Raw genomic sequence first — 71317 nt, 5'->3', positions numbered from 1 at the left:
GAGCAGTAAAACACATAGTATATATAGGGCTCAGTGCTGTCTGGTTTCAGATACTGTCAGGGCTCTAGGACGAATTCCCCTGCAGCCAAGAGGAACCTTCTACAGGCTCATCCTCTTTCATTTCAACAGTACAGGCTGTTCCACAGAGAGCTCTCATGTGTGGCAACTCCAGAGTCTGCCAACTATTCTAGCAGGAGGTTATTAATTGCTCCCTTGTCCAGGTGAGAAAACTTTAGTGCATAAAATCAGCTAATAGCTCAGGGTTGCTCCAGTTTCTCCCTGCCCTGCCTTAGGCCAGAGAACCTCTTCTGTCTGGGTACTCAAATCTAGGAGGGTTGGGGTTCAGTGCTGCCTCTTCTTTCACATACGTGGAGTTGTGGAATAGGATAACTGTTTAACTATGTAACAATGTGCTGCATTTGTTTGTGCTGCGTTTAAGTATGGAAAGATGTGTTGCTGTTTCATCTTGACTGCCTAAGGCACCTGATTGGTCTAACAAAAAGTTGGATGGCCAATAGTGAGGCAATAGAGAGATAGGCTGGGCTGGTGAGCAGAGAGAACAAGTAGGAGGAAGACTCTAGGCTAGAGAGAAGACAATGAACAAAGGAGGAAGAGAGGGGCCAGCCAGCCAAACTCAGGGGAAGTTGGGGAGTAGGACTTACAGAACGAAAGAAAAGAAAGAAGTCCCGAGGCAAAACATAGATGAAGAGAAGCCGGTTAAATTCAGTTCTAAGAGCTAGCAAGACAAGCATAAGATAAGGCTGAGCATCCATAACCAATAATAAGTCTCTGTGTCATGGTTTGGGGCCTGGTGGTCTGGGAAAGCCTGCTATAGCGTGGTTTGGGGTATTTGGTCCTCTCAGGCTCCTCTGGAGTGGGGGTGGGGCATAAGCAGGTTGAGTCAGGAGTAGGTCGAGAGAGACTCATCTGGGGTTCCCAAGACAGAGCCTGGCACCCAGCAGGGGCTCAGAAGTGGTCCCTCCCTTGTCCTTTTCTTTTCCCCTCCACACATTTAAATTTTAATCAGCTCCCTAGGAACTAGAAGTCCTTTAAAGGCAACAGCGAAGGGCACATGCCCTGCTTGCCCAGAACCATTCATCATCCCAGCCATGAGGCCCACGCTATTTATACCCCATCCACAGAGAAGGAAACAGGTGAAAGGAGGCCAAGTAGCTTGATCAGTTCTCAGGGTTTCTGGTTCACAGGTGCAGACCTCCAGCTCTGGAAGGTTCTGCCCTACAGACTCCCAGTGGGGCCTTATTGGGCTGTAGGGCTCCTTTGCTGGACAGCCTTTCTGCTCCACCTGCCTCCACACTGCTCCTGGAGGGGTAATGTGCTTCTTGAAATCACCCTGGTGCTCTGTGGCCCTTTGAGGATGTGTATTAGTTTCCTATGGCTCCTGGGACAAAGGACTGAAAGGCAGTGGCTCATCCCAGCAGACACGTGACCATGCTTTCAGAGGTCAGAAAGCCTCACCGGGACTAAGCGGGTTGACACCACGGTGTTGGTAGGACTGGACACTTTTCTTTGCCTGTTTTAGCTTCCAACAGCTTCTTATATTCCTTGCCTTGTGGTCTCTTTCTCTCACATCAGCAGTGCCTACAGATCTTTGTGCCATGTCCCCACTCCCCACCCTTCATGTGGATCCTGTGACTGAACCCACCACCCATCATCCAGGATTCTTTTTGTCTCACAAGCCCTAGGATGGCCACATCTGTACATCCCGTTGTCATATAAGGAAACAGATGCCAAGGATTTGGGCACGGGCATCTTTGGGGTGACCATCTTTCAGATCCCACCTCTACTCTTTGTAACTGCTGAGTCTTTGTTTTCCTCTTCTGGAAAGCTTCAGATCATGAAGCTGCTGGAGGCACCCACCTTCTGGGATTGCAGAGAGGATGGGTATGCATTCTCATACTTTGAAAGCTTCCAGGGACATGGACCTTCTATTCAGTATACGGTACAGAAGGACACAGTCTGCATCAGGGCCACCAGGCAGATAGGAGAGATGTTCTTGCTTCCTGTCTTAGAACACCCAAGTGTATGATTGCCTGCTATGCCTCCTATCTAAACCATGGCGGGTGAGGGTGGGGGGTGGGGGGAGCAGGGGATGACTGTCCCTAGCCTGATTGAGGCTCTCTGCTTCCATTCAGGGGGTGTGTCTAGCTGAAGGAGGGATGCATGATGGGAGGTGCAAGAACTAGATCTTTCCACTTGCTTCCCAGGGATAGCTCTGGAATGGGCGGAGACACTGGGGAGTCCCAGAGATTCACCTGCATAGATTATTAAGGTGCCACAAAGCCTTGCCCACCACTGGAGGTGGGTGTGGCCACCCCCCTATATTAGCACTTTTCCTGCTGCTGTCACCAAATACTGGACAAGAAGTGACTTAAAGGAGGATTTGTTTGGGTCTCCGGCTTGAGGGTTTCCGGTTCATCACGGCAGGGACAAGATGGAGGCAAAGGCGCCACTGTCGGAAGGGAGACATCTGTCACATTGCCTCTTGGGTCAGGAAGCAGTGAGATCGGCTCGCTTTCGGTTTTTCCTCCAGAACCACAGCTGATGGGATGACACCATTCCCCACACACTTAGGGATAGGTCTTCCTCCCTCAACTGATCTGGTACCTTCCTCACAGACCTGCCCAGAGGCTAGTCTCCTGGGGGACTTTTAATCCTGCCGGGTGTCAATCATTATTAACCATACCAATTTCCATTTTGCGAATGGAAAACCTGAGGTCCGGAGATGTTTGACCTCCTGCGGGTCACACAGCTCACAGGTAACACAGACACCCCAAGGCTGTCACGACTACTCTCTCCTACCACTCTGGTCTCTTGTCTCTTTTGTTCCCCAACCCAGGAACACTTACTCCTTGCCAGTCCTAGCAGTTCTGCAGCGATGAAAAGGCATGGGAAATGCAGTAATGAGAGGAACCATGAGGCAGGAGGAGATGTTCAGAGAGCACCCAGTGCAGGGTGTAAGAGGCCCCAGCTGACTTGGTAGAGGGGAGGAGGGGCCTAGGGCAGAGGTTTCTGGGAGCTAAAGCTCAGAGGCCTGTTTGTAGATGGCTGGGGGCCTTTCTGATTGGAGATAAAAAGGTTACGGTCCCTGCTGAAGTTGAGGCCAGGTCCACTAGTTTTTCCAGTCAACCTTGCTGAGTGCCTTCAGTTGGAGCCAGTGGGGGTAGCAAGAAAAGGGGATGGGGTGTGTCCCCTCCTGAATTTCCCCGGTAGAGCGTGTAACTAATCTGTTGGAAAGGGCAACCCCAAAGAGAAAGTGAAAAGAGGCAGTGGGGATGGAAAGCAGGCTCCCATCCTCTTTGGAGTAGTGTCCTCTTCCTGTCCTCTTCCCTCCCCCGAAAATGAGAGCCTGCTCTTTAGAGCCTTGTGGGCCAAGAGAGCCAGGTCTGACTGCCCTTTACCAGCGCCATTTCTCAGCCTGTTTGCCGCAGGAAGCCCTGTCTCTGTCAGCCTCGGGCGGGTTTACTCACTGATGCCTATAAAAGCAACCCCTAGCAGAGTTCCTTGAGTGTGATGCATAACACCCGCCTAGGCCTGCTGGGGTCATCCTTGTGCGATTTTGGAGACTTTAGTACTGATTCTCCTGTTCTTGCTGTGCTAAGCGGTCCCATTATCTCTAAGCCAAGAGACCCACAGGTTCTCTCAGTGCCCATGGGGCTGTAAGGGGCCCGCATTGACTTAAAGGTAGGGTAGAGTCCCCACCTGCTCTCAGCCCACAGGGTGGGGACACAGAGAGAGCTTGAGACAGTGTGTGCTCTGCCTCAAGTGGTCAGGAGACCTTAGGTTTGATGCTGATTTAGTTTGGGCTTTTGTTGTTGCTGCTAATCTACAGTACCATATAGACTGCACAAGTTGTGAAGAAACGAGGTCATTTAAGGCTCACGGTTCTGATCTGAGATCAAAGGGCTGTATTTTCTTGATGGGCTTCTTGATGGCAGACTCCTAGGGAGGCACAGAGCATAATAGGGCAAGACATGGAACGTGGACATGTGTGTCAGAAGAGACATGACGTCATAAGAGAAGAGAGGGGCAGGTGTAGAGGACTCCCAGTGCTGTCTGTCGTCAGAAGAGAAGAGAGGGAAGGCCCGCGCTATGGTGCCTGTGACTTAAGCAGCCTATCAGCTGTTAGCAGGCAGGCAGGCAGGCACCTAGGGCTAGCTTCTATTCATCTTCTAGAAGCTAAGCATCTCCTGTGCTCTGGCCAGATATGCATGGGGTTCTGCCAGACCCTGGCAACAGGTCTGAAGTCTGAGTTTGATTTATTTTAGAGTCGAAGGTCTCCCCATGTAGCTCAGGCTGGCCTCTCACTCACTCTGTCTCTCAGGCTGGCCTGGGACTAATGGTTCTCCTACCCCAACCTCCCAGGTCTTGGGATTACAGTTCTACGCTACCTTGTCCGTCCTCCGGTTCTTTCTTTCATGTGGACACCCAAACCTTTGTGAGCGCTCAAAGCGATGCTAGGAATCATTGTCCGTTGGTGAAGTAAGGGGTATACAGGCCAGTGTGGACGGCCTCACAGAATGCTGCCCTTGCAGTACCAGAGTTAAACAAACAGGGAGCCCCATAGCCTGGGTGCTCACAAAGATGGTTGTTAGTTAAAAGTTACCTGCTGGGAAGCATTTTTAAGCCAGGTCAGTCACTTCCTGGCTCTGTTCCCAGAGACCAGCTTTGTGGGGGTACTAACCAGAGGGCAGTGCTTGGTGTGTTGTTGAGTCGAGCCTGGGTGCTGGGGTCTTAATAGCTCCTGTACAAACCTCGGAATTTGAAAACCCCTGCAATTGGGGGCTGGAGAGATGGCTCAGTGGTTAAGAGCATTGCCTGCTCTTCCAAAGGTCCTGAGTTCAATTCCCAGCAACCACATGGTGGCTCACAACCATCTGTAAAGAGGTCTGGCGCCCTCTTCTGGCCGTCAGGCATACAGGCAGACTATTGTATACATAATAAATAAATAAATTAAAAAAAAAAAGAAAACCCCTGCAATGGCTCATACTAAGGCTTGGCATTTTGAACCATGTGACATCCAGCAACTTACTCAACCTTTCCGAGCCTGTTTCCCCCTCTATAAGATGAGTGAGATCATAGGTCTGATCTAGTGGCCTTGGGGACTTAATGAGTTAATGATGACCCTTCTGGGAAGAGTGCCTGCCAGAAGGATGTTCTCAATTAGCTGTTAGACTGATTGTATTCCTTTTTGGTATTGCTCTTCACACGACTCTTTAGTTTGATCTTGTAGACATCCTCCCAGAATGATCACGGCACCTTGCTGTCCTGGAAACTTCATGTCACGCTTCTGTCACTAATGGGCTGAAATATGCCATGGAAACACTTGCCTTGAATGAACCTTTCCTTCCAGACAGCACTACAACTTCTGGGAAAGACAGAGGGGGCAGACCTTGATCTTGCTTCCAGAACAAGTTGTAGGAATGTTTGTGAGGCTGTCTGGCTGACACACGTCTGTGTGGGTGGCTGCAGCCAGCCTGGCACTTGTCAGCCAACTCTGGGGTCATCTGTGCAGTAGAGATCTGAGGTCACAATGTTGCTTTTGCAGCTTTCTGCTGGTCCAAACAATCCTGTCTAATCCTGTGTGTCTTGGTCAGTTTTCTGTCACTGTGACAAGTCAGTTTAGAAAAAGGAAAGATTTATTCTGGTTAATGCTTTTGTGGGTGTGATGGGTAAGACAGGAATGTCCCCCATAGACTTAGATGTTCCAATTCTTGGTCCCTAGTTAGTGGCACTGTTTGGGTAGGTTCAGGAGGCGTGGCCTTGCTGGAAGAAGTTTGTCACTATGGACCGGGTATGAGATTTCAAAGCCTTGTGGCATTTCCAGTGAGCTCTCAGCTTCCTGTTCCAACCACCACGTCAGTCTTTTGTCACCTTTTCTCCCTCTCCAGACAGAATCTTATCTTTCTGGAACAAAAAGTATTGGAGCCCACAAAACTATGCAGCAAACGTACACCCGATACATACATAAAGGCAGACCCACAAGTGTATAACTATGGGGCACCCTGCTTTGCAGAGCTACAGGAACACTTGTCTTTTGGAAAACTCGCTGTCATATCTGTGGAAACCGTGTGAGGCCATAATTTCTCCCTTCAAAGTGGGATTCATTCCCAAAACACCTCAGCAGTGTAAACTTCAATGGAATGACCGGTCCATTTCTTCATACCATGAGGCCTTAGAAACTTAACACTCACTCATTCTAATGGTCAAATTTACATAGAGTCAATCCTGCAAAATTACCTGCTTAACAGACCACATAGAAATTTCTAGAGAAGACAGGCATGGAGTAGGAAGGGAGCATGCCCCACCTTTGCTAAGAAACAAACCTGGGTGTCCCCAAAGCTGGTTGTCACGAAAGAGATTGGATGAGGGGGATGGGTGGATCCAGCATTCACCTTATCTAATGGTTTGGAATGTCAGTGCCAGGTGTTTTCCCTTGACTGCCAACTCTTTCCTGGGTCAGGTCACCTGTTCTGGAGTTTTGCTTGGTCAGGTTCTCCCTGCCCCTTTTTGTGATTTTGATGCGCATATTGTCATTGTCCTTGCCTATGGAATTTTCCAACTGTGTCTGTAAAAGCTAGAAACCTCGAGGAGTTCACGCCTTATTCTCCTTCTTTTTCCTTCTTGCTGCTTCTTCCTGCAAAGGAATAAAGAACATATAGTGGTAATGTACTTGAGTGAGATTTTTTTACCCTCAGATCTTTGCTTGCCATAGACATCCTATTCTGAGCTCTAAGTGGGTACTGAGGCTGGTACTCAAGCTCCCTCCCCCCCATACAAAAGTCCAAATAAGCCCTTTCTTCTAGAAGTTGCCTTGGTCCTCGTCCTAGGGTTTCTAATGCTGTAACGAGACACCATGACTATGGCAACTCCTATAAAGGAAAACATTTGATTGGGGTGGACCATTTACAATTCAGAGGTTCAGCCCATTATTCTCAGAACAAGAAGCATGGAGGTCTACAAGTACACATGGTGCTGGAGAAGGAGCTGAGAGTTCTACATCTTGCAGGCAACAGGAAGTGAACTGAGTGTCACACCGAGTGGAGCTTGAGCAAAGGAGACCTCGAAGCCCACCTCCACAGTGGCACACTTCTTTCAACAAGTTCACACCTACTCCATTAAAGCCACACCTCCCATTGGTGTCACTCCCTTTGGGGACCAAGATAGTCATGGTGTTTTATCTGAGCAATAGAAAAGTAACTACCACAATTGGTTTCTGTCTTTGGTCACTTGGTCCTGCTGCTTTGGGCCAAGGGTGACCAGGCACATCATGGAAGGAGCACATGGAGCAGAGGATTCTTCACCTCATGAGCTGGGACATATTGAGGTTTAAGTCAGGAACTCGTTCCTCAAGTGTGTCTGGGCTCTGGTTTCCCTAGTAGCTGGCAACACTTTGAGAGGATGTGGAGTCTTTAGGAGAGCCTCAGTGGCAGAAGCAGGCCACTGATGGGGGAAGGGAGGGTTCCTCTGAAGATAGTATTTACCTCCTCTTCTGGCTGCTCTCTGCTTCCTGGCCACCACGACGGAGCAGCTAGCCCCACATGTCACACTGCTCTGAGCAGAGGATCTCTTCTCTGCCCTTTCTATCATGAGGGACCATAACCCTCTGAAACCAGGAGTCCAGATGAACCTTTCCCCTTAAGTAGCTTTGCTCAGTATTTTGTCCCAGTGTGAAAAGCAGGAAATGCAGAGAACAGTTCTTTCGCTTCCTTCAAGAGAAGTCCCCATCAACTTTGTTTCCTCCCATTAGGTCCCACCTCTCAATAGTACCACAGGCCGGGGGGGTCAGTTCTTCAGCATGTGTGCCTTTGCGGACATTCCGAATTTAGACTATAGTGCCAGAGGAAGGGAAACAGTATTGGGAAGACGATGGCACAGTAGGGAGCAGAGGGAAGAAGAGGCTTTAGTGGGCTGCATTTGGGGGAGCACAGACCCTCATAGGACGAGACACCACTCAGGCCCAAGCGTGATCTGAGCGGCGTTGGAGCTGTTCTGCTATGGGATTGTCTCTGGGGGCTCACACATCAGGTTTCCCGTCCAAAGGCTTCCGATATGCTCTCACAGAACCACCATAAGAATTCCCAGAGGCTTGGAAAGTGTTGATCTAAATGAAAAAATGTGCCAATGTTATTAATCCTCATTAACAGACTTAATTATGCTGTGTGTCATATACTGTCAATAGCATGGGCACCTGCTGCTTTAGAAACAAGCATTCCCGCTGTCCCCTCACTCCCTTAGCATGCCGGTGTGGGGTGACTGTGGCGTCTAAGCACAGAGTGTCATGACTGAGCCCTGTCCCGACTCCCCGTCTCAGCCACACAGGCCCTCCCTGGGGCTTTGCCGGAGCTGCACTGTCTTGTTTGTGGGTGTCGAGAGCTACAAACCTCCCTTGTTCTGGTGGCACAGGCCTCTCATCTGCCGTTCCTATTGGCCATTGGTTCTTACTGTGACCACACATCCGATGCCTCTGGGGGAACTTCCTACGTATGGTGCCAGCTGGGAGCCTGCCGTGATTCTGATTTCAAGAGTTTGGATGTGGTAACGCTCTGACAAAGCCTCTGGTTATGCCAAAGCACAGCCAGCGTGAAGACAGCATGTGGCCTTGGGCTTCTTGGGAGTAGAGGGAGGATGCCTCACTGGTACACAGTAGGCCCTTAAGACAAGATGAACAGAAGCGAGGATGGCGTGCTCCCAAGGCTCCCAGCTGCTGAGGAAGGTGATGGAGTAGTAAGGCCTTTGTTTGCTCTGTCAATGGTGTGAACTAGTAAGGAGGATGTTTCCTCTACTTATTTTTGTTTGTTTTATCTCTCTGTGTCTTCTAGAGGAACTCAGAACCTTGAAAGGAAATACCTTTACCTTCAGGAAGGCCTAGCCCTAGAGGGCTTAGCTGAGGAGACAGGGCTGGACGGTGGAGGCTTCTGGTGCTGGGGGCCTGAGGTGCTCTGGTGCCACCACAAAGATGAGCCCGTATCCAGCACATTTTAATAACAAGCACCGTGCCAAGGTCTTCGTACTATCTCCTGGTTTGTTCCTCCCTAGGGATTAGTAAAGAAAACTTTTCAAAGATAAGAAAACTGGGTGCTGAATAGTGAGGTGGGTGACCTCAACATGACAGGGACTGGGAGGGAGGGTTCTCAGTGTTTAGCAGAAGCAGGAAGTGTTAGGGCCTGAACCTTATTCCTGAGTCCTGGCTGGCACAGGGACATCATTATCTTGGTTCCCTGCGTCACACACCTGTGGTCTGGGTTCTGCTTTGTTCTGGGCTCTTAAGTACAGTCCCAGGAGAACTGGGACACATTCTCCTTTCCTATAAATTCTGCTATCCTCCACCTGGAACCCACCCAGTACCCGAGGGACCATCCCAGAGAACTCATCTGGTGTGTAACCTGACCTGTCTTTTACTGTAGCTAATAGGATGGCATTGTGTGTGAGGAAGGTTGAGGGGCATGGGGTTCTGGCAGTCTTGCTTCAAGGCCCCTCTGTCGCTTATGTGACGTTCCTGCACCTAGGCGCCCCCCCACACACACACAGCTGAGCCTTTCCCACCAGCTCCCCTGGCCTGGCCCCAGCAAATCTCTTGCCTCAGCCTGTCTGTACTGGGTTTGTTTGGGGGAGATTAAGAACTGAATGTGGCTTAACTCAGACGGGCACCAGCTTGTCCTGTCCTACCCGAGCTCTCTTGCGTATAGGCTTGCCTGGAGGCATTCGAGAAAGCCTGGTGAAGGGCCGTCCCCATCCCACTGAAACTCCTCTCAAACTTCTTGGCAGGTGTGTAGCAGGAAGACATCTGGATTTTATTATTTATATTGGTGTTCGGGGTTGCTTAATAGCATTTAAGATCTGCTGAGAGTAAGAAGTGCATTAAGACAGCAGCGGGTAGCCAAGGAACAGGAAGTGCTTTGAGGGGGAATAATAGAGCCCCTTCCTCCACATTATTTCGAGTAGAACCTGGGTTTCAGATACCACACTGAGCTATACATCCTCAGCTCCTTCTGCTTTGTACTTTTTGAGACAGGGACTTACTAAGCTGTCCCAGCTGTCCTTGAGCTCACTCCATAGCCAGGTAGGCCTCAAACTCTTGGGTTTCTTCTATCAAAGTTCCCAATAACAGATTATAGGCATTGTTATCACTGAGTCTGGCTAAACCTCCCTCACGCTTGTGTGTGCATGTATGTGCATGTCTCTTTGTGTGCATGTACATGTGTGTCTATGCATGTGTGTGCGTGTATATGTGTGCATGTATGTGCATGTCTCTGTGTGCATGTACACGTGTGTGTGCATGTGTGTACTTGTCTGTGTGTATGTACATGTGTGTGTATGCATGCTTGTGTGCGTGTTTGTGTATGTGTGCATGTATGCACAGGCTAGAGGAAAACCTTGGGTATTGTTGCTCAGGTGCTCTGACCACCATCACTTTTCTCTTTTTCTCTCTCTCTCTCTCTCTCTCTCTCTCTCTCTCTCTCTCTCTCTCTCTCTCTTTCTCTCTCTCTTCCCTGGCTTGCTACTCACTGGTTAGGCTAGGTTACCTGGCCATCGAGCCCCAGGCATCTGCCTGTTTCTGCTTCCCTAGCACTGAGATTACCAGTGGATGCTACCACACCTGACTTTATTTACATGGGCTGTGGGGGACTGAACTTAGGTCCTCATGCATACAAGACAAGCACTTTACAGATTAAGCCATCTGCTCAGTGCCTTACTTCCTCAGGTTTGGCAGTCAAGATCTCCAAGGAACAGGCTACAAACAGCAAACCAAATAATGCTGGCAAGCCTGCCCTACCTGTAGGAAGTCATGGTGAAGGAATATTTCTATCAACAGCATGCACTTGGTACCTTTTCTCATGCCTTTCCTCATCTGCTTTCATTGCCTCATTGTGCAGGTGGAAAGGACCAGAGAGGTGAAGCAATGTGCCTGAGACACACAGCAGGGAGCCACTGCTGTAGGCCTTAAGGCTGTAGCCGTTGGAAACACAGCCTTTTACAGTTGTGCAGAAAGACAGATGAGAAACCAGAACAATCTGTTTCGGCTATTCTCAGCCTGCCTGCACCAGAGAATCATCACTGAGCCCTGAAGACAGTGCAGGGGCCTGGAGCCACCCTGGAGAGCCTGGGTAATTGAATTGTACATCAGCTGTTCTTACAGCTCCCCAGGTAGAGCTCCTGTGCAGCTGGGGTTGCTGGTTGGCAGCTTAGCAGAAGTCCCAGGGTGACCCTGGCTGAGGTGAGTCCAGGAGACTGAGGAACTGAGGGCCTATGTGAGGAGTCTCAGGGAAGGAGGACTGGAAACAGCCCTGCGTCTTGAAGCTTTCATCACAAGTGACTCTGTGTTAGATATTAAAGACTTTACATACCATGTATCCCTAGATAAATCACCACGGGAGCAGGTCATCTATAACCGAATCAAACTGACCACTGTCTCCCTGTCCCTCAGCCAGGATTACCCAGACCTGGGAGCTAACCCAGATGTAACTTTAGAACAAGCTCATATCTAAAACAGTGGAAGCCGTAGGTAACACAAGCAGTATACTCCAGCCATGCTTAGGTAACGGCTCTGTGGCATCATGGGCATCACTTGTCTACAGCTTCCCTCTGCTTTGGAACTCTCACCTCCACCCGTTCCCAGCACGCTCCTGTCTTGTAAACTGAAACTCCATGTCAGTGACAATCACTGCTCAGTGCTTCTGACACATGTTCTTATCATACTGATGGCCAGATCTGTGGCAGAGACCGTTTTTCCTGCTACAGTTATGCGGGGTTCCAGACCTGTGTCTAGCCAATGGAGAAAAGTTGCATACATTGATTCCAGGCCTGGCCATCCCCACCCTTCTTGTATTATCTAGCCTGCTCTCTCCTCCTTCCACAGCAGCCTCAAAGGTGACGTGTTCAAGGTGGCTCTGTCAGCAGATGAGAGAACCTTCCATTTCTGAGTTGGAAAGAGCCAGAAAGAACTTGTGTTCCATCTGTATCAACCCAGAACACAATAAAACAAACTGAGAGGTTGGGCTTATTTGTTACAGCAACTGAGCCTGCCCTACCTGGACTAATACAAAGAGGTTAAGGAATCTACCTGTCTGTTTTTGTTGGGTTTTCTATTGTTGTGAAGAGACACCATGAAAACATTTAATTGGGGTGACTTGCTTACTGTTTCAGAGATTCAGTTCATTATTATGGTGAGGAGGATGGTGGTGTGCAGACAGACATGGTGTTGGAGAAGCAGCTGAGAGTCCTACTTCTTGCAGGTAACAGGAAGTTGACTCTGTGTCACACTGAGTGAAGCTTGAGCAAAGGAGACCTCAAAGCCCACCCCTAGTGACACACTTCCTCCAACAAGACCATACCCACTCCAACAATGCCACGCCTCCTAATAGTGCCTATGAGTTTATGGGAGCCAATTACATTCAAACTACCACACTGCCATATAGCTAATTGTCACTGGAACCAGAGTACAGTCTCAGCCCTTGAGGAAGCAGATTTCAGGGTCTTCATTCAGCATTATACTCCCTTGTCATCACATTGTATTGCTAACTATTAATTTACTTAAAATCATAGTTAAAAGACAAAACTAGACATTTTTCGCTTCTGTAAAAGTCGTCAGTGTTTTAATGTCTCCCACCCTCTGTCTGTTTTTAGTTATCCCTAACAGAAAACTAACACAAACTTCTGCACAGCCTCGTCCCTTTGGTTCACAGGAATTCCAGGAGCCTCTGGTGCTCCAGTCAGCTGGAAGTTTCTGCCATGACCCCTTCTCTGATATCTTGTTTGTCTTGGTCCCTTTACTCGACGTCTTCTGCAGCAAACGCCCTCACACCATGCTTGCATTCTCCATTAGAGAGGGTTGCCTCCACAGCTGTCACCTAGCTGTCCCCAGACCATGCCTGAAACATGCCCTTTCTTCTCTGCAGGTCATTCTCGCCTCTCTCCTGGTGAATGAATGCTTGCATCCTTTAAAGACATCTCAGCTGTCTTTTTCCGTGCTCTCTCTCAATAGAGCATGCATTACAACATGCAGAGCAAGCAGGCCTGGGGAACCGCTGGAGAGCTTTGAACGTGGCTCAGGAGAAAAAATGGCCCAGAGAGAACATAAATCTGGGAACTCAGAAACAGAAAAGCAAAGTTGGGCCGAGAACAGCAATAAGAGTAAGAAGGAAAAGTGCCAGAAAATTTTCCACAGTGCACTTCCCAAGATACGGAGTTAGATAATTTCACACAAGTACCAAAGTCAAGTCAGCTCATAAAACACAGGATGTTCCGTTCAATTTGAATCTTTATATGCTTTTAAAAATTACACGTATGTGTTTCATGAGGGCTGAGGTGTATGCACACCATGTGTATATGTGGAGGTCAGAGGACAACTTGCAGCGTCCTAGGGACTCAAGCCAGGTTCTCAGGCTCAGCTGCAATTACCTTTGTCTGCCGAATCATCTCCCTGGCCTTCAATCTGAGCCTTTAAAATAATTTTTGCATAAACACGTCTGGTGCAATTTGGGGTTTATTTATATCGACAAAGTCCATGGCCAGATGCTGCTCCCTGCCCCCATCTTGAATGAAGTTTCAGCAATGGTTGACTTAAGGTGGCCTCTCCGCCTCCCTACTAACCCCAAAGCGCTTAAGCCGCCCCATTGATTTCCCAGACTTCTGGAGACGGGAACCCATCTGGGAGCTGCGGAAGACTGCTCATTTGCTTCCCATTCAGCTGGTTTTCTTTACTTCTTGACTTTTCCTATCTCATTTCCTTGGGTGCTCCATTTGGAGGTAAATGGTATTGGCAAGTTACAGAAGGAGACGCAAAAGAGTCCTTGCTGTTTGTGACCTCACCTCCTTTCTGGAGCCACTCTGTATCTGAGGATGCTCCTGGCCAGTTGGGCTGCCCAGCAGGGCTCTGTGCAGCCTGCCTTGGCTGCTTCAGCCTCAGGAAGCACTGGTAGGAGGCTGGAGGACAGAAAGGAGCACACTGCCTGAGTGTTCCTTGCCCTTCTCTACCGCCAGCGCTCTCAGCATCGATTGCATCCACCTTGATCCTGCAGGGTCTGGCTTCGTAAACTGTGAGCACACAGACAGTGGGGGGTGAGCCACAAAAGTCGACTGTGCAGTTATCGGAACTTAACTTGCACACGCAATAAAGGTGAGGTGTGTCTGGCAGCACCTGCACCGCACACTCTCATTGCAGCCTTGGTTCTGAACACATAGGTCATGTGCTTCCTGAACCCTGAGACATCTCTACATGGATTGTAGACTATTGGCTGTTATGAATTCCAGTTTTTTAACTGTACATACAGGCTTTTCTGCTTTTATAGAAAGCAAATGGTCCAATTATGGAAAACAAAGACTTCAATATTTTCCTACTACCAAGTCTCAGCATGAAAGCATCCAATTAGCATATGGTTGGATTGTATTGTGTTACAATGCTCGATTTTTAAAATTATATAGGCACACACTAGACACATACACACTTCAATGAATTTTAGTTTGGGATTAGGATAGAATTTCCAACAGTTTCTAAAAATAGCTCTAAGCATCCTTCTGTCAGTCTGTGCTATGAATTACAGCACCAATGATTAAAATGTCAAAGTATCAGTTAACTCTGGAAAACATTGAGGATGCCCTGCATCCTGAAGCATCAAATCTTAAGTCAAGATTTAGTTCTTCCTGTAAAAACAAACATCCATTTCATTAGTCTGCAAATTTGGTCTGTAACAATGGTTGGAATATATATATATATATATACATACATATATATGAATTATGTTAAAATAAAGTTATTGACGATTTATTATTAGTAAATGTTCCTTTACTTATCTTTCATTCTTATATATGTATAAAAAGCTCTCAGCTACAAGCCAAGTATGGTGGTACATGCCTTTAATCCCAGCATTCAGGAGGCAGAGGCAGGCAGATCTCTGAGTTTGAGGGCAGCCTGGTCTACAAAACAAGTTCCAGATAGCCAGGGCTACACAGAAAAACCCTGTCTTGAAAAACAAAGCAACAACAGCAAGGTCTCATCTGCAAAGTTTCCTGACTACGTAGACTTTAACAGCACTGCCACAGCGCTAGCTCTTGGGAGCCTGACTCTCACTCAGTCCTCCAGCCTCTCCCCAGGAGAGTCACCAGCCCTTATCAACCTCATGGTACTACCATCACCTGGGCAGTATGGTATACCATGTAGTACAGTCTGTCTCAGTGGGTCCTAGGCAGGGAGCCATGCAGCAGGTGATAGAGAAAGATAGGCATGCCATGTAGAGTGAGGTTGGATATTTATTTAGTGGGTTATGGAAGGGAAGGGGAAAGGGGAGAAGGGGGAAGAGCAGAAAGAGGGAGGGGGAGAGGGAGAGAACCAGAGAAAGAGAGAGGAGGAGGAGGAAGGGGAAGAGGAGCAGTGGGGAGAAGGGAGCAAGGCAGAAGCTGTCTGTTTGGGAGAGAGACAGAAAGGAAGGAGCTCAGACTAGAAGCAGAAGGAAGATCTGCCTACCTCAGCAGTGGGGGTGAGGTGGGCATGGCTTGTTTCTTAAAGGGACAGGACAGACCATTACAGGCAGGATCCTAGAGGCAGAAGCTGATGCAGAGACCATGGAGTGGAGCTACTTACTAACTTGTTCCCTATGGCTTTCTTAGCCTACCTTCATATAGAACCCAGGACTACTTGCCCAGAAATGGCACCACCCACCATGTGCTGGGCCCTCCCACATTGATCACTAAATGTAAAAATGCCTTACAGCTGGATCTCATGGAGGCATTTCCTCAGCTGAGGGTCCTTCCTCTCCCATGACTTTAGCTTGTGTCAATTTGACACAGAAAACCATCCAGTACACTACCCAACACGATTCTGTTTCATTCATATTTAGTTCAATTCAGATGAGCAGAGGCTACTGAGCACCCTCCGTTACAGAGATAAAAAATACAGAGACACTCCTGGGAAGGAGCTGGCTGTCCAGTGGAGTTAATGGTCAGGAACACTGAAGAGTGAAGTGGTTCTCATAGAAGATTGAAATGAAGGGTATGGAGGGTGACCCCGAGAAGAGGGCCTCTCAGCAGAACCTGTGCGCAGAGTGTTCAGGAGAACTTTTAGGGAGCAGTGTGCAAACACAAAGGCTTCTGGGTAGTGAGGGTGACCCTATAGGCACAGCGTGGAGGGATGATGAGCAGCTACGAGGTTCTCCAGAGAAGAACACCAAAAGGCTGGCCTCTCTAGTCAACCCAGGCTGCTTAACTAATAAAGACCTCAGGAGAGGATTTTCAGAAGGTAAAGTTTATTGAGCCGAGGAATAGAGAAGGACTTCCTAAAAGCTTGGAACAAAATGGTTGCAGACATTACACCCCATAAGCAATATTAAAGTGGTATATTCAAGGAACCAGTCCAGAAGAATTCCTTCCCACCTGCTATCAGTCTCCTGGCATAAAAATAAACCCATTAGGAACGGAAGCTGATCCATTGTGACCACCCCAGGGGGCAGCGGCACTACCTGGCATTCACTGCTACTAGCCTGGCTCTGAAATGACACCTTGGAACTTGTACAGATGACACAGGGCAGTGGGTGGTCAAGCTCAAAGTATAGATTTTCTGTGAATGTTTCTATTATCCTCTTCCCTAAACAGTTGGATCATGGTGGACAATGGAATTGCTTGGACATACACGCGCACACACGCACACGCACGCACACACACACACTACTCTGTCTCAAGGAAGCAGTTGCATATGTTGATGGTACTATCATTTACATACATAGAGAGCAGGCACGGCCTGGGATTGGCCCGTGGGCTGCACGCTGTGTCTGGTAATAAGGTCCTCCACATCAGGGTGAATTCTCCCACAGGCTGAAGACAAGCCTTCTCAGGCATGTCGGAGAAAGTATGATTGATGGCTCGGGCCCTGCTGTCGCCAAGAACGCAGGTAAATAGTGGCCGGGCAAATGTGGTATGAAGGGAAAGGCTTCTGGTCTAACTCGACAGGGAGAAGGCTACAAAGGGGAGCTCGAGGCCTAGGAGATGGGGCGAGGAGAGAGCACCTGGCTTCTGTGTTTGCACACTTCCCATTTGTCACACTCACTCGAGGGCCCAGCTCCTTAGCTGTGGTTATATGCCTGGCAGAAAGTGCTGGGCACACACTTAGGGGTCTGTTTCCAAAGAGAGCCGTTATTCCTAAGAAGCTTTGAGCAACCCATCCCAGTGATGATTGGGGTTGTATTAGTCAGGGTTCTCTGGAGGAACAGAATTCATAGAATGGATCTGTCTGCCTACCTGCCTGCCTGCCTGCATGCATGCATCTATCTATCTATCTATCTATCTATCTATCTATCTATCTATCTATCTACCTAAAGGGTATTAATTAGAATGGTTTATAGACTGTAGTCCAGCTAGTCCAAGAGTGATGTCTAGTGACGGAAGATCCAAGAATACAGTCATTGTTCCTTGCATGAGGCTAGATGTCTTAGCTAGTCTTTAGTATACGCCAGAATCCCAAAGAAGCAGACTCTAGTGAAGGAATAGACTCTAGCAAGAACAAGCAGGCAAAGAAAAAAGCTTCCTTTTCTTCCCCATGTCCTTTATGTAGGCTGCCAGCAGAAGATGTGGCCAAGATTAAAGATGGATTTTCCCATTTCAAAAGATCTGGATTAAAAGTTGGTCTTCCCACCTCAAATGATTTAAGAAAAACTCCCTCACAGGTATACCCAGCGGCTTGGGATTCAGTTCATTCTAGAGGGATGTAGTCAAGCTGACAACCAAAATCAGTTAGCACAGGGGTTACAATGCCTTGTGCTTGAGCATTTAGGAACCTTAGAGAGGTTTCATGCCACCTCTTAGCCTCTGGGCCACAGCCCTCAGCAAAGCTTCAACATTGTCTCTTCTTGACTGTCACCATCCACTCTCCCACCAGAAATACTCCTTCTTGGGGACCACTCATTGATGTTTTATAGGCTTTAGAGTCAGCACTAAACTATCGTAATGAGACTAGAAGATAAACGTCTTACTCAAAAGATGCTGTGGGCACAGGAGGATGGACCAGGCTGTGTTTGTAGCTCTCCTCCGCTGAGAGCTGCTTAGAGACTTGGTCCATGCTCGAAAAAGTCTCCCTCTAATATTTTATACAAAGGATCAGGTAACAGGCATTTGAAGTTTTGTGAGCCACGTGACTTGCATTGAGTCTACCTTGTTTGTACACATTTAGAATTAAAAGAGTCAGAAACCATATGTAAAGAAATGGACATAGCGATGTGGCAATAAAACCTTATTTACGAATATAGGCCATTAGCTGGATTTGACCTGGGGCCATGTTTGCTGACCTCTGGAAACTGTCCAGTGGAAAAATCATATAAAACACATTTATAATTTTTTAAGTTTTTGATCACCAAAAGAACTATAATAAGGAGCTGGAGAGATGGGTTAATGGTGGAGAGAAATGGCTGCTCTTCTAGAGGGGCAGGTTCAATACCCAGCACCCATATAGAGGCTTAGAACTGCCTACAACTCCAGTCCAAGGGACCCAATGCCCTCTTCTGGCCCCTGAAGGTACCAGGCACATACGTGGTACACATACATACATTTAGGCAAAACACACATAAAATAAGCATGAATTTAAAAAACTGATCTAAGAACATTTTTAAAAAGTATAATGTAATTGCTTTTAATTATATTTATTCAATATATTTAAAATCTTATCATTTTCGACATACAGTCAACATTTGAAAGTTCTGTTGTAGAGACAGTTTCTCTGTGTAGCCCTGATTGTCTGAAACTCTCTCTGTGGACCAGGCTGGCCTCAGACTCAGAGATTCGCTTGCCTTTGCCTCAGAAGTGCTGGGATTAAAGCCATGTGCCACAACTGCCCAGCTAGTGTTTGCAAGTTTTAATGAGATATTTTACTGCCCCCTCCCATTTTGATTGGGGCTATTGTTTAATGTCAGAACCCCAAGTGAGCCAGCAAAGATCGCAAGTATAGCTTTTCTTGTTTTGCTTGTCTGTTTCAGCAGAGGATGGGCCCTCTGTTTGGGCCCATTCTCCCTCCGCTTCATCCTTCACATCCAGTCTACACTGGCCCTGTCCATCTGACAAGTTTCCCAGAGCTGCTGTAAGGTCACAAGTGTGGCTGAAAGCAGCACAAGTTTACCTTCCTATGTCTCTGGAGGCACCATCAAAATCAAGGGCAGCATTAAACTCCCTCTGCAGCCCCAGGAAACGCCCTCCTTGTCTTTCCTGGCTTCTGTGGCTTACAGAGCCACACTCCAGCCTTTGCCTGAGCTCCACGTCTTTGTCTTTTCTGTGTCCTGTGTCCTCTTCTTCATGCAATTTCTGACCCTCCACCCCCACCCCGGACTCAGGACGCCTTCATCTCTAGATTCTGAACTAATCATCAAACTTTTAAGACCTTTTTAAACAAAGTCACCTGTGCCGGTTACTTGATTGTCAGTTTGATGGGATTTAGGATCACCAGGAAAACAAATCTCTGGGCATGCCTGTGAAGGATTATCTGGATTCGGTTCATTGGTTGGGAAGACCCACTCGAATTGCTGGCGGCCCCAGTGGTGGAATGAGGTCCTGAGAAGAGTAAACCGGATAAATCACGCTGAGAACTGCACTCATTTCTGGCTGCTTCCTGACTGTGGATGAAATGAGACCAGCTGCCTCACACTTCCGTGGCCATGATGTCCCATTATGATGAGCTACAATCCCACACTGAGACTCCCAAATAAGCCATTCTTACTTAAGTTGCTTTTGCCAAGCACATTGTACCAGTCATGTGTGAAGTCATAAACACAGTCTCATTATAGGTGGACATGAACCTGGGGCCACTATTCACCTCAACTTTCCCTTACCAAGACTTGGAAGTGAGCCCAGCAGCTTCTCAGCCACCGTCACATCTGCCTAGGGCCCCAAAGGTCTGTCACCCCCAAATCCCTTCCAGGTAGGAGGCTGATCATTGGGGAGCAGTGTGGAGTGGTAGGAGAACGTGGGACATCTGTCTGTCTACCTGTTTCCTTAAGATAACAGCAAATGTATGCATAACACTGTGTACGTTACTGTCCAAAAAGTTCTAGCCACAGTGAAAGAGAGGCCCATTCATACATGCCCACAGGGCACTCTGTTTTGTTTCAATTTTCTCAGTATCTCAGGTTGCCCAGGCCAGCCTTGAATCCACTATGTAGCTGAGGTTGGCTTTGAACTCCTGATCTTCTGGCTTAGGCTGTGCTGAGAAAGCACGCGGTTTTCTCTCTTCCACTTCCAGAGTTTGTACAGATGTTCTATGTGGGAACTTGCTTATATCCTACGTAGAAAATGATGTAGAATTTGACTCATCCTTGAAGCACATTATTTCCCCTTTTTTAAAACTCAGGGCAATTACTTGTTCTATTTCTGCTCTGAATGATTTCTCCAGTTTATTCTTGGTGAGCATTAGTCAGTGTAACGATATTTCAGTCTAAACTTTTGTTTGCTCTGAACCCGTAGCTGGGGGTCTAATCTCGGAGAAGCCATCTGAAGTCTTCACTTGCGTCACCATTTGCTCTTTCATCAACCAGTCAGGCACGGGCACCAGTGTGTGAACCTTCAGAAGACTCTGTGAGGGATTTTGCACCGATGGCTAACCTCCGGCTTGACAGACTAACGTTTACTAAGAATAAACTAGAAATCATACATTTAGATTGAGAAGAGGAAGTCATTGATGAGATGGGGCAAGAAGGGTAAAATGGAACCATGACACCTCTCCACAGAGAGGCCCCAGTTTCTTTTCTCCTGATTGGTATTGGCTAGGGTTAGGGTTAGGGTCCAATAAACACGCAGCCTTTTTTTTTTCAGACATCTAGCTCAGAGCTGAGAATACATTTCTGTGATTTTAAGTGTCCATATTGTGGTCACTTGTGACAAGTCTAGAAAGCTTGCTGACTGCTTGGGAACCTTTTTGTCTGGCTTGAAAGCCTGGTGCTGAGACAAATCTCAGAGAGAAAAGAATTTCAGAACTTAATTCGAGTGCTGAGAGTATCATGAATTGTCTATTTTTATCTGAAGCTTATTTAATTTCTTACCAACTTAATCAATCATAATCCAGCTAGAAAAACAAACCACTTTAGGTTTGTTTAGAGAGGAAATTTAACGAAGCAAATGGTCATACCGGTGCTGGGGGCTGAGAAGTCAAAGGTCACAGAGAAGTCCAGAAGTTAGCAGCAGCAAGAATCCATGACAGTCCCCAGGAGCAGAGGTGGTATTACAGGGTCCAGGGGTCAGGGCTCCCTCCAGGACATTGGGGCCATGGTAGGTGTGATTTGGTGGTGTGCTGGAGTTCAGGGAACAGTGGGCCACAGCCTGCGGTGGGAGGAGAATGGAAATGCCGGTTCTCTATCATCTTTGTCCTCCCGGTCCCTCTTCCCGGCTAACCACTATCACATCTACTTGATAGCACAGTTCCAGAGACCGCTACTTTGAACTACTTTGAACAGAGCAAAACAAAATAAAGTAATAAGAACAAAGCAGGCTAGGGATGGTCTAAGGACAAAGTCACCAGGACCTGGAGCCTTCACTAAGATACACTTCAGGAAAAGCTGTTGTAGAGAAGGGAGACATTCTGGGCATTGTCTAGGTACCTTTCCCTACTAACCTCCTTCTCTTTCCCTTTCTGAAGCAGACAAGCCAACATGCCCATGCCCTAAATCCTAGAACTGGGAATAAGTTACCTTACGTGGGGCATTACACTTTCTATATTGTAGTGCGAATTCTAATTGGTGTTAATAATAAAAATCCCGAGTCAGATATAGGGGGTAAATGCAGAAAGAACCAGAGAAGCAGAGCAGCCAGCCACTACCCCTTCCCTCTACCTCTACTGAATTCTCAGACCGAATGGCCATCCTGTCTCTAGGAGTCCTTAGACTGAATGCGCTAAGAGTCTGCCCCCTCCCCACCCTGTATTCATCTCTCTGCCCAGCCGCATCCCTTCCTGTCTTCACCTTCCCAGTGCTGGGATTAAAGGCACTACTTGGGATTTAATCCCAAGTAATGGGATTAAAGGTGTGCGCCATCTCTGCTCTGTTTCTCTTTTAGACTGAATCGACTTCATATAGCCCAGGGTGGCCTTGAACTCACAGAGATCTGTCTGCCTCTGCCTCTGGAGTGCTGGGATTAAAGGTGTGTGCACCACCACTGCCTGGCCCCTACTGCTAACTGGTGGCTTAGCTCTGCACTCTGATCTTCAGACAAGATTTATTTGTTAGATCACGAATGGAATCTTAACACACTACGTGAGAGCAAATGAAGTCTTCTGAGTTGGACAGGTGAATCTGGATCACTTGGCTGACTCGGTGGGTCACTGAGGCCTTGGAAACAGGAGCCAGGAAGAGCACAGATTATGAAGGAAAGGTCCAACATAAACCAAGGAGGTAGTGACGACAATGATGGACTTTGAAGAAGGAGAAAAGGCCCCCAGCCACGGGACTTGGAAGACTATTCAATATGCAGAGGAGACACAGGTTCTCCTACCAAGTCTATAGTCTATGGGGGGGGGGGGAGAAGAGGAGGATGACTATAGCCCAGGGTGACGAGATAGCACAGGGAAGCTGAGCCAGTGCTCTGAGGTGGTGAGTGCCATAGCAGAGAGAAAACACCGGAACAGCAGCGAGAAAACACGGGAACACCTCTCCTACTTCAAACACAAGGGCCAAACAGCAGCATTGCTTTTTCCAGCCGACCTGGCTCCTTTTTCCCTTCTCATCCATCCATGATGTGAGCCAGGGTCAGGTCTCAGTGTAGGGCGCTAGCCTAGCACACATGAGCCCCAGGTGGTTTTGTTCTCCAGCATGGAACTGGGGGAGCAGCTGACCTTAATGAGGTTATAGCTTGCTGTTCACTCCCGGAACAGCATTTCCCCCATCTCCAGCAGGTAATCATGCCGCGCTCTGGACAAAAGTCCTTTCTAACCTGTAGGCACTTGCTTTGCTCTTGGATGGCTTTGGCATCACTGGGGTGGCCTTTGGTAGGGATGAGAAACGTCTTACCGGATTACTTGAGTGTCCTCGTGAAAGGCGGGCAACTTGATTCAGATAAATGAAGTGGGGAGGGAAAGGACACTTCCCATCACAATAACTCATGTTTGTGCAAGAGTTTCTACAGCCCAATTAATGGCAGAGTCCCATGGCTCCAACGTCCCATTCCTGCCTTCTTTCTCCACTCTGGAGAAAAGGAAAGCAAAAGAAGGAAGGAAATCAGAGGGAGCCAGACTCCTTAAGACCCAGGGCTAACTGTCTAGTTACTGTGACAATCAGGATACAGCAATGAACTTAGCTGCACGGAACTTCTGTTGGGAGAGGTGCTTTAGTTGGTTCACATGGCCTTTTTGTTTGGTTCTCAAACCCTGTTGAAGAAGCCTGGTTAGCCAGATTCCAGGCTGAATCAACCACATCTTTGCAGGTCAAATCGCGCAGGTGGTATGGTTTGAGCCAAACTCTTGAATCAAGTATTGGAAGCGCTATTTTTGTTGTTGTTTTAATGAACACAGTTTGACCCACTGTCTTCTCAGACGATAATTTATTCATGGCATGCCATGGGCTGCTGTTTATTTCTTTCATTATGAGCTTAGGAGTGAGGATTGTTACCCGGGGCCCACGCTCTCAGGCCAGCTACTCTCTTGTTTTGCTCCTGAGCATTGTGTTGTGGGCAAAGAGACAAAGCAGCTTCTGGGTGGGAAAAGACTGAATGGCTTGGGCTTCTTCTTCCTCCCTCCTTCCCTTCCTTCCTTTCTGTTGTCCTTCACTAGACAGATGTTACTAAAGTTCACCATGAGTGGGTGCTGGCCTCCTGTGGGAGTCACAGGAGAGGAAAATGCTTCGTTCTCTTGGAGGCGTTTGTTGTCTTTCCCACAGATCCTGAAACCCAGCTTGTGTGGATAACACGGGGAAACACCCTAGACTCACAAAGCTGAGCCCCAAAAGGGACCTTGGAGGGCATCTCTCTGATGTTAGGTGAGAGCCACATAGGTCTGGGTCCACGTCCTGGTCCAGTACTTCCTAGCTAGATCTCATTGACTACATATGCTGAGATGGTATACACACCTGAGAGAGATGAGCTGACGTTCAAATGGAATGGAACGACATAGTTAGCGCAGGATCCGCCCTTGATAGGAGCTCAGTGAACCCTCAACCCTGCTCTACAGTTGCTCCCATGCTTCTATCCATCTGCTATTAGTGCTTAGCCTAATGTCAGTGTGCTGTATCTACTTCTCCATATGCTAGGTACCTCCAGTATTGGTGCCTACTAAATGATGGGGCTAAGTGTCGTGTGAAACTCTTGGAAGTTCAGATGGGAGTCTGCACTCTTTTACAACTGTGACTATCCCAAGCCTGTGTGACATTTTCCTCAGGACCCTTCTAGAACCTGACCTACCTGCTTCCCCTCGCTCACTCTTGGTCTGTCTTCTGCACAGTGAGCCCTTGGGTGGTCACATGTCCTTGTCATCTTTTTGCCTTCCCTCAGGTACTCCCGCTGCACTCCAAACTGTTCCCCGTGCCCTGCAAGCTCCCTCTGACTGCTCTGACGTCAACCTGCTGATGTCCACAGTCAGGGCTGGCTGCCCCGGCCTTCTGTCTGTCCTTGCACACACCAAGTCCTTGTCTGCCCCAAGGCCTTTTTGCCTGCTGTCCCTTCCATTCGAAATGAGTTCTCTAATCTTCCCTGCACTTACTCAGCTCCCTAAATGTCATCCGTCTCCTCACATGCCCTTCGGGACACTTCTCACCACGGGTATACCAGTCAGTTTCCAAAACTGGAGGGGGATTTCCACCAACAACAAATTTCTCACCCCTGATACAGCCCCAAGGGCCTGGTACAGAGCCTGGAATAAATCAGGTGCCCAGTTAAAGCCTGTTGAATGAATGAATCCCCACCATGGTGCTTTCTCCAGCCTGGAGTTTGAAGAAGCATACTTTCCCGTTTGACACGATTATCACTTCCTAATTGAAAATTGTACATGGTTGAACTCCAATCGTTAGAGCCATGGCACCAGAAAACTCACTGCTAATGTCCCCCTCCCTCGGGGTAGATGATCCACGCAGGTTCACCCAACTCTAAAGGGGGGAGCAGAAGTTAGACACTCCAAAGCCTCAGGCTTGTTCAGAACAAAGGATTTCTCAGGACCCTATAAGGCGCTTAAGTTCCCCCAGTACAGCTGGACACCCTGTGAGCTGAGAAAAGAACTAAACTGGAAGCTAGTATCCTTCCACACCAGAGAGCCATTGCAATACTAGGGTCCAGCACCCATCTGTGAACCCACCTCAGAGCCGGTATTATATTTATGTTTCCTATGGGATACAAGGCCTAGGGGAAGTAGAACAATGGAACGAAGCTTGAGGGGAGATAGAATGAAAAACAGGATGTCACCATAAAGAGCAGAGCCGCCACCAGCATTCCTAAAGCAGGCCAGAGTGCTGTGTGACCTGGGTAAGCTGTTGAACCTCTCTGAGCCCCAGCTTCCTTATCACGGAGAAGGCAGTAGGGACTAGTGAGATCATCTATGAGGAAGACCTCCCAGGTTCTGCTGGGAAGGTGCCAGTGTCTCCCTGCTTGTTGGGCCGTGCACTGAAATAACAGTTTTTCTCCCCTCCAAGTCTGCTTTAGACCATTAGCCATTAGAACAGGATCCCCAAGACCAGGTATGTAGCCAAAACCAGCAGCTGAGCTAGCCTGTGGTTCTGGAGGAAGCTCAAGGGCTAATGGTAGCAGTCCATGTGGGTAAAGAACACCATGCACGCTCGTGCAGAATAGCAAATGAAGAGGGTTCATTAGGTACGTGGTTGAGTTATTGGACAACTTTAAAGTATGTTTTGAAAACTTTGGGCATATGCTTCTTTTTCAGCTAGAAATGTGTTAAATAGCAAGCACAGATAAGACATAGCTGAGGAAAATTTAGTGCTATGAGAGTAAACTGTCGTTAGCTGCAAAACACACCAGCAAAGATGACGCCTTGGTACAAAATTCAGCTCTGCGTTTCAAAGACTTAATATGAAAAAAAAAAAACGCTCAATATGTTTCAAAGACTTAATATGAAAAAAATAGCTCAATATTTTTATATCGATCAGAAGATGAGATGAAAACCATCTTGTAAATACCTGCATTGACTTGAGTCCCCTCAGAATGGACATGTCCAAGGTCTAATGCACAGCCTTGGGGTATGGCTGTGAGGGAAACAGAGGCATCAGCGATGTAACTCATTAAGATGATGCTGGTCTGCAGGGTAGAGGGTTTTGAGTGCCCTGGGACTGTTGGGAAGAATGCCTGGCCTTGAAGTGACCTGTCAGAAAAAGAAAACATATTTACAATCTCATATGTATTCATGATGAAGTGTACATACGCTTAAGATCGTGGGACGTACACCCTGTACCTGCACAGATTGTCCAAAGTTATATAACAACTGTGGCGGCTAATCTCAATTGTCAGCTTGATGGATGAGATCTGGAATCCAAGGGGTGAATGGCTCCCTGCAGTCCCAGGCCTGGCTGATGGGGGCGCTGTAGCAAAGAACCATGACTACAGCATTGTAAAGAAGAACCCAGAGAAAACCATCAGCATATGGGAAATAGGTAGAACAGTAAGTTCACAGTAAGTCTAACTTATGATTCATAGACATAGGTAGTTCAGGACGGCTTTGGGATAAGCCTGTTATAGCTGTACAATTTCTCCTTCCTCCCTCCCTCCCTCCCTCCCTCCCTCCCTCCCTCCCTCCCTCCCTCCCTCCCTCCCTCCCTCCCTCCCTCCCTCCCTCCCTCTCTCCCTCCCTCCCTCCTTTCCTTCCCTTTTCTTCCTATCCCTTCCTTCCTCCTTCCTTTCTTAGACCAGATTTCTGAATGACCCCAGGGGTCTGGAGAGCCATGATTGTCCTTGGCTTCTTGCTGTGTGGCCCTTCCTCTTTGGCATTTCTTTAAACGCCCACTGTCCCAGTGATGTTCATGAAATCTTCCTTGGTCACACTGGGGATTGCTGTGTTGAGCGTGAGTCCTGACCTTGTTCTTTCGTTTACTCATCCCATAGATATTTGAGGCAGAGATACACCTCGGGCTGCACTGGGCTCTGCCTTGGACCCCTGCAGGAGCAGCCTCAATGCCGTTCACACATCCTCTCACTCACTTATGGGCTAGCCTGGACCTTCAGGACTGAGCAGAGAACAAGACAGCAGGGACTCTGCTTCCAGGAAGGTCATGTTCTAATGAGAAAACGAACATCATGCAAATGATGTGCAAACAAATACGCCAAGTACGGAAACTGTGTGCATGGATGGAAGTAAGGTCAGGAACATTTCAGGAGGCAGCAGGGACAGATTAGGCCCCTTTAAACTCAGGAGAATTTTCTGAGAGATGAAGTGAGTAAGGTAAGGGGTGGGGCTCTGTCTCAGTGAAGGTGAGAGGCAGGCCCTGAGTGCGGAATTTGAGTCATGTGGAGCCGTGGTCCCTGACAACTGAGTGGGCACGAGTTTTGTCATTGTGGCAGGATCATACCCGCATCTCCATCCACCCACTGATGAAGTCACCCCTGAATCCTCAATGTCCTCTGTATTTGGAGACTATAGCAACATGCTGGGGACAGTCACTGAGTGACAGAAAGGACACCCAACACACACACACACACACACACACACACACACACACACACACACACGCTTCCTCACTCCTCCTGTCTCTGAGAGTCCTTCACGTGTCAGGGGAGGGGTGACTCATTTCCTAAAACTGCTGGATCACAAACTAATTATCTCCGGGGCCACAGGGTTCCTGTCACCTGGCTCTGGGAAGCGTGTCAGCAAGCAGGACAGAATGTGCTGTCCTGGAGAAACAGGAAGCCAGGCCAAACATGTACCCCAGTGTGGCCCACTTGACTTGGGTGGGGTACAGAAATGTTTATGCCCAGAACCGAGCACACCTGTTTTCACCACTTGACTGGAAAGGAAGGGCAGGGCAGGGACTTGTGGCCAGGAGAAGCAGGTCTGGGCGCTGACTCTTCCCAACAGGCACCTTGCCCTTGCGCCAGCCAGCTTGTGGCTCCATGGTCCCAACCTTCTTGGACTCAGCTCCCAATGGCACTGGGAGCTGCCCTCGGTCACACTCCTCCTGCAGGCGGGCCTGCCAGTTCTGCTGTCCCTCCTCCTCCTCCTTCTCCTCCAGAGTCCACAGGCATGACTAACAGCTGTGGGCTCCCTGGGGCTGGTCATCAATCATGCGGACCCAAGACTCAGAGCCTACAGCGAGCCCAAGGGCAGATGGAACCCCTTGCCATTGCACAATGTAGCAGGTGAAGACACAGGGTATCATGCTGTGGGCTGGCGAGATGGCTCAGTGGCTAAGGACGCTTGCTGCCAAGCTGAAGGACCTGAATTTGATCCCTGGAACCCACATGGTGGAAGAACTGATTTCTGCAAGAAGTTGACCTCTGAGTTACACGCACGCACGCGCGCACACACACACACAGTGGCACAAGTGTCCCCCCACATGTATACAATATAAAACATTAAAATACACACATATATGAATATATTTAAAATAAAAAAAGAAAGACTAACCAAGAGTGCCCCACGGATCCAGCTTTGTTATCAATTTTTGGCCATCTAAAGGCCGTCAGCTGCTTTTCCCAGTGGCCAGTCCATAGCCCAGAAAGGACACTAAGAATCTTTCTGGGGAAATCCAGCTGTAATTACACTGTCCAAAATATTATAGTAAAATCGATCAGAGTATGCTATTTTCATGACACATTTTTGGATTTCCCAAATGAGCCTAAAACCAAGACATTATTGATGAATCCTATTATTTCTTTCAGAGGATAAAAAATAAAAATAAATAGTGCTGTCTGAGATGGCACCCTGGGGAGCTGCTGAGACCTGCACCGGAACCACGGGGGCTGTGGAGGGCAGCTGAGGGAACATTTCAGCTGGCCCTTTTCTGGTTTAGAGCCATCAAGAATGATCTCCAAGAGTGACCACGTCTCCTCCTTTCTGCTCTTTTCAACCTTCAAACCTTCAGCAACCCCCTCTTGCTTCCTGGTTTTTGTTTGTTTGTTTGGTGTGTGTGTGTGTGTGTGTGTTTTTTTTTTTCTTTGATCCAGATCTCAATTTAGTTACATGGAGAGAATTTATCAAGAACATTTGCTCTATCATTTCCTCAACAGTCAGCTGGGACCTCCTGGGACATTTGGGCACGGTCATCTGGTAGTTCCCATGTGTCTGAGTTGTCAAGATTTACTCTCTGAGGGGCTTAAAGAAGGATCATATTTCAACTTACTCTTGGACAAATTTTAACGTTAAAGATACCCTCAAAATAGTTGGTTGAGGAGGAAGGAATGGGCAGGTTTCGGCCTTCTCCGGAGTGTGGAGAGCATTAGAACATTTCTCTCTCACCTAGACATCCCTCGACAGCACTCTTCATGGAGGGGAGCGCCATCCAGAACAGTGTTTGACACAGGGACGCTAGTTGTCTGTTCCTGGACAGGCTCCTTGCCGCGTCTAGATTACTCTCTCTCTCTCTCTCTCTCTCTCGCTCTCTCTCCCCCAGGGTTATCATAAGCTGCTGTTGAGATAAGAGGGGTAAATGGTGCTGTACACTGTGAACACTCTGTGTGACTGTCAGATACTGTCACTGTGCCCTTCAGGGCCATTTCTCTTCTTCACAGTGAGTAGAGAAGGGAAATAGCTCAACAATGCTGTGTGTGCACTTTGAACAGACACTCTCAAAACTTCCTGTGTAACAGAAGCGAGCCTCAACGTGACATGAGCTAAGATGACCTGCTGAGGACAAACGTGGGATTTAGAACCACCTGCTCCTCAAAGTGACTGCTCTTATATGCCAGGTACGGGCTCAGTGGAAACAACCCTTGCCCTTCCATAAATGAGGGATCACTGGCTGTCCTGCCATCTTATATGTCTTTAGTACCCTCACAAAGTCTTAGCTCCAAGGTCATTGAAAGACAGGGAACAAAGACTCTCAGGCCCCTTTAAGGGGTGGAATGGACCTCTGTGCAGTGAGTGGCAAGTCTGGTTTTGCCCTGGCGTGAGGGCAGTGGTGGGATGAGCGGTGATCAGCACCCCTACCATCCTCCTCTCTGACTGAACTCCTTGAGTCCCGTTGCCTGAGAGTGGGGTGGTGGTTAACTGAAAAGTTCAAGACGTCCACTAGATTCATTGACACCTAGGGCAGAAGACATCACCTTGTCTTCTATGGCGGATTTCAGAGTCCAGTGAAGGGTCATGCCCGTAGGAGCCACTCAGAAAGGAGCTGAGGAAGCTTGTACTTCAGCTGGATTCACAGGTTCCCTGTCTTGAAGCTGGAGAAAAAAAGAGGCGAGGAAGAACTAAGATACCTCTCAGATCCCAGAGGGCCTTGCTGACACAAAGGCATCTTCCTTCCTTGGGGATATTTGAAGCTACTGGAGGAAATGATCTGTGTCTAGATTTATATCAACCTATACCTATTCACCACTGTCTTAGGGTTACAGTTGCCATGATGAGCACCATGACCAAAAGCAACTTGGGGAGGAAAGGGTTGATTTACCTTAACCTTACACATCACTGTTCATTACTGAAGGAAGTTCCTCAAGCAGTGCAGAAACCCGGAGGCAGGAGCTGATGCAGAGGCCGTGGAGGAACACTATTTATTGACTTACTCCTCAAGGCTTGCTCAGCCTGCTTTCTTATAGAACCTAGGACCACCAGCCCAGGAAGAGCCACCCACAATGGACTAGGTTCTCCTACATTAACCCTGAATAAAGAAAAGGATGCCCTATGCATTTACCTTCAGCCTGATTTTATGGAAGCAATTTGTTCCCTCCTCTGAGATGACTCTAACTAATATCTAGTTGACATAGAACTCACATCTTAGTATCTGTATCTGTGATTACTTATGGGTCTTAATAAATGTGTGGAGATCAACTCACTAGCTGCTTAGTTACCTTGTACTACACGTAAGGAGTTTTCTTATCTCCCTAGTAACAAGGTGCCATGCACTGTCCCCTCTCACCTGCAGAACAGAAAGTCATGGTCTTGGAGAGAAACAGTGGAACTAGGGTTCAAATTATGAACTCTGAAGCCATATTCCATGTTCCTCGATTCCTACAATTATAGTACTACATTCTGAAGTGCTCAGAAAAGGAAGACGTGGGGGCGGGTACCAGAAATAAGTTTTGCTTATCTCTTTTGAGGAATTCTTCCTATAACACATAAGCGAAGTCAAGATAAATCACCCACAGTTAGGCATACAGGGATCAGTGGAAAACTGGGTCCATTTTTCTGATTTCAGGAGTGTTCTTTCTGCCATCCTCACCACGGCTCTTGACTGAAGAGCTCCGTTTCTTCCTGCCAAGCGATTCTAGTCTTTTGAACACGTACCATTTTCAACATTTACATTTTTCCTCTTGAGCTCTGCCATAACATTCTAGGGCTTCTCTAGCCTCCATCCCCAAACCCGCCCACAGTCCTGCACACCATTTATAAAGGAACTATCCTCTAGTCATATTCACCACATCAGTGGCCCCACTCCTGGTACCCTTTTCTGTATTAGCTACTTTTCTTGCCTCTGTGACAAAATACCCTCTAGGAGCATCTCCAAGGAGGAAACTTTCATTCTGGCCCCTGGCTTCAGAGGGATCTCAGTCCTCTAAGCAGGAAAAGTCTGACCGTGGAGCAAACCAGTCTTTGGTGGGGGCTGGGCCAGCTGTGTCTGTGGTGGAGATTGGAGGAGCTGCATCCACGACAGGGTGTAGGGTATGTGGGTGGCAGCCATCTTGGCTGGCCAGGAAAGCAGAGAAGTAGGCTGAAAGTGGGACAGTTTTCAACCTTTCAAGGTGAGCTCCCTAGTGATCTGCTTTCGCCACCTCCTAAAGGCTCTTTGACTTTCTAAAGAGTTCCACTAACTGGAGACCAAGTTATCATAACAGGAGCATTTAGGGGCCATCTAAGATTTGGATGATGGCATGAGGGAGGCCAATAAACAGGCAGTCTTTGGGTTCATGCGGGAGCCTTCCAGATGATCCCCTCAGAACACGTTTTGTTGGGGGGGGGCAGGCCAATGGCTCAAGTGCATGTGGTCACAGAATAACTCAGATGCTGTGGAACAGAAACATCATTAAGTTCCAGATTTGATTTAGCATAGGTTAAAAATAAGTAGGGACCAAAGGCCACTCCAAAAATATGAATCTTGAGAAGACAAAAGACCAGAATGGAAAGCACGGGATTCATTTTGATTTGGGATAAGACAACATAGTTTAGAGACTATTTGAAAGGCCATTATTATAAATCTAAGCTAAATCTCTGCTTCATAATTTATTCTAATAAAGTAAAATTTCTTCTGAGAACGTTCACTAGGAAGAGCAGATATCTTATAACGCTGTCATGTGACTCTGAGACCGAACACTTTTCACGCGGAATACTGCGCTTGTTCTAGGTGACCGTAGGCCCTCGGCATATATCCTCACAGGTGTGCTTCTAACCCCTTTAGCCAAACTGGAGTTAGCGTAACTAGAAACATAACCACGGACATCTAGCTGGTAAATATGGAGCTGGTCACACGTAAGGTGACCTGTGTGATAAAGTGACTCTAACTGGTGGAGTGGTTTTGAAAAGTGCAGAGTTCCAAAATAAGGAAAAGAAAGCAGGTAAGCGTAAAGAACACAGCAATCCCCTGACAGAATAGAGAGTTAATGTAGAGTCAAAGCATGGGAAACCAGGGCAGAGAGGAATAAATCGACGAAGGCTCCCAGAGGAAACCAACAGGAGATAAAGCTCCAGCAATGCTGTCCAAGAGAGGAGAGAAGGCACCGCTGAGGGCACACGTTTCTTTTTTATAAGTTAAATTTAAGGAATATTAGCATACATTGATTGTAGAGGTGATGGCATCTTTCTGACATTTCAGTACGTGTACATCATACACTCTGCTAATATTCACCACCACTCTTCTATTTCACCCTCCATCCTGCCAGTCCTCATTTTCTCAAATATATAGACTATGATATAGAAGCAATATATACACTCTATATTTTCATGTATATAAATATTCCACATATAGAAAATGCATGTGGTATTTGTCTTCTTGAGTCAGGTTTATTATATTTAGTATGATGACCTCCTTTGATTTTCCTCAGATGATATAATTTCATTGTACTTCAAAAGATTTTGTTTTGTTTGTATGAGTATTTTGCTTGCATGTGGGTGTGCATACCATATTCAGGTTGTACCTATCCAGGCCAGAAGAAGACAACATATCCTCCAGAACTGGTTTCATGCTGGTTGTGAATGCCTTGTGGGTGCTGGGAATAGAACATGGGTCCTCCACAAGAGCGGTCAGTGCTCTTAACCACTGGGCCGTCTTTCTAGCCCCAATTTTGTTCTTCTTTACACTGAATAAAACTCCAATATGGACCACAAATGGACCACATTTTCTTGACCCATTTGCCTGTTGGTGGACAGGTAGGTTGATTTTATAATTTAGCAATTATGAATAGTTCTACAATAAACATAAATATGTAGGTTTATTAAAAGTAGAACTACCATCTGGTCAAAATTTCTTTGCTAAAGGGGAGTATCCCAAAGGCCGTCCCAGAACTGAGGGCAGAGAGCTAGAGAGACGGCTCAGTCAGGAAAGCAGAGATTTGCACAACGAGTTGAACTTTCTGCTCGAGTAGCACTGTACAGATCTGGGCACAATGTGCTTATTATCCCAGTGCTGGGCACATGGAGGCAGGAAGATGCCCGCGGGCTTCCTGGCCAGCTAGTACAGCTGAATTGGTGAGCAATAGTCCAGTGAGAGATGACACTGTCTCAAAATATAGTTGTGAGCTGCCTTGTGGGTGTTGGGTTCTGAACATGGGCACACTGTAAGAGCAGCCGGTGCTCCTAACCACTAAGCCATCTGTCCATCTTATTTATGAAGATACCCGAGGTTGACCTCAGGCCCCACCTCACCCTCACATGCATACAAGCACACGTAAACCTGCATACATATGTATATACACACGTACCAAACAAACAAATGGCAAAATGGGATAACCACACAGAAAAGGAAGCTGGGAACTCCTGCTTCAGTCACCTCTGGGTTTCCTGTCACTGTCCCTGCACGTTGTCCTCTGTTAGAGTTGGAGCCATCTGATTGTTGAAGAGTAACACCCAAATTCATACTGCTTAAACACAGGGGGTTGTCGATTGTCTCATATAACTGAGCAGCTGAATAGGTTGCTCGATTTGCAGTCCCTAAAATGCCACAGCAGCCCTCTAGCAGATGGGGCTTTGCTCTGGAAGTGTGAATTCTCAGACTCCCAGGAGCACAACTCCTTAGCCTATAGGAAAGAAAATGCTCCCTAAGGCTTCACGGATGTGCTCCGTCAAGGGTTTCGGCTTCTTTTCCTGTTGCTGTGATGAAACACCCTGACAAAAGCTACTTAAAGAAGAAATGGTCTGCACCAGCTCACAGTTCCGGGCACAGTCCATTGTGGTGGTGGTGGTGGGGGGAAGGGCGGGAGCTTGAGCCCTGAACATCATCCGACCTTCTCCACTCTTTCTTTAAAGTTTTGGTTATTATTATTATTATTGTTGTCATTTTTGAAGCAGTCTCTCTTGCAGCTCTGTATGTCCTTGACCTCACAGAGCTGTGCCTGCCTCCACTTCGGAGGGGTGGGATCCACTGCCTACGGAATGGTCTTGCTCAGAGTGTACGTGTCTACCCACTTCAGTTGGCATATCAAAACAATTCCTCTCAGACATCCGCAGAAACCACCCATATCCAAACAGTCCTGTACGGCTGTGCCCAGAGACCTGCCTCCTAGGTGTGGAGAGTACATTGGTCTGTATGGCTGGGAGAATGGACTGTTCTGGAACAACATAGTTGAGATGACATCTGCAATGGAAGATGAAGATGATGCTCAAGTGAGCCATGTTGTCAAAGAGGTGTGATTCTTTATGATGCAAAGTCTGTCGTCCTGAGAACATGGGGCTGCTGGCGCAAGCTAACAAAGATCCAGAGAGAAGTGATCCTCATGAGCTCAGGACCCCCAAGACTAAGTTCTCAGCACAAAGGAGATTCATTTGCTCCAGAGGGACAGAGGGCAGGGATAAGGGACAAAGACAAGAGATAGAGAAGGAGGGAGAAGGGGTAGGGAACAAGAGAGAGGGGGAGAAAAAGGCCAAGGGAGAGGAAGAAGGAGTATTTGTCTCCTGGGGGTGGTGGTGGCAATGGGACACAAAATGCTGGCTCTGGATAGATTGGAGACAGACGTGGTCCATAGGAAAGTGGCAGTCTATAAAGGTAAAAGGGGAAACTTGTATTAGGATGAGGTGTTTAGTTTTAATTAGGCTTGTTAATTAGGTGAACCAAAGGGCCTTTTGATGGCTGGACTTCAGTACTTTGATAGCTGGATCTTGGTAGTCAGTCTCAGGAGGAGGATGTGGCCAAATAAGGGATTGGACCTTGATGGCTGGCTTTAGGAATGCCATCTGACTGTTTTTAGAAGATAAAGGGAATTGGAGAGAAGGACAAGGCCTGCCAGAGATGTGTTTGCCATTCTGGGGCTTGTTAGAGTCCCTTCACGTAGAATCCCATTTGGCTAGTGAGTAGGAGGTGGCACAGTTCACCATGTCATGTCCTGGGGTCATTTGACACCCACAGGCAGTCCTTTGGGGCTTGACTGAAACCAAGGGGCAGCTCCGAAGGAGTTCCAGTCTGGGAGGTTCCCCTGAGTTCTGGACAAGAGCGGTGAAGAGAAGCTAGAAATAGCTTCTGAGTTGGTTTGATCAGCAGCCAAACACAAAAGTGCCAGACTAGGGTGATGTGGTCAAACTGGGATTGGCAAAATCTGTGTGTGTGTGTATGTGCGAGCGCGTGGTGTGTTTGTGTGTGTGTGTGTGTGTGTGTGTGTGTGTATGTGGAGGGGCAGTCCTTCAAACCAAGTGCTTCGGGGGGCTGAATGGACAGCTTCTTTCTCCAACTTCTTTTTCAGAAGGTTTGTGAGACAGGAACGCTTTGTGCTGGGGTGACTTCCCAAGGCTTGTGGTTCTGTGGGGAAGATCAGACGGGGCCCATGGGCTGAGTTTGGTTGGCAAGTTGGGGAGGGAAGGTAATAATAATATGAGGAGAACTCTGAGATTCTCACAAGACTTATTATAGTTAGTTTAGGATCTGAAGATTACTTGTGATCTAAAAATATTCCCCCGACTGCAGTATTCTTAGCTCCACAGTTCGCTGTGATATGCATTGTTCCTGGCTGAATTACATCTGAGAGATGTCTTCTCTCTAACGTACATCTGAAATGTGTCTTGTCTATGCAATTAACCAAAGGAACACTGAGAACCTTAGAAAGAACTGAAGCTTTCTGATGATGCGAAGACCACAGCCCACATCTCCTCCCAACCATTCTGATTGGGTATCTGAGACCCACTCAGCCTGGGCATTTTTTGGGTGCCTCTTGGACACTTAAGCCTCAATGTTCTTGACACCCAACTGTTGTCACCACTCTCTCACCAAGCCCTCTTCTTTTTCAGACGTTGTCATCTTCACAAGTGGCCCCCACCATCGCCTACCCACAGACTCTAGCCAGATCTCGGGAGGTGACCCAGACAGTTCATTTGACTTCCCACCTAGGTCTAATCCAACAGAGAGTTTCTGCTGACCCATCCTTTAAGATGTCTCTTGAAACTACACCAGTCTCCATCTTCCCAGCGGCCATCATCACTTTCCAGGGCTAGCTTGTCAGTCAGAATCAACTCTTTGCAAGTATCTGATGACATCAGGTCAGTTCTCAGATTCAAGTCCTTCTGTGGTTCTGCCTGGCGTTTAGAATGACATCAACCTCCTTGCTTTGGTCTGTAGAGTTCTGCATGATTTGTCTACTTACTCCTACCTTCCAGCGCTCCCCCCACCCCCCCACCCCATTCTCTGTGCTCAGGGCCTGCTGAGTGTGGTTTGTCCAAGCTCTCAGCTCTTCTTGGTCCTGGACTTTTGCGCTTGCTGTGCTTTCTGCTTGCACTGCCCCTTCCTTGGCCCCTGCTTTCTCCTTGTCTCCTTCACCTATGAGCATGATCTCCCCCATTTCTTCCTCTGTTTGTAGTTGCGTATTCCTTTGTACATTCTTTTATTTAATGTCTGTCTCCAACAGAGGTAGAAGTGTGTCGCTCTTGGCATGGCTTTATTGCTGACCGCCACCAGCTTCTAGCAAGCTCCCCATCAGTGCCGACTGGCGGCTGAATGGAGGGGCATGAATGGACGGACACAGTTCTGGGCTTGAAGCATGTGTGGTAACGTAAGGTAGAGACTGTTGGAGCTCAGAGGCAGGCACAGGAGTCACACCATTTCCTGCACTGCGGGGCTGGGCGTTCACAGTCACAGCCTCACTGGGACAAGTGTCCATCTGAATGAGGGCATTTCCATTCTCACAAATGCTTACTAGTTCCTGGAAACAGATTGTGTCTCTCTGATTGTCTATTACGTTCTTTTCTCTCTTTTTTTCCCCAAACTGCTGAAGATCTTGGAACCAAACCAAAGTAATCTGCATTTCCATTTTTATGTCTTAATTTATAAACTGTGCCTTATAATTTACAAGCACTCATTTAGTGTCTCTACCAGAGCCTAAACAAATAATAGCTCTGCCAGCCCTACGCCTCTAGTCTTCCCCTGGCACTCTACTCGGACAGGCTGCAGCTGGTTCTAGCATGGGATGGTTGAATTGAACGAGAATGACCCCCCCCAAGGCATATGTGAATGTTTGGATCCCCACTGAGTGGAACTGATTGGGAAGGGATAGGAGGTATGGCCATGTTGGGGGAGAAGCGTCCCTGAGGGTAGGCTTTGAGATTCAAGACCCACGCCATTTCCCAGTTAGCACCCTCTCTCTGTCCCCTAGTTGCATATCAGGATGCAAGCTCTCAGTTCCTGCTCCAACACCATGCTTGCCTACTGGGCTGCTGCCACACACCCTGCTGTGATGGTCTTGGACTCACCATTGGACACTGTAAGCACCCAATAAACTCTTTCTTCTATAAGTTGCCTTGGTCATGGTGTCTCTTCACAGTAATAGAATAGGAATTCTATTACTATTACTCCAAGATACTTGGAGGCAATTGTGACAGCCATAATGACGATTAGCCTCGTGCTACAGGTGACGGGGTGGTATGACTGAGCAGGCTGTCTGTCAGAGAGGGGCCAGCCCTAGACGTGTGCCTCATGTTCCCTTTCAGGAACAGGGAACAGTGCTATTGGAGGTTGGATCCCTTTTTGTGCAGCCCTGGCACCTGCTCCCCTCCTCGGAGCCCCGCAGCCAGTTCTAGAGTATAACCTTTCTGGCTGGGTCCTTGGTTTGCTTGGGTAAGTGGAAAATGCCTCTGAGTTCCTACTCAGAAAATGGAAAGACCCATTCCCCAAGGTGTGTGTGTGTATACGTGTGTGTATGTGTATGTGTATGTGTGTGTAATTGGTGATGCATAGCTCATGTCACTGCTAGCTGTTGGATGGGCGGTAACTTCAGTGATATCTTAGCTGGCTACTGTTGAGTGTTAATTTGATAGATTTGGAATCACTTGGGAGACATGCCTTCAGTCACACCTTTGAGGGGCTGTTTGGATCAGATAGCCTCAATGTGCCTGTGCAGGATTATCTTGATTAGGTGAACTGAAGTAGGCAGATCTGTCAAGATACAAGGTGATGCCATTTCCTAGGTTTGGGTCCTGGGCTGTATAAGAAGGAAGAAGCTAGTCAAGAGTGGGCATCCATCGCTCTCCACTTTCTAGAGTCAGATGCAACTTGATGCCTGAGGCCCTTACCACCGGGACTTTCTTGACATGATGGACTATCCTTGGATGTGAGCCCAAATAAATGCTTTCTCCCTTAAGCTGTTTCTGGCCGGGGTATTTTACCATAGCAACAAGAAAAGTAACTAAGACAGTGTCTAACTTCTCCCACTAAGTCCCCTACTAACAGCCCATTTTCCATTCCTTTGGCCAGTCTATATATCCATGGGAAAGTCCTCCCTTTGGGCTGTCTGCCCAGCTTGACTGATGCTCCCTGCTCATAGGGACTATTCCTCTCTTTCCCATAGTGGACAGCTAGATGTTTCCCTTGTGAATGGTGCTGAAATGACTCAGGACTAAGCGATAGTATTGATGCCTACCTTCTTCGGCATCGCCTGTGTGTGTTTGAGGGGCATGCTAACAACAGAACAGACAGATCCCAGCTCTGAACCTTTGCAGCAGTAGGGGCGGGGGAGCTACAGAGCTTGCTCTGCTTTGGCATTTTCCTCCATTTCCCCAGCGGCACACTGCCTTATGATAACATTCGAATTCCTGGATACAAACTCCAGAGTAGAAAAGGGGTTCCCTGAGGTCAGTTACAAAGTCCCATCTCAGGCTCCAGTCTTTCTTCTTGGTGCTGTTACACCAGACTTGACAGTTACCGAGGCCTTCTGGGCTTCAGTTTTTTCATGGGAAAATTCTGGAGGGTGGGATAGCAGATAGGAATGGCTAAGGGTTAGAGATGAAAGGCGCAGGGCTTGGTGAGTCAGACTCCGGTCTGTCTTTACAATCTGTAAATCAGGGGGATGGGGTGTAGGTCACTGTGCTGAGCCAGGGGAAAGTTTTTGCAGGATCTTTTTTTTTTTTTTTTGCAAGGCCCAATGTGGCAGGAGATGCTGTAGCTGTTTTGCGATTCTACTTTCCATGGGCAATGGAAAGCGACTGGCTTCAGTGAGCTCAGGTGCAGTGGCGACTCAAACCCCACAGTCACATGGTTGGCCGGCCACGGCGGCCCAGCCAAACCCCTTTGTCACATTCACTTAGGTCCTCTTCAAGATCAATGAAGGATGCTCAAAGGTCTGGCCTCTTCCGAACTCTCAGGGCAGAGACCCCCCTCCCAGCTCAAGCTAGTTCTCCCCACCCCTACTTTTCTGGGGGGTATGGAACCTCCTGTCGTTACTGCTTCTACTTTTTAAAAAATTATTCATTTTTTTTTGCGGGGATTTTGCTCACATTTTGACTCCGCAGAAATGAGTCCAGTGTCCCTGAAATTCTTTGCAGCCCGCAGAAGGATTGCGGGTCCCCGCTCCGGCTAGGCTCAGCCGGGATCCCTGGGGGGTCTGAGCTTTGGTCGGCCCCTCCCCCAAGGTCATCCAACTTTTCCCTCCCCCTCCCCCGCTGGGGCGGGCCCCCGCGTGCATTATTCATTGGTTCGGGCCCGCGGCGGGCGCGGGTGCTGATGTCAGGCCAGCGCGGGTGAGGCGGGTGCGGCGGCCGCCCAGCAGCCCGGGCGCGGGTGGGGGGGCGCCGAGTGGGGGTGGCGGCCAGCATGCTGCTCGGCTGCGGCTCGGCCTCCCACACCCGCGGCGCCCGCGTCCTCGCCAGCAGCGCCGGCGGCCGATCGGAAAGCGGCACCCGCGTCTGCAGCTGCGCCGGGTCGGAGCGCGCGGCGCGGGGCGGTGGCGGTAGCAGGGGTCCGGACCCGGGCGGGTACCGGGGGTCCTGGCATGGCGCTGCGGAGAGGCGGCGGGGCGCTGGGGCTGCTGCTGCTGAGCGCCGCGTGCCTCATCCCGCCGAGCGCGCAGGTGAGGCGGTTGGCGCGCTGCCCCGCCACTTGCAGCTGTACCAAGGAGTCCATCATCTGCGTGGGTTCCTCCTGGGTGCCCAGGATCGTGCCTGGCGACATCAGCTCCCTGTGAGTGGGACCCCTCCACCCCCGCCCCGCCCTGCCCTGTGCCGGCCGCCACCACGGAGTTGCGGCTGGTGCTGGGGCAGCGCCACCTGACCCTGCTCCCTAATTTCTTTCTTTGCGTTTGGGTTGGGGGCGCACTACGGGACGTGGGTGGAGTCTGTGCCGCGGGGAGGCTAGGGGACTCAGAACCACAGAGTGCGGGAATCCAGATAGGTCCGCGTGACAGTTTCTCATTGTGGCCCGTGGCCACCTGCATTAGATCTACCTGGGGGAGCTAATGTTACTGCAGACCCAGGGCCCACAGTGGGGTATGGTCTTTGCACCAGAGTTCACAGCCTGTATTTCGCGCCCCGGGATGATCGTTGGGGGTGCCTTAAAGTTTTGAGTGGTTCTGTTGTGCTGCTGGGTGGGTGTGTGCGTGACTGGAGGGTAGCTGAATGTGCCTAGATTGAGTGGACTAACTAGGAATGGGTGAGGCCTCATGGCAGCCACCCTCCGGACCTCTCCACACTGCAGACTGGGAAGAGGCTGGCGTGGGCAAAGGAGGGGTGCTCCACGTGGCTTCAAAGAGGGGAAACCCAGAGGGCTTCCAAGTACCTTGGGATAATGAGGCGTCCAGCTGAACCTCTAGGGTAGGAAGCCACCCGACTTCTTGCCATAGTTCAAGAGGGCCTCTCTTTTTTCCACCTTTCTCCACAGGGGATTATATTACCAGCACGGACAGAACTAATCAGAAGGGGTCCTCTGTTCACTTGCTAAGTGCCTTCAACTGGTTTCACACAATCACACTGACAAAATGTTGCTATGGAAGGGACCTTAGGGGGTTACCTTATTACTGGGACATGTCCTGCTAGGACAGCCCATTGTTCCAGGGTAAGGTGCTGGGGGCACCCCCCCCCCCCCACGCACAGTTGTAGAGGAGGGAATCCTGAGGGTGAGGGAGTCCTGGGGATGACATTGCTTGTGCTTTTTCCTGCGTGTCATCATTCCTGTGCCTTGTCTCCAAAGCAAAACATCATCACGGTCCAGAAATGGATAGGTCCTGGGTCCTGTTTACATTTGTAAAAAGTTGGGAGAGTAAGCTGTGGGGAACAGCAGGCCTGTTTGACTCATACTATTGATAAATTAGATCACGTGGGGGATTCTAGCTTTTCTCTTGTTAAGCTTTTGGATATGATCAAAGCTGAAGAGTTCTGCATGTTAACTCCAATAGCGTATGGAAGCCCTGCTGTGGCCTGAAAGGGCAGGAGACCCTGAGGCCAAAGCAACCAGGCTTCTTCCTGGAGTTGACTATTTATCTGGCAGATGGCGTTGCCTCTTCCTTCTTGGGCAAGTTCAGGTGTCTTTGAGTCCCCTCCCCCCCTGAGGCTTTCACAGTGCATTTAATCAGAAGTGCTCTGAGTGTCTTCCCTACACCATGCTTCTGAGGGGGATACTTAATCCTACCCCGGAGTCCCGTGGGCCAACATTAGCTCTGTGTCTGCACAAACAGAACCTTGGGCAAAGGTGAAGTAATTACCCACCTTCAGCAGGGGCCTCCTGGGGGTGAAATGAAGGAAGCAAGAGGATTATTTTGAGCTGACAGTTTCTGTGCAAGGAGCCAGACCAAGGATTCTGTTAGCCTGAGGAGTCTCCCTATTGATCGAGTGCACTGGAGGCAGCTTGTTTCCTGGGTAGACGATGGCCAAACACATGTAGCTTCATCCCAGGGAGGAATAGGTTGAAGCTCAGGGGGAGGATGAGGCCAACTGCAAACTTGGGTTGGCATTTCCTGAAAGCAACCTGGGCATCCCTCTGCCCTTCTCTTGCCCTGTAGGAGCCTAGTCAATGGAACCTTTTTGGAAATCAAGGACCGGATGTTTTCCCATCTGCCTTCCCTGCAGCTGCTGTGAGTATGAAATATTCTCTGCAAAATGGGGTCCCCAAAGTGTGGTCCTTGAAGGGTGGTCTCGTCTTCCTGTAATACAGCAGCTAGAGTCTCCCCTGCTGACTCCACATTGAACCACCGTCCTGCTCCGCTTTCTCACCTGACTTTCCACCAACTTCTCCAGGCTTTGTGGTACATCCCACTCAGAGATCAGGCCATTGAGGGAGGCTGCATTGGCCATAACCAGAGTTTCACCTCAATGAATAGTTTCCCCAAACATCTCACCTCTAAAGAAATCTATCTTTGAAAATCTCGATATAACTCTTAGAAGAGCACTTCCGGTTTGTCTTGCATACATGCAGGCACGCAGCATACTGGGCATTGTAGGTGCATGCTTACCTCGCTGGCATGGCATCTCTTCGGGAAAGGTACTTGGTTTTTCCCATCTGAGAGATGAAGAAATGGATGCTCAGAACATGTAAATACCTTGCCTTGATCCATGGAGTGAGGATCCAAGCGCGAAGCCCAAAGCTACATTTGCCCCGGCTCCTCTTAGTGAACCATGCCCAAGTCACCGTGATGAGTGCTAGAACATGAGGATCCTGAAACCCAAGTCAGTTGATGTTTGATGATGACAATAAATGTCCCCAAGTCACTTTTGAATGTAATTCCCTAGGCTGGGGTGTGTGTATGGAGGGTATTGTAGCTCAGTGGTAGAGCATTTGTCTACCATACAAAGTTCCATCCTTAGCATCACATAAACAAGACAGAAAATCAGCAGGCAGTTGTGAGTACATGACACAGATGCTCGCGTATTTCTTGGACTCAATGAGCCTGTAACTACAACAGGCAATGCGCTAAAGAAAAAGACAGAGGCGCAAATCCACTACCCATCCTCAGTAAATTGCCATTGATAGTTCTCTTCTTGGTGTGTTTTACATTAAACTCACCACTTAAAATCTCAGTTCATATGCCAACAAGGTGACTCCCTAGGCAAAGGTGTCTGCCACCAAGCCTAATGACCTGAGTTTGATCCCTGGGTCCTGTATGGTGGAGGGAAAGAAGCGACTCCTCAGATTATCCTCTGACCTTACATATGTGTAGCGGCACATTTGTGCCCACAGACATGTCGTACACCTATATAATAAATAAATACATAAACAAATCACAACTTTAACTCTCAATTCTTTTGGAATAGTATAGCCTACCTATTATTTGGCTAAATAAACTTAGGTGGTCTCTATAAATATTTATAAAAAGTATTTACCTGGCTACTCAAATAGAAAACTACATAGTGATAATCTTCTAGAGATTTCTTAACCTTTTAAGAATGATTATTTCTGTTGAGAATGTCTAGCATGGTAGAATGGGTTTTTGCTTTTTTGTCCCCACTGTGTGACTTTGGTCAACCCTCTTGTCTTCTTTGGGCTCAAATATCTCTAGAATACAATTGGATTAGATCCTCATACGTCTGTGATTCCATGGTTTCTTGTGCATTATGAAGAATTCATTGGCTATTCAGTTGTGCCAAGCAGAAAACTGTTTTTGAATAATGCCCACCAGTTCATATTTCCCAGGATTCATAGTTTCCAAGATGGGGGCAGAGAGGTTGTACTGGAGATAGCAGAAAATTCAGAGAGCAAGGGATCCCTTCCTCACTGTTCCCATCACAATGGTGAGGACAGCTGGGAAACTAACGGGTTGTCCTTAGGCTGAGAAGAGCCTTCATTTGCCCACGGATCAGCACCTAAGAAAAATGGCTTCGCCACACGACTTGCCCTTTCCGCCTCTACTAAAGCCCATCTTGTTTTCAGATTGCTGAATTCTAACTCATTCACGGTGATCCGCGACGATGCCTTTGCCGGCCTCTTTCATCTCGAATACCTGTAAGTGTTGCTGAGAGTTTGGTACCTCCAGGGGCTTTCTGAGTTGTGTCCTGTGGAGGGGATGGGGTGCAGAAAGCGCCATTCTCTTGCCAGCACAGCCTGTGAGTTGATTTTCTTTCCAGCGTGGGGGCAGGAGGAGGCTGGGGACAAAGCTCAGGAGGGAGGCGCTGGCTCATTCATTCTCAGCTGACATTTAATTTGTCATGTAGTAAGTACGGCTGGAAATTGTGTTGGGTATTTTTACCTCCATAACTAGGCATGGATTTGCTGATGGGCCAGAAATAGAGCTGGATGGTTCTCAGGGCTACTTATTTTTAAACAAAGTTTCCCTATTTGAGGGTAAACTGCCCGGTTTGTATCCAGCTGTCCCATATCCCGTTCGTTCTATCTCCTGTGAGTTCTGCTGAGGGTCTGATTAGATTTTCTTTTCCTTTACCTAAAAATGGAAACCCAAACCAAAGCATAAACAACAGAAAAACAGGAGAGGGGGTTATTCCCCCCTTCAGACACACGGCTTCCCCTTCTAGCAGCGAACTTAGCCGTGGTTCTTATTTCAGCCTTTGTCCCATCCGAGTCTTTCCCTTCCCCCTTAAGTTGTCCCAGCCTTGTGTTGGGTGAGTCTGTAATAATGCTAATCCTGCTAGCAGTTGGGATTTCCTTGCTTAGCGTTCAAAGGATTTGCAAAGCCTGCTGTCTTATCTGAGGTGAACAGGTAGATGTTGGCATTCTAGACACATCCCAGGTAGGAAGAGCTCTCTGCTGATGTGAGGTCTCCCCAGGAATTCTTTCTCCGGAGAACCCGCTCATAATCCGGTATTTTGGCATGTATTTGATGTGGAAAGAGTGTCGCAGCTGAAGGGGTGAAGCCACCGGGGTCTGCCAAAAATCTATGGATAGCTGTGGGGTACCTGGGAATTTCTCTGGTGGGGAGGTCATGTGCCACCCAGGGCTTCAGGGAGAAAGTTAGCTTCTCGGGAATGCTAAAGTCTAGTGCTGAACAGACATCAGAGTTTTTAAAAACAGGCATCGGAGAGTTCTCTCTGGGAGAACTAACTTGTCAGTTGTGTCGCGGACGTGGCAAAGCCTTCCCCTTGGACCATCTCGTCAAAAACCTGCTAGCATTTGACTTAGCCCTTTGGCCCCCGGGAACAGTTGCAGTGTATTCTTTTCATATCCTGAGTGTCATTGTCCCCGCGCAAGCCCTGTACCATCTCAGCACAAAGAAAGTCAGCGCGGCTCCCTGTACTGTCCTTTCTGCTTTCTAGCATCGTTCAGGGCTCGGGAACATCCCTGCCTTGTCACCGTTTGCCTAGGGATGAGGCTGTGTAGGACAGGATGAGCTCTTCCTAGTGAAAACTAAAATGCAGAGATGTAAAACAATGGGCTCCCCTCTGGGGACTATGGTATTAGTATAGTAAAAGTATGTGGTTAGCCGGGCACAGGGCAGTGTGAGAGGAGTGGGGAAAGTGCCTGGAAGCTTTCCAGTGTCGCAGAGATGGGAGACTTTCTGGCCTCTCTGCAGGTACATTCTTCTCCCTTCCTCACACCCAAGATGCTATCAGCCTTGTTGCCAGCTATGAATTTGGAGACATCTATGCTGATCTGGAGGGAGCGGAGAAGCTGGCATGCATGTGTTCTTGTTCACACGCCCGGCTCCCTCAAGGAGTTTAGGGCAGCTTGCTACTAACTTGGGAGTTTCGATACTTCTTGAGTGCTTTCCGATGTCACCGCCAAAGCGCCGTAGATCATCTGTTGGGGTTATTAAGGAGAGGGAGTTTGGTTATATTATGTTGTTTCTCTCCTTAGGTTCATTGAAGGGAACAAAATAGAAACCATTTCAAGAAATGCCTTTCGGGGCCTCCGTGACCTGACTCACCTGTAAGTTCTCTGAGCCATGTGCTGGGGACATGACTCAGTCTGTGTAATGCTGGCCGTGCAAACGTGAGGCCCATGGTTGGATCCCCCGAGCCCATGTAAAAAGGCGGACATTATGGTGCACACTTGTTACCTCAGTGCTGGAGAAACAGAGGCAGGAGGATCTCTGGGGCTTGCTGACCAGCCAGCCTCTCCTAAGCAGTGAACCCCAGGTCCCAGGGAGAAACTCTGTCTCAGAAAATAGGGTGGATGGCTCCTGTGGTCACATGTGCACACGTGTACTCACATGTACACACGTGCATGTGCAAACACACACACACACGCAGTATTAATAGGTTTCCCTTGATGTTTCCATATTTACAATATCTCTCAAAGGAAACTCATTTCCGGATCACCCAAGAGGTTCCTACGCTGTCAGACAACACTTACTGTGATGACCAACTGCAGATTGGTCTCCGCCATCCTATGTCACCATGGGGACCCACGTGACTCCATGTGAAGTGAGAGCCCCTCAGCGCTGTGAGGGTCGTGTGATCATGGAGGAAGTGGGATGGAGGCATGGTTCTTATACTCACTTGGTGCCAGGTGCCACGTAGCCAAAGATCTTCTCTGTGTTTTATGATCATCTGTGAGTTCCTATTCTGCAGAACTGGGAGCTGAGACTTACGCGACTCAGCGAAGGGCATCAGATAGAGGGTAAAGTGGCACAGAGACATCGAGTGTCCTCCCATTAGATGAAAGTCGCCTTTTCTGTTACGTTAGGTTAATCTGTAGTTTTAGCTAAGATCTCTGATTCCTTTACTGGCTTGCCAGAGACCAAAGCGGGAAAAAGAACTGATCTGCATATCGGAATGAACAAGCGCACACACTTAGAAAAGTGAATAAGATTGGAAAAAAAAAGAATGGCTCTGTTTGTGAAAATGCAAAACCGGACATTGTCATGTAGGAGTCATTTAGTAGCTGAGACTTGGGCTCCATTTGCATAGTAGAGGATTTTGTCTGAGGAAGATGATGGGTCCTATATCCATAGTCATCCGCCTATGATTAAAAGGACAGCTGAAGAAACTGGAGGGCGCTGCCTCTGGCTGCTGGGCAGGGATGGTGGTGCCTTTGAGTGTCACCCTGACCATACTGTAGGGACATGGTCACTTAAGAGTCTTCCCATTTAGCCACAATGATCCTGGTGAAGGCATCTGCCAGTGGGCACAGTGAACCTGGGTTCTGGGGCCACCAAGCAGAAGCCCTACTTGAGCTGAGGGCTGGAGAGGTAGGGGAGAGGGCGCAGCCAGGAGAGATTGAAGCTTTCTTGACAACACAGTGCATGGAGGAGGATTGTGTCCTGCTGTGTTCTAGGGTTTCTGTCTTTCTTTGGAAGTGCAGGCATCTCTCAGAGTCAAGCTGAAGGCCAGAGCCCTTACTGCTCATGGACTGAGGATTCAGGCTTGGGTTCAAAACTCCAGGTTATCACTTACCTGGCTTTTCTGACCCTTAGTTTCCTCATTCTTGAGATAATGATGATTATACTGACTGTAGATGGCTGATGTACATAATAGGTTTATGATGTTTGGCTGTAAAACCAGAAGCCCCATTCCCCCCAGTAAATGCCAAGGATATGATTGGCATCATCATATCATCATCATCATCATCATCATCATCATCATCATCATCATCATCCTCACCATCCTCACCATAACCATCACCACCACCACCACCACCATCATCATCATCTTTGCCATCCTCACCATCACCATTACCATCATCATCATCATTTTCCTCTTCCTCCTCAATGACAATACCAAGCCCATCCTTCCAGTCCAAAAACATCTTGGCTTTCTCTCTGGATTGATAAATTTTCTTGGCCAGTTGAGTATCCAGACAGAGACTGCTGAAAGGATAGATAGGGCTATCTGGCGAGGAACAGCTGGGGCAGATAAATGTGGGTCCCAAAAGTTGGGGAGGACGGCCATTGATATTAGGCACAGGCTACAGGCAGAGCTCACACATTGCTTTATAGAGGGAACTTCCCTTATCTTGCCTTTAAACGTCACACACAGAGAAAGCTTCAGCTCCAAACTTCACTCACTTCCTTAGGGAAGTCACTACCCCAAGTCTTCTCATTTAAACGAGATGTTTGGTGTTGGCCTTTTGTGAACTTTCCAGACATTTGAATACTCGCGTTCATATTAAAACACGAGCCGGGTTCCAAAGCATAGAGGGAGCAGTGCCAATCTGTAACTAAAATCTAGGACATTTGTTTTCCAGTGGTCTTATAGAACCCAGGGGACGGGAAGCTATTAAATAGTTTGAGAAATGAAGTAAGTGCTATGTGTTCATAGACTAAATGAAACTGAACGGAGGATGTTAATGTTAACCTCTCAGCATGGGCAGGGTAGGTTATAGGGCTGACTTCTGAAACCTAAATTGCAACCTTGGACCAATTGCTAAACATTCTTGTTTGTTTTCTTGCTTGCTTTGGCCATGCAGTTTCTAATTATATTATTACCATTTCAGTGCGATAGCTTCCAGGTAACCACAATTTTAGCTGAATCACCCCACCCTTTCTAAAGTTTCCAAAAGTTACCCCAGTGTATGGTCAGTGTGATTACATCATCAGCTTATTTCCCAACACATCAAAAACTGTGCAAGTACCTCATCAAGAAAAGCAAGGTAAAACAGCACACGAAGCGGTATTCTCATCCATTTAAGGCTGCCTGAGTGGGAAGAGGAATCATTAGGAACCGTTGGCCTCCCATTCCCAGTCGGTATTTGAAGGAAGAATATTCGGAGTAAAAAGGAGCTTAAACTTTCTACTACACCCCGCTGACTGGTAGTAGACGCGCTCATTTATTTACCAACCATTCCGGGATGGGCCATGACCTTGCTATGACCAGGAATGACTCACTGTTTTAGAAACTACCTGCATGTTTATCGTTTAAACATGTTGCCGTTTATACTCACGAGTAGAAGAAAACTCTAGAAGAAAGTATCCATTTCTCTACCAATTTGCATTCCTGTGTGGTGTCTGGGGAAAGCATAGACTTGATGTACATTGTTTCCACACTCAACATCTTCCCGCAAGGACACTGCATTGTGGGCATCCATCCTCGGCTGACTGGGAGCAGGGCACTACAGAATCAACAGGAGCTGGTTCTCTTCCTAATAGTTGCTGTAGCTGGGGGTGGGGGTGGGCTGGCGGCTCAGTAACCTCTTCAACCCTAAGGAGGAACAGGGAATTGATTTCTCATCAGCCTTGGTAGATGAGAAGATGAAGCTGCCCACAGCCAGTTATTCATGAAACATGCTGCTTCCCCGAGATCTTACACTGTTCTAGCGTGTCAGTGTGGAGTGTCTTCATGGGAAAGAGTGTTCGCTGCGTCCATTTGAGAAACACAGATGATCAAGTATGCTTTGATGGCCGTAAGAGAATTTCTTAGGTAAAGCTTGTACATCTTCCATTGTTAGTCTCCCACTGATGCTTCATTCAATCCCACAGTAGCATATCCGTCTTTACCAGCCAAGTTTCCCAGCTTGCTGAGTTCAAGGCACTGTTCAGGGGGTGAGGGAAAACCATGGACAGACAGCAGCCTCTGTTGCTTTTGTGTCGGGAAGGTACCCAGTCAAGAAGCAAACAAATAATTAAAACCTAGTTTGCAAATGACCGTCTTCCAATGGAGTCCAGGGAACCATGACAGAGTTATGGCTGGGTTGGAGTGGTGGGTGGTGGAATCTCACCTAATGGGGGAGGGTCCTAGACTATAGAGAGGTCTACATACCTTGAAATGAAACCTTGGCATCCCCCCCCCCCACTCTTTTTTCAAGACAGGATCTCACTGTCTTTTTTTTTTTTTTTCAAGACAAGATAGTCACTGTCTAGGACTGGCTGGCCTGAAACTCACTACAGACACTAGGCTGGCCTCAAGCTCACAGAGATCCACCTGCCTCTGCCTCCCAAGGGTTGGAATTAAAGGTGTTTTGTTGCTCCGAGAGGCTTAGGACTTTGGCTTTTATTCCAAGAACCAGAGAAGCTTTCTGTAGTTTAATAGCTTTGCATAAAGAGCTTAATAAAGTGCTAATAAATAAATAAATAAAGCTCAAAATAAAAAAAGCTTACATTAGAATCCAGTTGTCTGGTGTAATGGAACTTGTATCTTTCTCTGGGTGTTGATCAAAGCCATGAATTGCACCATATTTTGATGCAGAGCTCAGAGTTCCCCATGAATCATTAGATGTTCTTAAAGGAACTTCAGAATGACTGGCAGGATAGTGGTAACCACTTTAAAATGTGACTTTCTTTTTCTAGTTCTTTGGCCAACAACCATATCAAAGCACTTCCGAGGGACGTCTTTAGTGATCTCGATTCTCTGATTGAATTGTAAGTAATGCAGATTAAGTTTGTGTATACTGGTCACAGGCCCTAGTCAATTGTCTTTCGGATCTCTTTGCTCTTGACTAAGTAGTACTCTCGCACACAGAGGAACAGCATATGGGTTGCCTTGTGTTGAATCCAGCCATTAGATACCGTGCCCTGTGCCCGATGGTAAATTAGGCTTGCTGGATAGGTGGTCCCCGAGCAGTCTTTCCATCTGCTTTGCCTTCTCAGGTTTCACTAGAAGCCTTGTGACTGTAGCACTTTGTACCGGATGCAGTTTAATAAGACCTGGAATGATCCAGTTTTGTTTATGAACACTGTCTTCCTATTACTTCCTGTTTTTGTCTATGGGAACATATTGGGACGTTCTCCCATCCCTTCCAACCTCCACCATTGCACTGAGATAATTTTAAGAGGGATGCTGTCTCATCTTTGAGAACTGTCTGTATGCCATTCCATTCAAATCACGCATCGAGGAATACTCAATAAAGATAACAATAAACTCAAGAAATAAGATGCATGAAACACAGTAATTTTAAAGAAATTCTGTAATTGGATTGTTTTAGATGTATCAGGCTATGAAAACCCCCACCGTTCCATGTTACTACCAAAACACATCAAACGCGTCTGCTTCCTTGTGTGTGTATTTGTGCTTTGTATTCCAGAGATTTAAGGGGTAATAAGTTTGAATGTGACTGCAAAGCCAAATGGTTGTATCTATGGCTGAAGATGACTAATTCCACTGTGTCTGATGTGCTGTGCACCGGGCCACCAGAGTACCAGGAGAAGAAGCTCAACGATGTGACCAGCTTCGACTATGAGTGCACCACCACAGGTAGGCAGAGCCTGTCTCCTCAGAGACGGACACGTAGAATAATGCTTTCTTTTCCTTCTGGACTGCCACCTGTGTATGAGGGAAAGTGAATGGAGATGTTTCTGATGGAAGTCATTTTAGAGTAATGAACCAGGGCTGGCAAAGTGGCTTATTGAGTGAAGGTGCTTGTGCCAAGTTTAGTGACCTGAGTTCACTGCCTGGGACCTATGTGCTTGAAGGAGAGAACTGATTGCTACCAACTGTCTTCTGGCCTACACAAACATATGCGCGCGTGCGCGCGCGCTCACACACACACACACACACACACACACACACACGCACGCACGCAAAATAAATCATCAATTTGGTTGGGAAAATATCTCAACAGATAAGAAGGATTTTGTTAGCCACCCTGGCTCTAATCTTAATTTCTTTTTTTTTTTCTTCATCTCCCCCCCCCCTTTTGAGATGGGGTGTTGCTATGTAGCTCAGGCTGGCCTAATTCTTGTCACATTGAGCAGGCTGGCCTTGAGTTTGAAGCAATTGTTCTGCTTCAACTTCCCAAAGGCTAGCTATTACAGGTAATTTTTTTTTTTTGCCAAGCCTGTTTTAATTTTGATTCATTGCAAAATCCAAATACTCCAACTGTATTATTGTTTCTTCCCTCTAATTGTGTGTGCAATTCTGAGCGTGTGTGCATGTTCATGTATGTGCATGCGTGGATGCCAGAGGTGGAACTGGGGTGCCGTTCCTCAGGATTGCTTTTTGAGGCAGTATCTCCCATGGTCTGAAACTTGCTGATTCAGCCGGACTGGATAGCCAGTGAGCCCCACAGTCTAGCTGGCTCTGTCTCTCCAGCACTGAGCTTACAGTGTGCCTCACTATGTCCAGCTTTTTACGTAGGTTCCGGGGAAGAAAACTTAAGTCTTCATATGCAGACACTACTTTTCTGACTGAGCTAGCTCCCCAGCTTGCCTGTCTGTCTGTCTTTCTTTGAAGATTGAAATACAGACTTAAGAATTTGATTTGCCTTTCATGGAAAGACAGACACAGAGAAGTCTGGATATTTTTACTGTCACTGGCTTCCTGCCTCCCAGTAAGATAATACTTATTATAAGTTTAATACCAGATTCTTGTATCTCTAAGTTATTTTCCATTTCAAGTAGGCTGAGATAAGTAGGGAAATTATAGCCTGTGGCAGAGTAGACTGTGTAAGCTGGCGAGTGCTTGCTAAAGGAAAACATTCACATCGAGGGGAACTGCAAAGGTAGATTTTGACTTTGTTTTTTTCAGAGCCCACCTCAGGATTTCCATTTCCACATATTTAGAAGTTATGGAATAAAATTAAAATGCCGACTCCCTCCAGGTCCCCGCAGGTAAAGGGCAGGGGGTGCCTCCGTTTGAAAGGCTCAAGCAGGCTTCCGTGGCTTCTGAAGCCGGATTTTCAAGGCGAGAGGATCAACCCACAGTGTGCAGCCTGCTTTCTAGATGTTGGTGGGAATAAACCGCGAGGCTAGGAGTTGCTATCTACAAAGCCTGAAGGCTTGTCAAGAGGAGCAGTCGGGAGGAGGGCTCAGAGAACAGCTAAGAAACACTGAAGACGGGGAACATCCCAAGAACAAAGTATCGTATTTAGAAAAAATCTACTGCTCCCTTCCAGACAAGCCAAAACCCACCACGTAGAAATGAATTCCAGGTGTTTGTGTATATGTGCACATGTGTGTCAGCAACTAGAGGAACTCACAAGTTCTGCTCTTTTATGGGACACTGGAAATTTCAAGCAGGTAGCCTTTTCTGCACCACAGAGCTGGGCTGTGTTCAGCTGTGTGATTGGCGGGTACCCTTTACTCAGCCTGGCCACTAAGATGTTATTTATTGTGCTATCCAGGCAGTGCAATAAATCAGAGGTCATGGTCGGTGGCGTTTGTACAAAACGGTGTCATTTAAGACCTTTTGGCATTAAGTGCTATACTATAGCTTTCTGAGGCTCCTCTTGGCTTTTCCTTCAGTTCTTTTCTGGAGAATTCTCTAAATGATGGCATTTCCCATCATTCTGTTCACACCTGGTCACAGTGTCCTTATTGGAGAAGATGACACAGGCTTTTGTTGCTGTTCTGGGAACAGAGCATCATTTATACAAGAAAATAGGATTTCTGACCTCAGGGCCTTCTGGATGGTTCTTATTGTGTTCTGGGACTGAACATCTATATTGGGAAGGAGACTGTTTAGAACTGGAGCAGCCAGGACCCGAGTCCCAGAATTTCTGGGGACAATGTGCGTCCTCTCAAACATTTGGGCCATCTCTTGGGTTTATTTGTTTTTGCTAACAAGGTTCCCACTCCTTGGCAAAGTCCTCATAGAACTTTCAGGTAAGCAGTGACTGTTCTGTTTCTGTTGCCTTGAGGCTCATGGACACGCTAGCTGCGTTCCAAGATTTTTCTTTTTCAGGGTGACGATACAACAAGGCATCCTGTCCCCAGCCGCTGCCCCTGACACATAAGTGTGTGGTCAATACATTGTGAGGGTATTGGCATTCCTGTCTCCTGCTCATCCCAAGTCCTGGCTTCTGAGGTTTTCCCAAAGGCCAGGGAAAGTATGTGTGAGAGGGGGAGGGTGGAGAGCCAGACTCACCGAGGGAGCTCAGGGACACTTCATGGCTTCCTTCGATCTGATCGCTCCCGATTTGGCCCCAGAGAGGAAGGCCATTGCTTCCACGCTGCTCCTCCACAGAGGGGAGTAATGAGCGTGTAGCCACTGCCAGGCTGTCTCAGCTCTTCAGAGTAATCACAATTCTTCCACACCCTCCCCTTCAAGGCTATTTTTAACCAGGCAGAGATTCCTGTTCCCCACCGATGATCCCATGTTAGGGGGATAATTCACTAAATTCCTCGGAGGGAGTGAGTTTTGCATCCTAATTGTCCTGTTAGCCTCCCTTGTTCAGGCTGATGAAAATGCAAAGAGAAATAACGCATTAATGCGCACTCTCTCTCCCCATAGGCTCCGCACCATGTATAATTTATTTTCTGCAAGTTCTATAAATAGCTCTGTAAAAATCCGTGGACTCCAGTGGGGAGAAAGGCCGAAATTGTAAGAGACCCACTGACATCATAAACTTGATCTGATGTGAATGGAAGCCGCGGCTCTCAGGGCGGAACGCGCTATTAATCTTTTAACACTAGGAAATTGGTATCACTTCGATATGTGTGTGTCCTTTGAGGTCTGTTTACAATGACCGCGCCTTTGGCTTTGTGGAAGTCAGGTTCAGATGTGGGTAGGAAAAGGTATTTAAATTTGCCTAGTGCCTTTCTTCAGAACGTCTAGACACCTGTCTCAGTCACTGTCCCTGAGCCTTCCTTCCTTTTCCTTTTCCTTTGATGCTGGCAGTAGAGCTGTCTTCTACGAAGGATTTGTCACTTATGTGATTAACAGTCTGTGCCATGCCAGATAGGAAATATCATGAAACGATGAATTTAATTTGAAAAAAAAAATGTAACAGGGCCATGGAAGCTTGATTTGTGTAAGTTCTGAATCTAGGTAGAACTATTTCAGACAAAACTGTCTTTTGATTTTTAATTGTGTGTATGCCTATGGATTTGTGCATGCTTGGTGCCCGTGGAGGCCCGAAGAGGGTGTGCTAGCCCTTGGAGCTGGAGTTACTGACAGTTGTGAGCCATCGGACATGGCTGCTGGGAATTGAACTTGGGTTCTCTGCGAGAGCTGCAAGTCCACTTAAGCACTGAGCCATCTCTCCATCCCCCAGTCTGGTAGACCTTTTCTGTTGCAGGATTCCTCAGTAAAGGGGGAAACCTTTTATTCTTCTGTAAAACACACACACATTCTGACTCAGAGGCTTACATTTCTGAGACTTGAGAGCACAGGAGGGAGAGAAATGGGAGCTAGGCTCTACCTCCTGAGGACTAGGATTAAGCACATGTGCCACATGCCCCCCCCCCCCGTGTGTGTGTGTGTGTGTGTGTATGTATGCTATGCTCACTCCGTGGGCAACCCCCCTCTGCCCCTTGGCAATTCTGTGCCATACCCAAAGTTCCACAGAGAGTTAGTGGTCACTTATGGACTCAGCGTGGATGAAGACCACTCAATCCTCAGGAGACAGAAGAGGACCCATGCCACTGTGCTGCACGCGTTCCTGCAGAATTCCTTGCCTGCTTGTTGCTCTGTCCTGATGCCTAGACCCTAGGCACAGCACACCAAGTCCAATGTCCAGGCAGCTCGTTTCCTCAGGGGTTGTTTCTAAGACCCCTTCTGAGACCCCTGCAGAAGATTCCCAGACTTACGCATGCCCTGTTTGGAAGTGTAGTACTCGCTATGGCCTGCAGAGGCGCTGGTTTCCCCATAGGGGTGTGTAGAATTGAATGGAAATGACAAGTGATCACAGGATCCCTATTTCTTGTGAGTTTGAGAAGTGTAGCAATATTAAGCCAACTTCTTTCCCGGAGGGGTTGCTCTGAGAGAGCTAGAAGTGTAGCATTCTCAGAACTTACTAGAACACAGCATGCCACTTCATGAATTTCCTGCAGCCTTCTTTCCTGCCCTGGCTTTCTGAAAGCCAGGTATCCCAGATCCACTTAGACAGTTGAGATCTTGTTAGTAGCTTGTGACACTGTCTCCAGGAAGCAGTATCAAAAATTCCACTGGTGGGACTGGAGAAATAGCTCAGAGGTTAAGAGCATTGACTGCTCTTTCAAAGGTCCTGGGTTCATTTCCCAGCAACCATATGGTGGCTCACAACCATCTATGAGATCCGATGGCCTCTTCTAACATATGTGATAAATAAATCTTTTTTTTTTTTTAAAAAAAGTATATAAAAAAACTCCACTGGCTTGACAGTCCCATTTTGCAGAATCTCCAGAGCCAAGCGTTCCACGGGCCAGTGTGGAGTGGACTGGCCCCACCTTCCCCGCTCCTCCCCAGGCACCTACGCTGATGATGCAAAGCCAGAGAACCGCAGTTGGGATTCTCACAGGGTTTGTATGAACTGATATTTGTTTCTCCCCCCCCCCCCAGACTTCGTCGTCCATCAGACTCTGCCCTACCAGTCCGTGTCAGTAGACACGTTCAACTCCAAGAATGACGTGTACGTGGCCATCGCTCAGCCCAGCATGGAGAACTGCATGGTCTTGGAGTGGGACCACATAGAAATGAATTTCCGGAGTTATGACAATATCACAGGTGTGTTGTGGAAAGAGACACCCCCTGTTATAACCACGGGAAGGCTTGAGGCCCTGCCTCCAGGAGAGGCGGGGACTGCATTCCAGCCCACACTGATGGTCACTCTGAAGTGTTCTCCATACGGTCAGATATTGGTGATAACAGAACTTCAGGTAGTGATTTCACACTGGTGGTGATCCTTTTGGGAAAGAGGAGATAGGTGTGTGTGTGTGTGGGGGGGGGGAACTCCACGAGAAAGGTGAAAAGCATCTTCCTTCTATGATAAGAAGTCATGTGGGAATCCCTTGGTCCTGCATAGCTAAGGCAGCCTGTCTACCAGAACTAAATCATAGTTTTGTTTTTGTTAAGCTGATTACTAATTAATGTACCAACACACACACACACACACATACATACACATACACACACCCATTGCTTGTTCCGTTGCTGGGTCACACACACACATACACACACCCATTGCTTGTTCCGTTGCTGGGACACACACACACACACACACACACACATTGCTTGTTCCCTTGTTGGGTCACACACACACACACACACACACACACACCTTGCTCCCTTGCTGGGTCTGGATGCTCACTGCTCACACTTACTAAAAGCATAGCAATGAGAATGTACCAATCATAAATTCAGGCCTTTGGCTTCTTTCAGTGCTGCTGCTGTGGGTTCCCAGGGTTTTAGTGATACTAAAAATGAACTATCTGCTTGCTCTTTAAGTAAATGGATAAAATTAAGATCATAACAATTCTTCAATCTTCTCAGCTTTTTGAGTGTAACTGATACTGGCTGTAGACACAGCCCTCTGGAAGCCTGGTCACTGTCCTCTGGAGATTCCCTTCCCAGGCTCCAGGGGGCATTGAACTGTTTCTCTGGAGTGCACCGTGGTAGAAGCTCTGGATCGGGAAGACCCTAGGCGTTTCTCAGGCACACGTGGCTACACGGCAAATGCAGGGACATACGTAGTCAGAAGCAGTGGCATTTCACTCCTGGGGGACCAGCTACTAATGATTCTAATCATGAGTGCTGATGTCCGAGAGATGCCATCTCAGATGAGCTAGCTGCTGCTGCCACAGCCAGCTGGCCTTCCAGTGTGGTGCTTACTGTCTAGGGAGCAGGGCCTGGAAACACAGACTCAGCGCAGATTTGTGTGGAGAGCCTTGGCTGTAAGAACCTGATATCCTGGGGGACAGAGTTAGCTGTATGGTTTCGGACTTGGAGCCTGGTGTGGGCTGGCTTCTCCCTGGGTGTCTGTACAGTTGGCACAGCTTTGCAAGTAACCTACTCTATTCATTTGGGGACAGAACCTATCTCTGTGCCCATGTCCCAGGTTGGTGGGGTGGCACCGCTGTCTCCCTGCCCTTGCCACTCACTGCAGCTGGCAATAGAGGGCAAACTGGGGTTCTCCTTAGGGTTCTTAATCTCACCAATACGAGGTTTTAAGGATAAACTCAAATGTAAGCACGAAGGCAGTTTTCTTAGTATTAAAAGGAAAAGTGCAAGGCATAGAAGCACCAAATCTCAGCAGCTGCCTGGAAAGGGAGGAGAGAAGGAAAAAGCCATGCGTTGAAGCTGGCGCAGTCAGACACAGACGAAGAAGCAGCCCCATGGTGGAGAGGAGAGCTTTAGAGAGAGCGAGGAAGCAGGGAGAAGCCCGAAGTGTTAAGGGAAGCAGACTTAGAGAAGAGATTAAAAAGGGAAGTTAGGCATTTATCTGAATAATTCAGAGAATCAGGCAGACTTACGAACCTGCTTGGCTGTGGTCCGGGTCTGTAAGCTTCTGCACTAAAGGTGAGGATTCTGGGAAGGAAAAAAAAATCTCATTAAAGGACTAATTACCCCATCTAACGCTTTAGCATGGCTTAAGGTGAGCCTTCCTCCCTAGAGGTGCTCCCTAGCCTAGGTGATTTAATTGATCTAGCTAGAATGGTGTCCATCTCGCCCAGAGACTCTATTTTCTTGTTTAACTCTACCCCTGGTGGCGACTTCAAACCCTTCCTCCTTCATGCATTCACTCATTCACTCATTCATTGATAAAGATTACGTGGGCACTTCCTCTGAGCCAGCTGTGTTCTTGTGGGTGGGCACATAGGATTTGGGCAAGCTCATTAATGTTCATATGCTTCCGTCATCTGCAATGGGAATTTTGTGGCTTTTTTTTTTTAAATGGATTAGTGTAGTATTGGAGTTGGCAATCTAGTGGGGATGTAATGGGTAACCAGTGTAGTGAGCAGAACCTGAGGACAATGGGACCCACTCTATTCCATCAGAGACCCCAACTTTCTGGCTTCAGCTAAGACTTCTAAGACTTGTGTAGGTACAAGGATCCTCAGAACTTGCAGAGACTGCCTGAGAGTTCAGGCAGGGGAGCGTTTGTCCGTCTCTTGGTAGCTGAGGTTTGAGTTGGTATGAAAGTCTTCTGGTGTGGTGGAAAAGCAAAGCCACATATGGGGCCATTAGCCACGGACAAGAGTAGGGGAGGGAATGTGAATAGTTCTCACCTCCTTGGGCTGGGCCTGCCTCATTCAGCATCCTACTTTGTCATGGAGAGACTCTGAAGTCAGCAGAAGCTTCTCAGTGTGTTCTCAGTCGATGCCTTTTAGATGGCGTCTCTGAGGAATCAGAGAGGCACCCATTTCTCTGCTGCGGCTCTGGTCAGATGTCTCCAGGTGAGGAACCCAGTGGCCATGTTCACACCGACATCAGTGGCTTCCTCTCTGTCTTCTTCTCTTATTCACTCTTGCTTTTTGTATTTTTCTTTTTTGGGGGGGGGGGATTTCTGCATGTTCCAGCCTGTAATCTTTGCAGACAGACAGGCAAACAGATGAGGCACACACACACAAACAATCTTTCTTGCTGCTGACATACCTACAGGCTCAGTTGGTAGAGCACGAGACTTAATCTTAGGGTTGTGGGTTTGAGTCCCATGTTGTGCATCATTTGTAGACAGAAGTTTCTGTCCTGCCTGGTCCCACAGTAGTTCAGTGCCAAATAAACACACAAAGACATATTAATTATATGTTGTTTGTCCTATTGCTCAGGCTTATTATAACTTAAATTAACCCATAATTCTTATATACCTTTTTCTCAGTAAGGCATTCTCATTTTGCTTCTCTGCATCTGGCTTGCGACTGTCCTTCCTCTTTCCATAATTCTCCTGTCTGTTCACTCTGCCTATACTTCCTGCCTGGCTACTGTCCAATCAGCATGTGTTCTTCCTTGACAGTAGTGGGATTGAAGTCGTTCTTTAAAAGAGACAGACTTCTAAGTATACCCCCAGGCATAAGGACCTCTATAGTCTCCCCCTCCTGGCATAGGTACCTCTGCAGTCCCCCCACCCAGAGGGACAAGAAGCTTGAATTAGAAATTGCTGTCTGTAGGGTGGGAGTTCTTGAGTACTTTGGCAGTTTATACCCTAAAGCCTTACAAAAGATACCAAACACTTATTCTAGCAGATTCTTACAGCTGAGAACAGTACCAGATGGTATTAAAGCATGTTTACCTAACAATATGTGAAGGGAAACATGTCATTCAATAATGAACAACAAGAAGGAACTGCTATGTCCAACAGCAGAGGACTAGTTGAATAGAATGGAGTGCATTCATGCCATATAGTATTATACAGTATTGTGGGTTCTTTTTTCCTTTTTAGTTTTATTAAACTGCATGTTTTGCCTCCTTATATATATGTGCACCACTTGCATTCCTGGTGATCACAAATCCCAGAAGTTGGCATTGGATCGCTTGGAACTCAAGTTCCAGATGACTGCCATGCGGGTGCTTGGAACTAAACCTGGGTCCTCTGGAAAAGCATCAAGTGCTCTTAAACTCCAAGCCATCTCTCCAGCCCCATTGTATCGTATTTTTTTTTTTTTTTTAAAAATTAGTTGTAGGCCAGGTGGTGGTGGCGCACGCCTTTAATCTCAGCACTCGGGAGGCAGAGGCAGGCGGATCTCTGTGAGTTCGAGACCAGCCTGGTCTACAAGAGCTAGTTCCAGGACAGGCTCCAAAACCACAGAGAAACCGTCTCAAAAAAAAATTAGTTGTAGAAGATGACTGATAACATAGGGATTCCTTGAAAAAAAAAATAGATTCTAGGGGTGGAGAGACTGCTCAGTTGTGAATGTTTTGATCCTCAGAACTCAAACTGGAAAAAAAAAATATGTGTCTCCTGCCTATAGTGTCACACTAAGGAGGCGGACAGGTGGTTGCCTGGGGCTTACAACGAGAAATGATACCCAGACCTGTCTTCTGGTCTCTGGATGTACATGAACACACGTGGACACAGAGGTGCACATGTGCATACATATAAAAGTAGGTTTTAAAAAGCATGTATAGAATACAAGCCCCAATGTTTGTTGTTTATATATAGAGACATTGATAACATAGGTTAAAGATGAAAGAAGTATATTAAGGGTTTTTTGGTTGTATCATAAGTAGATTTTATTTGCGTGCATGTGTCTTTTGGGCGCTTTGGTGGTAGAGTAACCTAGATTAAAACCCAGGTACTACTACATACTGGCTGTATGTATTCACTTTACATGAATCGCTCAACCCTTCTGTGCCTCGTTGTAAAAATGGACATGCTGGTCAGAGTCGTAGCTGTCTCCAGTGGTGACTGGAAAGAGTGAGTAGATATGCAAAAGTGCTCAGGGTGGTGTCTGGTGACAAGAGTCCACTTTCTAGGTTTTACCTGTCATTATTATCACATTTGGTGAACAAGCACTCAGAAAAACAATTTAGACAAAGGCAAAGGGCCAGGTTCTAGGAAGTCCAATGAAAGAGAAAGTACCTCTCCAAAAGCCACCGATTCACTTTGCCCCCTAAGCTAATCTGCAGGACAGGAATTGGATTGTTAGCCTTGTAATTTACAGACCAAATTCACTTTGGTCATATTACCGAGCGAGTTAAAAGAAAGACGAAACTTGTAATGATCTCGAGGGAGGGATGGTGATCTTTGAGATATGAGTGGTGCTCTAGCTAAGATTAAGAGGGTGGCCTTCTTCAGGGGGGGATGGGAGTCGATTGTAGAGAGCATGCCAGTGGTGACCCAGAGCGGAGCGGGAGCAGGGTTCCTTGTGACGCCTGAGCTGGGTCTCAGATCACTATCCCACAGGCATTTTTGAACTGTGGGCGAGCATTAAGGGGGCGGGGGCCGTCTCGTGATTGCCAGGACAGCTGCTTCACTTATCCTGTAGTGACACTCCTGTGTGCCTGCACCATGCATTCAGAGTTCTGCTCTGAACAGTCTTGCACACTCTTTGACTTCTCCAGAGACCCCGGGGACCATGGAGATACCCAGTGCAAAACTCACCATCCTGTCTACTTCTTATGTACTGTGCTGTGGGGTTAGGTACACTGGTCTTGTGTGACCAATCTTCACGTCTCTTTCATAATGCATCTAGTAAATAAACTGCACCCCTCCCCAGCCCTTTATGTCCAGTCTTTGTCCCTGGGATCCCTCCTGCAGGTAGGCTGACAGCTTTGTCCTTTCAGGGCTGACTTCATTCATTTAGTGGAATGTCGTCTAGGCTGGACCATATCGCAGTATGCGGCAGACTTTCCTTCCTTTTGGAGACTGAAAACTATTCCTGGTGTTCATGGACCACAGCCGGTTTCTCTGTCTGTGGGAGCATGGATTGCATCCATCTTCCAGCTGTTGTGTGTAACAATGCTTTCAATACGACTGTCTTGGTTCGTTTTGGTGCTGCTATTATTTATGGGAAGGCTTATAAACAACAGAAATTACTTTTTCAAGTTCTGGAGTCTGAGCCATCCAAGTTCAAGATAATGGCAGATTTAATGTCTGGTGCAACATCATCTCATAGCTCTGTGTGTGTGTGTGTGTGTGTGTGTGTGTGTGTGTGTGTGGTGTATGTATATAGTGTGATGTGTGTGTGGTGTATGTGTATGGTGTGTGTGCGGTGTATGTGGGGTGTATGTGTTTGTGATGTGTGTGGTGTGTGTCTGTAGTATGTGTGGGTGTGTCTGTGGTATGTGTGTGGTGTATGTGGAGTGTGTGCGTGTCTGTGGTGTGTGAATTTGTGTGTGTGGTATATGTGTGTCATGCGTGTATGTTGTGTGTGTCATGTGTATGTGTTGTGTATGTGGTGTGGTATGTTTGTGTGTGGTGTCTGTGAGTGTGTGTGTGTGTGTGTGTGCCGGCACATGTACCACATTACATCTGTGGAAGTCAGAAGACAACCCTGGGTATCCTTTCTCATGGCAACGCAGATTTCTGTGCTGCAGAGGGAGAGTTCACACAGGGGCACAGCTAGAGTGAGCAGGCTGCTGATGTTCAACAGGAGGATAAGTGAAAGAAAAGAGGTCCCTCTAGAATGGAGTACAGATCCAGGCAAGCTGTGGCCACCGGCCACCCCACCTTCACATCTGGAATTCCAATCTTGACCCACTGCTTCTCCAGTTAGCCAGCCGTGGGGTGGTTTGGGGTGATCGCTTTTCCAGAACAGCTGAAGATTTTCTTGAAATCATTTTTACCTACAACTCAGTCTGTTGTCATTAAATGTCTTTGGTGCAAGAACGCATATAAAGGAGTAACTACCAATATAGTCAACAAGTTTAATAGGAGAAAGTACAATGGTGCATGTTCCCTATCTTAGGGTCGGTATTGCTGTGATGAAACACCATGACTAAAGTAACTCGGGGAGGAAGGGGTTATTCAGTTTATGCTTTCATATCACAGTTTATCATGAAAGGAAGTCAGGACAGGCACTAGCAGGGCAGAAACCCGGAGGCAGGAGCTGATGCAGAGGCCACAGAGGATTGCTGCTTACTGGCTTGCTCCTCGTGGCTTGCTCAGCCTGCTTTCTCATAGAACCTAGGACCACCTGCCCAGGGATGGCACCACCCACATTGGGCTGGGCCCTCCCCTCCCCCATTGATCACTAATTAAGAAAATGCCCTGCAGGCTTGAGTACAGCCAGATCTTATGGAGGCATTTTCTTAATTGAGGTTCCCTTCTCTCTGATGACTCTAGCTTGTGCCAAGTTGACATAAAACCAGCCAGTGTGCTCCCCAAAGAGGGCTTCTGTGGGATTTGGCCAAGACTGGCTTTGATGGTTTTCCCAGAGCCCTGGATTTCCTCTTACATGGTCTGCTTGGCTATTTCAGACCCCCCCTTCCAAGCCCTCTTCTTTATCTTTCCCTATGTTCTGGTTGGTTTTTGTCAACTCGACTCAAACCTAAACGTATCCTGGAAGAAGAGGGAATCTTTCATTGAGAAAGGCGTTTATAAGACTGCCCTGTAGACATGTCTTTGCATCTATCTATGCAGCATTTTCTGGACTGATGATTGATATGAGAGGGTTCAACTCACTGTGGGTGGTGCCACCCCTAGGTAGGTGGTCCGGATGCTATAAGACAGCAGGCTGAGTAAACCACAGGATCAAGCCAGTAACTACCCTCCTCCGTGGTTTCTGATCCAATTCCTGTCTTCAGGGCCCTGCTCTGTTTAAGTATCTGTCCTGACTTCCCTCATTGATGGATTGTGATGTGGAACTGTAAGCTGAAATAAAGGCTTTGCCCCACAAGTTGCTTTTTGGTGATGTCTTTATCACAGCAATAGAAACTGTAACTAAGACACGAGCCTCACTCTTTCAACCCTAACATTTGTTTGAAACCTAACAAGGTCAGGTTTCCGTGTATGACATGAGCATTTGATCTCTCGATTTGTTATCCAGGTTACTATTCCAGCCCCTGCTTTGAGCTCTTTTTGGTTTTAGGTAAAATTGTCACCTAGCTAGTCAATGTTTAAGTTTGCGAGGAACCACCATGCTATCTTCCACAACACCACAGTCCCTTTGGGCAAGCAGGTTCTGGGGTGGGGGAGGTTCAGCACTCACTTCATCCACACTCAAGCCTTCTCTTTCTCTCGGCCACAGGCCAGTCCATCGTGGGCTGCAAGGCCATCCTCATTGACGACCAGGTCTTTGTGGTGGTGGCCCAGCTCTTCGGCGGCTCTCACATTTACAAATACGATGAGAGCTGGACCAAGTTTGTCAAATTCCAAGACATAGAAGTGTCTCGGATTTCCAAGCCCAACGACATCGAGCTGTTTGAGATCGACGACGAGACGTTCTTCATCATCGCCGACAGCTCGAAAGCCGGCCTGTCCACGGTTTACAAGTGGAACAGCAAAGGGTTCTACTCATACCAGTCTCTGCATGAGTGGTTCAGGGACACGGATGCAGAGTTTGTGGACATCGATGGAAAGTCACACCTCATCCTGTCCAGCCGCTCCCAGGTCCCCATCATCCTGCAGTGGAACAAAAGCTCAAAGAAGTTTGTCCCCCACGGTGACATCCCCAACATGGAGGATGTCCTGGCTGTGAAGAGCTTCCGGATGCAGAACTCCCTCTACCTTTCTCTCACCCGTTTCATCGGGGACTCTCGGGTCATGCGGTGGAACAGTAAGCAGTTTGTGGAGGTCCAGGCTCTTCCATCCCGGGGAGCCATGACCTTGCAGCCCTTCTCCTTCAAAGATAACCATTACCTGGCCCTGGGGAGCGACTACACCTTCTCACAGATATACCAGTGGGATAAAGAGAAACAGCAGTTTAAAAAGTTTAAAGAAATCTATGTGCATGCTCCCCGGTCTTTCACAGCCGTCTCCACCGACAGGAGAGATTTCTTTTTTGCATCCAGTTTCAAAGGGAAGACAAAGATTTTTGAACATATCATTGTTGATTTAAGTTTGTAAAAGGTGTGATTGGGGGAATTTCAAAGATGTGTAGTGTTAGCTCTCGCAAGAGAGAAAGGGGACCAAGAAGAAATAAATTTTAAAGAAAAGTCATAAAATAAGCCAGGCTCAGAGCTCTGAAATTAAAATTCATAATGCACTGGGGAAGTAGTTAGACATTTTCAAACTTTTAGGAGTCACATTTTAACCAGGGATTGCATTTTTTTTTTTTTGGCTGATTGCATGACAGGCCCGGGCTGCTGTTTAAATATGACATCTTAAAGCCTGTAATTTCTGAGAAAAGAGCGCAGCATCTTACCATCTAGCAAACAGCGTGCTACTACTTTATTTTCAACGAGAAAGGAGAACACCGAGCAAGAAGGGCCAGCCCTTTTAGTGAAATACAAAACCAAAACGCCCCCGCCCCACTAAGCCCACAGACCTGCCTCGTCCCATCTTCGCGATCTTTCAGCTAAGAGCTGTAAAAGGCAAAGTGAGCTGAAAAGATTTGCTGACCATCCGCTTGAACATCTCAGAACACTTCGCAGTGCTATTCTGAGCCTTCCCAGTTTCCTGAAAAGTCAGGGCCAGTCTTCCGGCATCTTCCTTGGAGCAGAACCTTGGCTCTGCCCTCGTTCGGATTGATCCCCCTCATGGAGTGTGTTCCCAGGTTAATATCTGATATCGCTTCCTCTGCCACAGAGGAAATACACGTGTCTAGGTTAGCATGGGCTGTGGGTCCAGCAGCAGCAAGATAAAGGGGTTCCCCCTGTTTTTTTCTTTTGTGGTTCAAAGGTGACCCTCGAGGTGGCTGGAGCAATCATGTGTGTCTGATGTGCGCTGTTGCTCACTTGCATCTCTGAACCCATCCTTTTAGTTTGTGGGTAACTGGCAGACGGGCCAAAGGCTGAGCGGTGCTTTTCATCTGTCCTTTGGAGGGATGGAACAGGTGTTTCCATCCACTGCGCGCTGGGGAAGGGCTTTTGAAGTGAGATTGTACGGAGTCAGAGGGGACTTTACTCAGATCTGGATGCGCTTTGAGGCTCAGAGGGGGCCCTTTGATTGATGCATGTCTTTGCCCTCTGGACGACTTAATATTTCAAGTAATTGGTTGAATGGAAACCTGCCTCCCTGCCCACCTGCCTCCCTTGCTCCTGGAACAAGGCTTTGTTGAGTCGCAGCGATGACAGTGGCTGTCTTGTGCAACCCTGCTGCAGTTTCTGCACGTGCAAACGTCCAAATCTCAGCGTGGCTGCTGTCGACAGGGGCACACCTCCCTCTTCCAGCACACTAGGCAAAGGAAGCTTGGCCGTCTGCTAGTCGTGGGGCATCCGGTAGAGCGTCAGGACAGACCAGCATCTCATAGTCCGTGTCTGTGCTCAGGACCAGGTGGGCTATTTCGAACCAGGCCTCCCCATGGGGACAGCAGGGAGGCTCTTGGGGGGGGGTCTGGTTTTGTCGGTAGTTTCATGGTGGATTTCTAAGTAGCTGGTTCTCTTTGAGAACATAAAGCAGATGCTTTTTTAGGGGAGCCCTTTGCAGAGGAACCCACTACATCCCTTCCAGCCATGAAGGTGGCATAATCCCACGGCAGTGTGCTGTGGAGTTCGAACCCTCATCGCCACCCTGTAGATAGGTAGAGGGGGTGTCAGAAATGTGATTGTGTCTGTTCTTCTCTGTAAGCGGCAGGGACTGATCGATAGATACACCGCACTGGAGAGCTGTGCATGGATGGTAAGATGTTTCCAGCCTAGGGGACCGAGGACCTTAATGAACTCTGTCACTCACACTCTGTAGTGTGGTCGCTTGGAACTCTGGTGCTAAATGCCAAGCAAACAGAATGAGTGGTCTGCTTTAACTTTCTAAGCATAAGTGACTCTTTCTTTGCATTCTTTTGTCTTCTGGGTTCATTGGAATTGACCACAAGTTCCCAGCTCTCCATGTTGGAGACCGAAGGTGTGAGGCTTCTGCTCTTCCTTCCCCTGGAGAACAGGCTAGCCATGCCCCTCACTCCCCAGGCATGGGTCCCCCGGACAGGCTGGTAGCACTGATGTCCTGTTTCCTGCTGCTCAGAGAGGAACCCACGGGGGCATCTTTGAGGGTGCTGCCTCCACAGAGCCTTGCCCCGCCATTGCATAGAGTTTGGAAAGTCACAAAAACACGGGGGTTTGAGCTTGGGATGGGGTCTTTGTTACACCCAGAAGAAGCATTTGAGTAACCGCAAGGGTCCGTAGTAGGTGGTGGGGCTGGGGTGTGAGACTACTGGCCGTCCTCTCTGCTACAGTCAAGGTTCCTTGTTCTTTTAAATTTAGTTTATACAAGAGTCTGCAGTCTTCTGCGTTCTGTGCTGTGCGGGGAGATATTTGTTCTGGCCAAAACGCAGCGAAGGAGCAGAGACGTTCTTGGCATAAGGTGGGGGAGCTTTGCTTCATTAATCTTACTGCTCTCTCCCAAGAATCCCTAAAGTTTTAAGCAATTTCTGCAAAAGGCTTTCTTCCAGTAGTGATGTTAAATAACAAAACCCACCCACACAACCATGACAAAAGCCCAAGGCAGAGAAAAGCATAGGGCTGCCCAGCCGAGGGGATTGCCCCCTCCCTTCCTCTCTTCTCCCCTCCCCATCCTTCCCTTCCTTCCTTCCCATCACCCACACACTGTCACCGTCTCAGCTTACCCTTTGTCATCTCTGCACCTGGGTTCCTAGGCTGATCCCACCAGTCAGTAGTCATGTGACTTTAAGGCCGTAACCTGAAAGCGAGGGTTAGTCCTCAGACTCTGTAGGATCAGTCTTAGATCTCTATAACGACGAAAAATAAACCTTCGGGCTGACAAGAGCTTTGATCTTGGACTGTGGATAGGATCAGCTCGCATCCCGGATGCTTTGTGTCCCTGCTCTGTGTATCTGTGTTTTTCTCACATGTCATGTGTCTTTCGTTTACGGAGGGCAGGTGTTACTCTAATTTCAGAGAGAAGGGAATAGACACAGAGCCCAAGTGGATGGCCTACCTGCCATTATCCAGTTATAAGCAGCAAAGCTAGAACTGCCCCTTGGGTAGCGGGGGTTGCATATTCTCTCTAATGCTCTGCTGTGCCCACCCAAAGACAGACACTGTTGCCACGACAGCGAAGACAGCCGTTCTTGTAGGTTAAAGTAAAAGTAGACAAGCAGGACGAAGAGCCAGAAGAAAAGTCCTGCCTGACAGACACCATTCAACCATCAGTAACTCTGAACAATTAGCAAACACCCCCCAGAACTCTGTGACATGCCCGGCCAGGCTCGAGAAAGCCTTCCAGAAATGTTGGATGGCTTCAGTTGTCTGGAGAGGATTTCTAGCAGGCACGGCTGTAACTCCTCCCTCCCACATAGCCACGGGAGGAGCGGTGAGGCTGGACACATCTGGTTCTTGTCATGATGTCCACCAGATAAGATGAGTTCCGTGAGAGAGAAATTAAAAACCCAAAATGCAGGAGCAATGATGAATTGTTGTGGGGCCCTCTCAGGCCTTTGGGGAGCTCACAGAGAGCAACAGTGTTGTGCTCTTCTTTCTGAGGAGTGAGGCTGCCGTGTTTTTAGGAAAGAAATCAGTGTGAGATGCTGGAAGTTGAGCAGCCAGGGGTGCTCACGATGGGTGTCTGTGGGAGGGGCTCCTGTTTGCATGCCACCTAAAAGGAAGCCTCTAGCCAGCTTCCAGATCCTTCTGCAGAAGAACCAGGCCTCGTGTGAAGCTTCGAAAGAAGTTACCTCCTTAGACAGTGCCCAGGGTCTTGTTGGACAGCGCGCTGGAGCAGAATCAGCAGTCTACCAGCAGGTGCAGAGAACAAGGTGGTTCAGATCCGGGGCATCGTGGAAAAAAGGGGGAGAAGCGCAGGGCAGATGGCTACGGAGCAAATGCATTGGGGAGAGTGGGAATGCGCTTGAAAGGAAAGAGTAATCACAATTTCTGTTGCCTTAGCGGAGGGTAGAATGACCAGGCAAATCAGCAGCATGCCAATAATTGAACAGCATCCATTGTGATGCTGATTCAAATCATGATGTCATCGGGCCTCTGAGCTCTCAGCTGAGGCACTCTGCCCCCTACCCGTCTCATCGCTTGCGCCAGCAACCACCTTTCTAGTGGGAAACTATGCATTCCCTGTCCAGCCCCTTGACTATCAGGAATGTATGAGAACTGTGATAAAATGGGCCAATATGCCATTTGGTACTGTTTTTATGTATTTTAAATGTACAACTTAGGCGAAACAATACTTTCTATGTGTACGGAAGTAAGTTTTACAGCAGACAATGATGGATGTGTTTTCAAGCTGTGGATATACTTAGCTCTTTTTGGAAAATAGATTCAACACATGATATGCCTCTTAATTCTATATATTCTGTAATCCTGTGAATAAAAAGTAGCAAATGCCTAACACAGTTTCGATGTCTGGTCTGCTTAAACAACAGACTGTGTCCACTTGAGTCACCGCCGTTTGCTGGCCACACTGGTTGGAAGCCTCTGTCAGCATCTAGAACCCCCTCGCCCAGGTCTTTCTTCTTCTCCGTTGGTCCTCCGACCCTACGGCTGCTGGCTTCTTCAGGTCGCCTGGAGCCCCAGAAGAGAAAACCCATCCCTTTGGCCTGGTTCCCTTGCTTTGAGCCATCCATATAGAGAATCGATTCTTAGGGGAAAGGTCACTGTGGGCCACAGGATATACCTTTTCATCCAGTAGACACAGGAGAAGGATCTGGTACTTTGTGCCTGATTTTGCTCTGAAATTATGGTGTCATGTTTGTAAAGTGATGAAAGCAAAAATCTCGAGGCCTGCAATCCTGAAACTCATTCAGGCAGAGGCCCATCCTGACACCCCGGGGTGGCTGGTCTTGGATATAAAGTGCTCTTCGAGGTTCTGCACCCCGATAGAGGCAAGGACACTTCTTTTCCCCATTTCTCAGAGCTCTAATGGAAGCCGAACTGTCTGGGAAGAACTAGGGCCTCGAGGAATGTGTCACCTTCCCTGATCAATTGGCTTGTACCTGCCTCCCAGACAGGACACCTTGTTACTAACCAAGCTCTAATTGGCACAAATGACTCTTTTTAGAACAACAAATTGGTAGCAGAGTTGATGTTGAAGGTCTCCAAAACACCCAACCTCCTGGGCTCTGCTGTAGGCAGTCTCTCCTTAAATGTGAATTTCTGGTCTTGCCTGGAGTCAGACAGCACGCTGAGCAAGCAGGGAGGCTGCTCAGCTAGGTGAGAGGCTTCCTCAGGTGGTAACCTAGCAACTGCTGCCTTCTATGGATGCCCCAGAACGTCCTGTCCAGACCTCTGGATGTCTGGTCCTGGAGGTTTCCAATAGACAGGACGGAAAGAACATCTGGGTTTCCCTCAGGGCAGGAGGAAAGTTTAGCTCACTGCGTCAAGACTCTCATTGCTCCTACCCTCAAGATAGTACAGAGCTCAGAGCCCTGTCTCCAGTTCCAGGTTGGGTGAGAGGCAGCCACTCCCAAATCAGTTTGCCCAGAGAGGGCTTCGTTAGCCATTGGCTCCAGTGAAAACAAGGGAGGGGCTTCAGGTAGAGTTTCACTGTGGATCCATGGATTCTGGACCAGTCATGGCCATAAGACTTGTATGTAAATTTCAGCTTTCCATCCATTTCCAGTCCCTTTATAGGATACAGCACATTGGAGCCCAAGTCACAGGAAAGCCCGAATTCTCTTGTTCATCGGGTTCTTTCTAGTTAATTCTGAGTTCCCACTGTGTGGCCAGTGCTGTGAGTATGCTGAGAATACAAAGTCTTAAGAGAGAGAGAAAGGTGGGACACTGTGGCACACACCTTTAGTTCCAGCCACGGGAGGCAGAGGCAGGTAGATCTCCGAGTTTGAGGCTAGACTGGTCTACACACAGAGAGTCTACGTCCTGCCAATGGAGGGGGGAGGGCGACTAAATAGAGTGTAACTCTTAACGAACTAGTCCACAAGCCACACAGACAGGGCAAGCTGTTTTGAT

General features: G+C 47.9%; 1 protein-coding gene across 1 annotated transcript; it reads left to right on the top strand.

Annotated features, from left to right (window-relative positions):
- Positions 1-40227: 40227 nt before the first annotated feature.
- Lgi2 (leucine rich repeat LGI family member 2) lies at positions 40228-69614 on the top strand. The gene is made up of 8 exons (XM_050150335.1): positions 40228-40637; positions 42451-42522; positions 44316-44387; positions 46194-46265; positions 50563-50634; positions 51297-51466; positions 56471-56635; positions 64537-69614. The coding sequence occupies exons 1-8, from the start codon at positions 40450-40452 to the stop codon at positions 65352-65354; spliced, it is 1629 nt and encodes a 542-aa protein (XP_050006292.1). The 5' UTR covers positions 40228-40449; the 3' UTR covers positions 65355-69614.
- The last annotated feature ends 1703 nt before the right edge of the window (positions 69615-71317 follow it).

The sequence above is a fragment of the Alexandromys fortis genome, unplaced genomic scaffold (assembly GCF_014885135.2).
Source record: "Alexandromys fortis isolate MF-2015 unplaced genomic scaffold, M_Fortis_MF-2015_v1.1 scaffold_0, whole genome shotgun sequence".
Taxonomy (NCBI): domain Eukaryota; kingdom Metazoa; phylum Chordata; class Mammalia; order Rodentia; family Cricetidae; genus Alexandromys; species Alexandromys fortis.
Note: the sequence above shows the minus strand (reverse complement) of the source record. Positions and strands in the feature narration are given on the sequence as shown.

Excerpts from the sequence above, each read along its gene's own strand:
- Lgi2 (XM_050150335.1), top strand. The coding sequence starts at position 40,450 with ATGGCGCTGCGGAGAGGCGGCGGGGCGCTGGGGCTGCTGCTGCTGAGC. Across the intron at positions 40,638-42,450 it reads CCTGGCGACATCAGCTCCCT|GAGCCTAGTCAATGGAACCT; the intron begins GTGAGTGGGACC and ends CTTGCCCTGTAG. Across the intron at positions 44,388-46,193 it reads CTCTTTCATCTCGAATACCT|GTTCATTGAAGGGAACAAAA; the intron begins GTAAGTGTTGCT and ends TTCTCTCCTTAG.